The following is a 62,807-nucleotide window of genomic DNA, read 5'->3' as shown; positions in this document are numbered from 1 at the left end:
TCCCAAAGTTTCCAGACTCTTCTCAAGGCCTTTGCAGGTGCAAGCTGTCTGGCTTTTGTGTCCTTGAACTGCAGTAAACTCAGCCAAGATGGCTGATGTCCTTATAAGGTTCTAGGAGTAGAACCACAGTTCTCTGTGTCCTTGAGCAAACACATAGAACCACACACACTTCTGTGTGCTGCAGTCCAGTTCTGCTCCTCCTTCTCATGGACAGGCACAAACAATAACTGTACATCTCTGGCCATACAGTATAATACATTTCTTAGAAACAAACAAATATAAATAACAATAATATTGTAAGAAATGCCTAATATTTAATACATTGGCCAAATGTGTAGCAACAGACATCCAAAATCTTACCAAGGAGGCAGGGTAATTGCATTTTCTTGATATAATACAACACCCCCTTCATGCAATTATCCTGGCTCATTAAACATTCTCAAGCATAGTTGTGGCACACAAACGTTGTTCACTTCAAATTTTAACAGTAGCATGAACATTTGTTCATAATTCTTAAACAGTGGTTAGTAACACATTCAGGTAACATTTCACCCAGTTTTCTGGTTCCCATAATTTTAATAATCAATTATATTTCTCTATACAGTATCGTTTAAGCGCAAAACTTTGTGCTCTGCTTGATTTTCAAGTATAAGCCAAATTTGGATCCTACAAAGAATCCATTAGTTACTTCAAGCACCCTTCAGGTCCTCCCAAAGGAAGGTGCGGCTCCTCCCCTGGCATAGACAGTTTGCAGAAGCCAAAGGGGATCTGAGCTTCCAGGCCATGTACCCTGGAAACTTGTGCCGTCTGCATTCCCTTGGATCTTTTGGGCAAAAAATTAGTATCTGGTTAATTTCTTGCTCCAGCTACAAATTAAAATACCCCATACATTCAATGAATTCAAACAGTGCACAATGTTCCTTATCCATCAGTTTGTAAATATCTAATTGCCAAACTCTGGGTGAAATATTTCTCTGGGTAAATATTAACATTACAAATAATACATTACAAAATGGTTTGTCTAGTTCATTCATTATTCATTTAGTACATTCATTATTTTCAAAACAATCCAGTAATTAATCCTTTGTATTAACAGTAGTCTTTCTGATATATTTCTTATGTTCTTATATTTTATATGTTCAAACATAAATTATACATTCTATATCAATAAATCAGTTTGTTGCAATAAGGTTTCCATTGTCAATTTTGTAAACAAAATTTGTCTCCCAAGCTTAAAATTTACCATAATTTAAGCCTTTCATATTTTAAATTCAAAAATTTGCAAATGTATCAAATAACTTGTACTACATTCATGAAGTTTCATCTTCAACTACCATAATACATATTTTAACTTCCTAAATATACTATATGTAGTGACTTTACACTAAGGAAATATGCTATTTTCACACATACAAACAGAATCTAATTGTTATTACACCAAGTGCCAACAGCCGCTTCTTATACTATATTTCAAAATCAACTGAAGCCAATAATGTCTCTAATTCACACAATGGCTTTCAAGTATTTATAGCATAAATCATACTTTTAATAAAGTAATTTCTTATAATAAATGTTTACATAAATCCCCATTATAAGGTTCATCCTTTGGTACATCATTATCTAGTGGCATCTTATACTTTTGTAATCCTCAACACACCCCAGAAATTAAATTGTCTTGTCAAAAGTTCTCCCCCTAAAGCTCTCCTGAGTTCCAGGATTTCCTAAAGGATTTCACTGACCCCAGCTAAGATCTCAGTACTGTTGGATGCAGTGCTATCGTTGCTTGCTATCGTAGTCTATCTTATAACTGAATAAGAAGCATACACAAACTATATAGGACTCCTTATGCTACTTCTGCCCCCTTCTTTCAGGGTTTTCAAAATCACTCAAGGCCGTTCAGTGCTCTTGGTTTCTAATGAGAGCTTGTTTGTCCTCCTTATCTGTTCTCTTGCTGTGTTCAAACACTGGTATTCAAACTCTGCATCCATCACAGCAAAATGACTTGTCATTTCAAATACTACAATATGTCTACTAACACATCTTATTTATAATGAGCTGATTTTCCATTACTAATTAAAGTGTGTTGTATGCTATAATAACATTAATAATTAACTATAGTTTTGGCTGCTTTCTCAGTTTATTTACCATCCTCGTCCAGTTTATTTCTTTTCAGTCATTATAGTCCAAATCTTCTCTTTATCTTCTTTCTGCATATGAGAATATATTACAATCTAATATAATAGATAGTGAGGCATATTTTTTCCTTAATTTCCATCATCTATTTTTTAGATGACTCTCTCTAAATATTATTGGCCCATATGCTCTATGCTATAACTTCCGTATCCATTAAATACTTATCCATTGATTAATATTACACTTTCTAGGTTTCTACAAATTGTCACATTTTAAATTCTGTGCACAAAAATGTTTTCTTCTTGAATAATATACTGTCCATATACTTCTGTCACATACATTTCTTCTCAACCATGAAGTATTCCACTAATATTAACATTCATTTTATATTTAAGTGTTGGCATATTTATTCAATTATTTTTATTATGTTGTTTATGAATTTATTTATAAAATCATTTTCATTTCTAACTCTTACTACAAGCACAAGGTAATATTATCCTGTCCATGCATTATCTTACTGTTTTATATCAGCACTATCTCTTCATTAATTTTCTTATGCTAGAATATTCTTCTACTTAATTACTTAACAATTAATAGTTTTAAAATGTTTGTTTCAATATCACCAAAGAAGCATTATAATCTTAACTGTTTTATGATTTTTAGGATCTGTTTATTACATTCGTACACAATTTAGTATATTTATTTTGTCATACATTTTCTTCTTAAACTTTAGCAAGTCTGACCAATGTTGCTATAGTGTTTAACTTCTCTTTCCCTTTTCCAAATTTATTCCAGCTTTTAAACAAACATATATAATCTTTTCCTTCTTATCTACAAAATTTTAATTTCCAGTAATTTTTCTTAAGGTTCATAAAGTCCCTTTTTCATTTTAATCACCTTATAGTGTATAAGTACTACCGTCCTCTACTCATACATTTCTCTCTGAATATTCTCCCCAAAACATCTTGTTGTTTTAGTCTGTAATACAAATATCATTGAGGGTTTTCAGCTTTTTACAATATTTACCCCTCATTTACTTCATCTATCTTCCAGTGGACTCTAGTTTACCTACTGGATTCTTTATACCTTGTATACATACTGTATATAAATATCCCATGATTCTCAGCTGTTCCATAATATAATATTTTATTTTTAATTAAAAAAATATCTTAGGAATATATCTCAGTCTACTATTACCTGTTTTAAACCAATTTGGTATTCCTTATGTCATATAACCATTTAATTTCAATGCATTTGGTGAAGCTCTTCTTCAGTGTCAATGTTTTATAACTTGCATTTTCTGCCAAGTCCAAATGATCTTCCTTTAATGTAATATTAAATATATTTTTCCACTTTTCTGTAATATAAACTTGTAGATTTTTTTTTTTACAGTAACATTCTTATATTTTTTTCTCACATTGGCTTAATTCTTCCAGTGTTATATTCACATGCAACAGAGATATATCTGTTCTTTATAGCAGAAATTATTATTGCTACTTTTTTATTCTTTTGCTTCCAAAAGCTTTGGTCAATTGTACAATCAATGGTACGATAAAATCAACTACAAGCCATATTCCTGCTACATCTATTTTTTTTTTTTTTTATTTTTTTTTAAATTAATAATTTATCCCACAAAAATTGTTTCTTACTGACTGGATGTTTCTACATTTCAGCATTATTTTTGTTATTTTTGGGCAAAACATTGCTCTTACTCTTTGTGGTCTTTATTTACTTTCATTGTTTCTGATAAGTAAATTCAAAATAATTACTCCACCCACATCAGAACCTTTTAATAATTTACTGTTCTGTTAATCTTGTGCCAACGCTTTCACATGGCACAGGTAAGAATCTGAGGTTCTGATGTGTTGGTCCTGTTCACTATTACCTCTAAACCCTGCAGCCTGCTGCGAGTTGTGCTGAGAGAACTTCTGTCCCTGCCAGGAGATACTCCTCTCCCCCTTCCAGAAGTTCACTGGCACACAGGAAACTCAGCTCTGCTATTCACTTAATTTTGTCCAATTTGTCAAAATTAATAAAGCATAATAATGTTTCATCACATTCTCCCCTTCTTGGGAGATTAATTTATGAATTATTTTGCTATATTCTAAATAGCTTTTAGCAATTGTTACCATTAACCAGTTTTCTGGTTGGAACAGTTTGCCATCTTTAAAGCAAGGTTTCAGTCTATCTAGATTTCTCCCAAATCACCTGGGACAAAACCAGCAGCCCCTTGCTTTGTATGTCATTCGTATTTATGTCAATACATTATGATTACAGATACGACGCTAGAGATACCCAGCTGTTTCTGATTCTACACCTTTGTCCCTTCACTTTTGCCCTTACTGGTCAAATCACCATAGGTCCATGCCCCAAATTCTATGCCTACCACATATACCAGCAAGTTACTTCTGATGAATGTTTTCCGCACATTCATCACATTGTATTCCACTATATCCAAGACCATAAGTCATCCATGTGCTCACTTAGTCTCTGGGACATTATTACTTTGAGGATAACTCATCATACATTCCTGGCAGACACACACAAGGCTCTTTTTTACCTCAATGGCTCCTTCTAAAATATTCAACTTTTCAGCAGTTTTCAGGCATTATCAGTGGTTTAACTATTAGTTCCTCTCTGAACCCTGGTTATACTTTTAACTGAATCATCACAGTAAATACTGTATATTCGAATACCTTCCCAACACATTTGTGCATCTTATTTATTTAGTTAACTAGTTTAACAGGTGTTATTAACCTACCTGTCTTTCTCTTTTTCTCTGTTCGTTGACAGTATGCATTTCATTTTATGATTAAATTATTCTTAGTCCTAAAATCTTTCTGACTAGTTGTCTTTACGAACTTTAAAATTTGTCCTTATCTTATTCGTAATTTTATTGTTAAATATCTTCTATCACATTGTTTTTCCATACCAATGAACAAATTCCCTTCATATCAGAGGAAATGTTCTAATAATCCAATAGTTTTGTCAACTATCCAAACTTTTATAATTCTTTTCAATTTTTTAAATGGTTAACTATCTGTTAAAGTTACAGAGATTTTTACCTCACTTTGCATTAAGAAATTGGTCATTTTTAGTTTGCTAAATAATAGCTGCAAAATTAAAAACATTAATTGCATTCATCACATCTTGCATGCAACTTTTATCAGTAGGCTATGAACAGCTTTTTAGCATTTCCATTCTTCTGGTGCATATCTTAATACTTGAATTAAATTATTTCAGTTAATCAATATTCAAAATTTCTCTTTATTTCCCTAAAATATACTACAACTGTTTTGTGGTCAGAACAAAAGCAGTCACTATCCCTTCTACTGAATTTAAAATGACAAATGCTTTTGTTATGTTTGTAAAAATTTCATTCGGGCAATCCGTTCTTTCTCTCTCTATCTCTCTCTGTTTCTTCCGGCTGCTTCAGTGGATCATCCATGTATCAATTTGGCACAGGCTTTACAACAAATTCCCTTCCTGGTGCGACCCAGCACTGAGAGTGCACTCATGCAACCCCAGTGACTGTCAGTCTAAAAATCCATTAACCACGTAACCCACATAATTAATGATTTAAATATATTTTTCCTTGTTATCTATAACCTCCATATTTGATCATACTCTTCCTTTATAGCTCAATTATATCTTTAACATAAACTTTTTCATATTGTAATCCTATTTCTCAACATGTCTGTCCTCATTTAGGAATATGTATCTTGTTATCTGTCAAACTTCAATCATATTTTCACTTAGGTCACAAACTTGTTCATAAGTCTTTTGTTTATTATTACGTTCTGTTTCTCCTAGTACTGCCCCTCTCTCATTCAAGCTTTATTATTGCCACAGATATTACTGTGTTTTCTTTAGGATTGTCTGGTTGGGTAAAAAGGTTAAGTCTTTCTAACTCTTTCTACATTTTAATTAAATCAGGAATCAGTCCAATTTATCTATGTTTCAATTTGGCATAACAATCTTTTTTTTTTTTTTTTCTTCTTCATTAAAATCTTTTTACACATTTATTGTTTGTTGCTGGGATGTCTGGTAAAATTCTCATTCCTCTTTTCTCTGAGTGACCTTGACACTCCCGTGAGCTCTGCGTTCTGGGCTGTGCCTGGAACTGACTCTCTTATCTCGGGTCCTTTCTCCTGCTTCAAAATTAAATCTTCAGTGCACATATTTTTTTACAAACAATTATACTTTTTAAACAAATCTTCTTTCCTTTTTCTAACTTTTCGTCCCTAACAGCTGTTACAACATAAGATATCTATTTTCTTTTTATTATCATTTATTATTTTTTTTCTTCCTTTGCCATTTTTGTATTTGAGGCACTTTTTAATTCTTCTTCATATGAGCTGTTTACAGCTGCACCTATCTTCTGACCTTGGTCCCAACTTTTCAGCTTGGAATATCTTTAAGAACTGCTAACATTCTATTAACAAAAAAAAAAAAAAACAATCAAGCATAATGGATTTTCTTTATTGCCAGTTTCTTTTCAAACAGGTATGTCTTTTTTCCTATTATTGATATCCTATTATATCAATATTCAAATCTATTAATGTTCTATTGTTTAATGTATACATTAGAAAATCTGCTTTAATTGCACTAACACTTCTTTTGCTTAATGTCTAGTTTAATCATACTCTTTTAAGTGTGAATAGACTTCGTCATACGACTATCCTAATTTTAATGTAACCCATTAAACTATATAATTTACAACTTCTTTTACTATCAGGCACCTCCAGTATTATATTTTGTAATATTTTACCAACTGTGTATTTGTCAAATTCCAAAATGCTAAAAACTCAATCACATCAATCATTAATATTTTTTTTTTTTTCATTTTAAACCATTGATCACTGTTTTTATATGTATCCTCAAACTTTACTTCCTAAGCAATTTGAGTACAACCTCTACAGCTTTTAAACATTTTACTCTTTATAAAAGACTTCAAAATCAATTGATTAAATACACATTTCAACTACCATTTAAAAACCCAGCTCACAAATTAAATAACTTAATCTTATAATATTAATATTATTATTATTTCAGTAAAAACATTTTCCTTTTTCTAAATGTCTAAGGTATAGAACTAACATTGTAATTTAAATTTATTTAAGATCACTTTTCCATCATTTATTTATTTATTTGTTTTTAATCATGGTTTTTTTTCTTCAGCTCAAAGCATTAAACTTGACTTAGTCACTATACCCTAAATGACTCTCTTTGAATTTAACCATTAGTAACAGGTTTCTTAACCTTTTTAATAATTCTACAATATAATTTTGACTTTAAAAATACAGTTCCTGTATGAAAAAAAAAACATGGTACTCCACATATATAGGTGGATTTTATGGTTTTAATTAGTGCTTTTGCCAATTATTACTTTTTCTTTTATCCATTAATATCTCTCAATAACAACCTGTTTAATTTATTATTTTAATTTCATTATTTTAATTAAACTTCAGTTGATACAGGTCTGTCTTGCAGGGGCATTTTTCTCCTGTCCTCATAAGCACTACAGGATTTTACTGTCCTTTCCCTTTAACTCTTACTGATTTACTGACAATTAAAATATAACTAACCACAGTTATATTTACCATTTTAATTCCAATATTCTTTCTTGTACACTATTCTGTTCGTCATTGATAGTTAAAATCCCACTGTTACTCTGGTCTTTTTCCAACTCTTTATCTGGGCTCTGAAAATTCTCTGAAAATTGCCAGTTTTAACACTCTCTTGGCTTTTGATATTTTTGCTGGCATCTTACTTTCTCTAACTCTCTTTTCAGAATCCATTTTTTATTTTTTTTTATTTAATGACAATATTACTAGTTCTAAAACTTACTTTTAGTTACTTTTCTTATAGTTCCTAGTGCATTTAAAATCTGTTTCCCATTTTAGGCACAACTTTCTTTGCCCTTCTTTTTTTTTTTTTTTTTTTTTATCCTACATTTCTCACTATATCAGAACATTTGTATTCCATCTTTAACCTAATCATTCAATAAAGTGTTACTTTTACGTCAACTGTTACAGTATTCTAACTTCTTTTAACATCATATATCAGATTCTCTGCTTTCACTTTTTCTTCTTGCATTGCTGTTAGACCTACCTCAGTCTTTAAGTTTAAAAAATGTTGGTCTGTCACAGGAGCCACTTTCCATTTCTAGAACCTGTGTGTCTGCTCGAAAGGCTAATTTTTCTTTCTCATTGTTAAACGCATTGCTGGATTTTCGCTGGGCTCTCCCTGCCATAAGCGAAGCGTCCTTCACTTACAGGTCTTATCTTTAGCCCGTCTCTGCCTCTTTTTCTCTGAGGCTAGCCATGTGAGACTTTCTGTCTCTCCTACAGCTTTCTTAACCTTTACGGCTCCCTGGCTCGTAAAGTTATCTGTTCTACGCGCGTTCAACCCTTTCTGGGCCGTCTATAAATAATCCCTTTAGATTATTTACATTTTTGGGTCTTACAGGTTACCTGGTGATTCATAGCTTTCCAAGTTTTTACATCTAAAACTCAAGTGCACGAGTGCAGAAGCGAATGGGAAAGCATTGCTCGATCGACCGTGGCCAGGGGTCGATGGATCAATGCCCCACGTTGGGCGCCATGTTTTACGGTGTGTATTTTGATCTTAACACCTTTTAACCTTATTATTTATTATTCTCAGGTTAGGTAAAGTAAGTCGAGTCTGGCCTAAATTATAAGCATTTTAAATTACTTATAATTTGGTCAGAAGACTCCTCTGTGGTACGTTCTTATTCAAAGTCTTAAAACACTATAAATCAAGCTAAGGTAGGCAGCTTTTGTAATCAATTAAATTTCTTTTAATTGGTTACTTTTATAATAAAAAATGTAAAGGCAAATAAAACTTCATCATTAAAGTACAAAATACAGTAATCACTCTTGAGTCAAAGGTGTAGTCAGCGCTGGGCTTCCCATCTTCAGCTTGGGGTTTCTTGTCCTCAGCTCTGGGCTTCTAGCGTCGGGGGTACTGACGTATCAGTATCCGAAGAGGCAATCAGCTCATCAGTCTTTTATACTCGTGTTGTTTATCACAGACGTTACGTTATCTTCTTGATTGACATACGTTGTAACTTTCCCAAAGTTTCCAGACTCTTCTCAAGGCCTTTGCAGGTGCAAGCTGTCTGGCTTTTGTGTCCTTGAACTGCAGTAAACTCAGCCAAGATGGCTGATGTCCTTATAAGGTTCTAGGAGTAGAACCACAGTTCTCTGTGTCCTTGAGCAAACACATAGAACCACACACACTTCTGTGTGCTGCAGTCCAGTTCTGCTCCTCCTTCTCATGGACAGGCACAAACAATAACTGTACATCTCTGGCCATACAGTATAATACATTTCTTAGAAACAAACAAATATAAATAACAATAATATTGTAAGCAATGCCTAATATTTAATACATTGGCCAAATGTGTAGCAACAGACATCCAAAATCTTACCAAGGAGGCAGGGTAATTGCATTTTCTTGATATAATACAACAAGTTCTAGGAGCAAAAATAGAACCTGTTAAATAGACAGAGAAACTATTTTAGCTCGACTAGAGCTAAAGGGAATAAACGCACAAAATACTCAGTAAAAACATCTTTTACTCTCAGCGAGAGTAAAAAGCTAAACTCCGACATGCTAGCAAAGGAAGGCCTGAAATGGCCTGTAACCTTAAAAATGTGCGGCGATAGCTAGTGCGTTAATACAACACCCAAGGGGTATGAGACATACAGAAACCCATACAGCAGTGCCAACATGCTAGATAAAACATGAAAGGAGGCCCCAACGGGGGCCAACAACTTCCATAAACACCTGGCAACAACAGAGTGACGTATGACTCATCATGGAATGATGCCCGTACATGACCAGCGTAGCTGGGCCAACAGGAAGCTATAAAAGAGGCCTGGAGAGGCCTGCTATTTAAGGAACCATGTGGCACTAGTCCGTGGTCATGACAGGGCCCTAGCTACCAGGAAGGGCCAGTATAACCTAAAATGACAAATTTAAGGGAACTAGCTACACAACCTGAGACTAGGCATACACATTCCAGCAGGCAATGTTAAACATGCTAAACAGCGTGAGCGTAACGAGCATCGTAAACCAACAGCGCTGTATCCAAACAAGCTGCATACAGAGAGGCTAAAAACAAATAGCCAACAATAAAACAGCAACGAATCCCAGATGCTGTGGTGCGAACGACCGTGAGAAGTCGGGTAAACAAAACTCCCAACACTCATACTGAGTGTGCGATCCAACAGGTGATGCACTCAGTGGAACACAAACCCTAACCGGGGAGCACAACAACAACACCGTATAGAGGCCAGAAAAGCCTGCTATCATAGGTGTAACCTGTGGCAGCACAAACACGCTCACATAACACGCCTGCTAAACATATGATGGGGAAATATGGGCAAAAATACGGTCAGCAACTTCCTCAGAAGGAGGCCAGAACTAGGAACTATACAACCACAGGGGAATAGTCATGACAGGGGGATGTAAACAAACATACACCTAACCTAGTTCTAGACAAGCCGCTAGCTAAGGACTGTATGTAGACCGCGCTACACTCGGGCTACAAATTCCTAAACACACGGAGAAAGCAGCGCGAGCGACAGCATTAGGCGGCCGAAAAACTGGCCAACACATAACTGACAATAGCGAAAGCTAGCTGGCGCCGCTCCTTGATCACCTCCCTCAGATCTTCCTTCTTCCTTCTAGCGTCTCGCCGTCTCTGCGACTTACTCCGAGGAGGAGGAGGCGCACGAGCAGCGACACTTTCCCTCTGGGCCTGCCTCTGAGCCTCGGCTCGAGAAGGCCCGGGACCTCCCGGCTGTCTGGGCCCAGAGCTGGATCTGAGCGGGATGCAAGATCTATACGCCGCGGAGCGCGTCTTCGCCTCCCTGAACTTCTCAACCACCGCCTGCACGGAGGTGCCAAAAAGTTCAGTGGGCGAAACCGGGGCATCGAGAAAAAAAATGTTTCTCTTTCTCCCCGATGTCCGCACAGTTGAGCCACAGATGCCGCTCAGTGGCCACCATGCCCGCCATAGATCGACCGATCGAGGCGGCAGTTTGTTTGGTGGCCCTCAGAGCGGGATCCGTGGTCCGACGCAACTCCGCGACCGCCTCAGCGGAAAGACCTTGACCCTGATCAAAATCCGTAAGCAGATCAGCCTGATACGCCAGAAGCACTGACATAGTGTGCAACGCCGCACCAGCCTGACCTGCAGCGGCGTAAGCCCTGCCATTCAAACGTGACGTCACTTTCAACGCTTTGGATGGCAGTGCCGGAGCTTTCAGTGTCGGTGCACTCCCTGTAGCGAGATAGTTCGCAAACGTCTCTTCCACAGGAGGCATCGACACGTACCCATGCTGGCCCAATCCCTCAACATCAGCAAAGTCAGCTCGCTGATACTGATGCTGATGGATTCGGGCCGAGTACGGGTTCTTCCATGCCTTCTCGATCTCAGCATGAAGATCGGGAAGGAATGGAAGGCTCGCTGGAGTTGCCGGGTTATGAGTAGAGAGAAAACGATCGTCTAACCTGCTGCGAGCGGGTTCCCTCCTCACGCGCTCCCAGGGCAGCTGCAGTCTGCTCGAGGCGCGTTCCATAACCTCCAGCAACTCAGAAAACGCCGCGCAGGGAGGCCTAGCGGGAGCCGCAGGCTCGCCCGCTTCTTCCACCTCGGCCATCTCCTGCTCCCCGGGGCCTTGAGCCAAGAGAGCACTCGCTCCTGGGTCTGAGGATGTTAAGGATACAACATCATCGTCATCCGCCAGAAGCGCGTCCTCGTCAGCCGCTTCAGCTTGAGAAAGATTGACACCCCTCTCAAATTCCTCAGCGAGCTCCACCTGCGAGCCCCATGATTTCAATCGCCACTGAGCCTCAGCACGAGCGGGGCCGGAACCACCAGGCAGCGGTGATGACACCTCTCCCCTCGAGAAGAGGGCCAAACGAGAACGGAGCGTTCTCATAGGAAAACGTTCACAGTTAGCACAGGCAGCACCCTCGAGTACTGTCCGTGCGTGCTCCTCGCCCAGACAGAAAACGCACAAGTTGTGTGTGTCCTCCGGTGTCAGAAACCTGGGACAAGGATCAGCACACTTCCTGAACGATTTAGCAGACATACTAACTTTGGCAGAGTGAAAAGGGCACGAGCAAAAGCAGTCGCGAAAAGACAAGAGGATGCCGGCTGTTTCCCCAGGCGCTCCCTTTATACGTCACGGTTCGCGCCGTTTGACGTCATAGGCTGTCGCCGGCCAATAGGATTGGAGTGTGGTGATTTTTGGCATTTCGAGCACGGGTCACGGAGGACGTTCCCCTAGCGCAGTCAGCGCAGAGTAGAAGTTCCCTTTCGAAAGGGAAACCTGCATTGCTCATGGTGGTTAACGTTACCTCTCTTAACGGGCTCTTGCTGAATGGCAAGGATTGCACTATGGACTATTGTACCTTTTGTATGTTTTCATTTTTTTTTAACTGTATTTTTTTTTTTTTTTATAACGAACAAGCTGCGATGTCACATTTCCGCTGCTTTGTTGCGTGTGCTTGAGGCGCGGGCGCGATCAAACAGCTGTCTTTGCAGGGGACTTGCCTCATCGTCATGGCAACGGTTCGTAGTCAGGTCAGATTACGTCAGAGTTGGTTGCCGTTTGTTGGATGCTCAGACTACCTTACTAACTAACGCCGATTAAACATGTTCAGTCCGGTGAAAACCGACTCAGACCAACGCCAACAGTGGTATCACACCGATCCAACAAACGAGTTTGTTGGCGTTTGTCGGTGCGGTGTGAATTGGCCTTTACACTGAATGTTTGCTGCTTCAATCCAGACGAGTAGGCTATTGTAAATTTAGTATAGGGTGTGAAAATTGTACAGCTGTGGTATTTGTATGGGGTGTGAATTCTGTATAGAAGATGTGTAGTTTTTTGGTAGATTTTTTGGCAATTTTGTGAAGGTGTCACACACACACTAAAAAAATTGAAAAGCTGTATTTAAAGGTTTTTTATTTTTTATTTTTTTTATTTTTTTATTTGTCATGTTCTTTTCTCAGATTGTGCTCCCTGACAATCTGACAGAAATGTCTTGTTGTGGCTCAAAAATGGGTTGAATAGGCTACATGCGGTTCATGTATGTCTTCTTTAAGGTGATGATACATGGGGCAACTTTTTGAGCAATGTTGCTGGGCAATGTTGCCGTCAACGGACAACCTGATGAGACACAGGGCAACTAATTAGGGCAACAGACAGTTGGCAGCAACTAATCAGAGAGGAGCAAATCTATTGCCAACTCAATAAATACTTTATTATAAACACTTGTTAGGCACTTTTGTGACACTGTCACACAAAATGCATGTTTTACCGCTCTATTTATTACAATGATTTTATGTATAATGGAGTTTTAATTGGTTTACATGTGTTTTAGTCCATTTTATTCCTCTTAACATTTTAAGTGTGTATGTCTTTAAGAGATGAATGGTTGGCCTGTCATGTGACCAGTCACATGACAGGAAGCAGGAAAAATATCTGTATAAAGAGAGCAGCATGGCAACAAACAGAGACTCACTAACAGTCATCTTAACTGGATTGTGGAGTTACCATTTGCGGACTTACCTCTCTTAGACACAACTTTTGGACTATCACTACTTGGACATTTGTATATACACTGGTGGACACTCACATTGGGACTTTTATCAGCACACTAGGATTCTTGGACTGTTTTAGGGTATGGTATTTGGGACTGTATGCTTTTAACAGACTGAGTTTTCCTGGTTTTATTGTGTTGTTTTAAAGTTCCTGTGAATATTGTAAATACACAATTCTTATTTAACTTTATCACCGTTTTATGTCTAATTCTTTTAACCACTAATAAACTCACACAGTAAAATCTGACCCCATTTTAAATCATGTGACTCAACCAATTTGGCTGATCGTTACACTTTATTTCAACTTTTCAAATATTTTCTTCATTTTTATTAAAAATAAATGCCTTTCCGATCTGATTTGTGACAGGAAAAGGGAGATGAGCAAGTTCGGCACAAGGTTATTATAGTTTTGCATTTTTCATTAGTTTTTATTTTTATTTCGTTTTGACTTTTTGTTTTCAAATTCAGTTTAGCTTTAATTAGTTTTTAAAGTGGGTTTGCTAGTTTAGTTTAGTTTTTATTTTTTGAAAATGCTTAGTTTTAGTCTAGTTTTTATTAGTTTTAGTGTTAGTTTTAGTCTTTTTTTGTAATTTGGGTTATTTGTCAGGGGCAAGATTCAAAAAGGTCAGAAAAAGTATTGTGTAATAATAACTCAACAAAAACATCATACAATTTTAGAAAATATTCATTCAAAAAGAAAACCAGTACATAAAATGTACATATGGGCACAAATATGTAAACAGTCTCAACACTCCGCAGTAAGTGCAAAATGTGTAAGTGACGTGTGCCAGTAAAAAACCTAAAGAGCCAACAGACTAAAGACATACATGAACCGCATGTAGCCTATTCAACCCATTTTTGAGCCACAACAAGACATTTCTGTCAGATTGTCAGGGAGCTCAATCTGAGAAAAGAACATGACAAATAACAAATAATAAAAAAAAACTTTAAATACAGCTTTTCAATTTTTTTGTGTGTGTGACACCACAAAATTGCCCAAAAATCTACTAGGGTTGTCACGATACCATAAAAATGTCTTACGATACTATACCAGCTGAAGTATCACGATACCAAGTAGTATCGCGATACCATGCAGTATACAAAATGAACCAAACTTTCATAAAAACATGAAAACAGACCAGATTTTTCTCTGAATACTTCATTAATGAGAATGAATAACAGGCTTTTATTACCATTCAAATGAATCAATGTAAACAAAATTCATCTTAGCACTGCACAGAAGCTGTATGAACTGACATTACGATGTAGCATTTATGCATTTACACTTCAATTACAATTGCATAAATAATGTTATGATATTAATGTTTCAAATATAAAAATTTGAATATAGAAATAAAAATGTTGGTGGAAAAAAATGATAGAATAGACCTACGTTTAGATGGTAAAAAAATGATAGAATAGACCTACGTTTAGATGGGAGACTAAAGTCGCCAGTAGGTGGCAGCAAGTGTTAATGATTAAGTCAATGAATCATTCAACCGATTCGTTCAAAATGGCTGATTCATTCAGGAACGAAGCAAATGACTGTCTTAATGAATGGATTAGTGAGTCAGTGACTCACACAATTTGTTCATAAACAGATTCATTTAGAAACGAAACAAAAACAGCGCTCTTGCTCGTGTCACGAACTATCAGGAGCATTTTTGCCAGCCTATCTTGAAATATCTAACCCTGACTGGAGAGCAGTATGTATATTAAAACATATAATACATTTATAATTATAAAATCACGATTGATATGATTGATAAGAACCGAGTGCAAACCCGCTATAGCTTAGAGAGGGAGTAAAATCTTTGCGTGGCAGGGAGAGCTGCCACTGGACCTGCCACGGTTATATGCGTCTGCCTCGGGACCTGCCACGGCTATATGCGCCTGCCACTGGACCTGCCACGGTTATGTGCGCCTGCCTCGGGACCTGCCACGGTTATATGCGCCTGCCTCGGGACCTGCCACGGCTATATGCGCCTGCCACTGGACCTGCCACGGTTATGCGCGCCTGCCCCGCGACCTGCCACGGTTATATGCGCCTGCCTCGGGACCTGCCACGGCTATATGCGCCTGCCTCGGGACCTGCCACGGTTATATGCGCCTGCCTCGGGACCTGCCACGGCTATATGCGCCTGCCTCGGGACCTGCCACGGTTATGCGCGCCTTCCCCGCGACCTGCCACGGTTATATGCGCCTGCCCCGCGACCTGCCACGGCTATATGCGCCTGCCCCGCGACCTGCACAGATATATATGGCAAGCCACAGATATACGCGCCCCTGTCACTCGAACCGTCACAGCTGTATGCATCTGCCTTGCGCCTCTCACTCGTATAGCCTACCACCGTATACCTGTCACGTGACCCGTTACAGTTATATATTTTTTAAGTAACTACTTCGTAATAAAAGATGACTTGGAAAACAAGTTCTTATTTTAAAGGCCTATTTTGTTATTAAAATCTAACAATGTTTAGTCAAGATTTGACAATACATTTCAATGTAAATGATGACATTGTTACCTATTTTGTGAGGCCAGGTTCATTAATCTGAAATACACAATGAAAGTAGCTTTGCAACCAAGTTATACAACAGTAACCTACAATAATAATAATAATAATAAAATTACACAAAAATGCAATACATGTAGGCCTATATAAAAAGAATGTTTATTAGGGTTTCGGTATTTCACCAACAATTTGTTGTGATAAAACTTCCAAAAAGTGCCCTATTGCAATTTGCATGCATTTCTAAGATTAGAAATAAGTGTTATTTACATACATTTTATAAATATATTGCTATATATGTATAAATATTTACAGTGCTGGTCAAAAGTTTAGACGAATTGCTATTTGTAATGTTTTTGAAATAAGTATTTTATGCCCATTAAGCCTGCATTTATTTAATCAAAAATTCAGAAAAAAACTACTATTGTCAAATATTATTACAACTTAAAATAATGGTTGGAGTAATAATGGGTATATATAGCCTATATATAACCGCAAATAGTGCAATCCTGCTCTTATTTATGCTTTCATGTGTCAATCGCAGTGTCTGGTGGTAGCTGTAAACAGTGAGAGATCTTGTGGCAGGCGCGACGCTAGTAGAAGCCACGAGACGCGCTCCATTATGGACAAAAAGAGCGAATGCAATATGAGTTAAGATGATAAATATTGCAATCCTGCGCTTATTTATGTATCCGTTTGCTTTCATGCATTAATCGGAGTGTTTGGTAGCTGTAAACAGTGAGAGATCTTGAGGCAGGCGCGACGCTAGTAGAAGCCACGAGACGCGCTCCATTATGGACAAAAAGAGCAAATAAAATATGAGTTAAGATGATAAATAGTGCAATCCTGCTCTTATTTATCTATCCGTTTGCTTTCATGTGTCAATCGGAGTGTTTGGTAGCTGTAAACAGTGAGAGATCTTGAGGCAGGCGCGACGCTAAGCTGTGGCAGGCGCGACGCTAGTAAAAGCCACGAGACGCGCTCCATTATGGACAAAAATAGCAAATAAAATATGAGTTTAGATGATAAATATTGCAATCCTGCGCTTATTTATGTATCCGTTTGCTTTCATGCATTAATCGGAGTGTTTGGTAGCTGTAAACAGTGAGAGATCTTGAGGCAGGCGCGACGCTAGTAGGAGCCACGAGACGCGCTCCATTATGGACAAAAAGAGCGAATGGAATATGAGTTAAGATGATAAATATTGCAATCCTGTGCTTATTTATGTATCCGTTTGCTTTCATGTGTCAATCGGAGTGTTTGGTAGCTGTAAACAGTGAGAGATCTTGAGGCAGGCGCGACGCTAAGCTGTGGCAGGCGCGACGCTAGTAAAAGCCACGAGACGCGCTCCATTATGGACAAAAATAGCAAATAAAATATGAGTTTAGATGATAAATATTGCAATCCTGTGCTTATTTATGTATCCGTTTGCTTTCATGCATTAATCGGAGTGTTTGGTAGCTGTAAACAGTGAGAGATCTTGAGGCAGGCGCGACGCTAGTAGGAGCCACGAGACGCGCTCCATTATGGACAAAAAGAGCGAATGAAATATGAGTTAAGATGACAAATAGTGCAATCCTGCTCTTATTTATCTTGCTTTCATGTGTCAATCGGAGTGTTTGGTAGCTGTAAACAGTGAGAGATCTTGAGGCAGGCGCGACGCTTAGTAAGAGCAACGCGACGCACTGGGCAAAAAGAGCGAATAAAATATAAGTTAAAATGATAAGTAGGTACATAAGAGCAGGATTGTAGGTACATTGGCAGGTCCCGAGGCAGGCGCATATAACGGTGGCAGGTCCCGAGGCAGGCGCATATAACCGTGGCAGGTCACGGGGCAGGCGCGCATAACCGTGGCAGGTCCCGAGGCAGGCGCATATAACCGTGGCAGGTCCCGAGGCAGGCGCGCATAACCGTGGCAGGTCCCGAGGCAGGCGCATATAACCGTGGCAGATCCCGAGGCAGGCGCATATAACCGTGGCAGGTCGCGGGGCAGGCGCGCATAACCGTGGCAGGTCCCGAGGCAGGCGCATATAACCGTGGCAGATCCCGAGGCAGGCGCATATAACCGTGGCAGAAAGCGGGGCAGGCGCGCATAACCGTGGCAGGTCCGGGGCAGGCGCGCATAACCGTGGCAGGTCCCGAGGCAGGCGCATAACCGTGGCAGATCCCGAGGCAGGCGCATATAACCGTGGCAGAAAGCGGGGCAGGCGCGCATAACCGGCAGGTCCCGAGGCAGGCGCGCATAACCGTGGCAGGTCCAGTGGCAGCTCCCCCTGCCACGCAAAGATTTTACTCTTACTGATAGCTTATTGATGAATGGAATTGCATTTGTCTGAATCGTGTTCGCAAAGATGTTTCTAGAAACAAACTATTTAATCTTTTCCAGAAGTGGCCAAATGAGCAACGGAAAAACTGTGAGAATTCATTCTTATATAAAGATTTTATGATGTTAATTAAGTGAATTTCAGACCCTTTCTCCAGATAAAATGCACTGCGAATAACAACGTGCAAGTGCAACTTTATCTCATTGCAAAATTAACTGAAGCATCAGAAAACAATAAGGCGCTAATTCTACAGAGCATTTACTACACAGGGCACAGCAGACAGTCAACGGCAGTCTCTTGTAATGTTTTTGCAGGCACGCATGTTCAATTGAAGTGTACCTGCCGCACATACAACATTCCTTACGGTACTGACGATACTACCGTTTAAAAAATACGATGGCATCGCCAGTATTTTGAAGCTTTAGTATCGCGATACTACCGTAGTACCGGTACACCGTGCAACCCTAAAATCTACACATCTTCTATACAGAATTCACACCCTATACAAATACCACAGCTGTACAATTTTCACACCCTATACTAAATTTACAATAGCCTACTCGTCTGGATTGAAGCAGTAAACATTCAGTGTAAAGGCCAATTCACACCGCACCGACAAACGCCAACAAACTCGTCTGTTGGAGTTTGATCGGATCGGTGTGATACCCCTGTTGGCGTTGGTCTGAGTCGGTTTTCACCGGACTGAACATGTTACAAACGGCAACCAACTCTGACGTAATCTGACCTGACTACGAACCGATGCCATGACAATGAGGCAAGTCCCCTGCAAAGACAGCTGTTTGATCGCGCCCGCGCCTCACGCACACACAACAAAGCAGCGGAAATGTGACATCGCAGCTTGAAAATTAAAAAATAAAAAATAAAATGCAGTTAAAAAAAAAAAAAAATGAAAACTACAAAAGGTACAATAGTCCATAGTGCAATCCTTGCCATTCAGCAAGAGCACGTTAAGAGAGGTAACGTTAACCACCATGAGCAACGCAGGTTTACCTTCAGTGACACTAAAACTCTGTAAACTTGATTTTTTTTCTCACTTTAATTTACATTTTGGGTGAACTATGCAAACACATTTGGATTGAAGCAGCAAACATTCAGTGTAAGAGTAAACAAATGACATAACATAATTTAATATTTGAATCACAGCTTATATAGTGTTTTGACATCGACAACCCAAGTGCATTTTACCTCAAACTTGCGTTAACTTGCTACAGTAGCAATCGCTTCTCGGGTCGACATTAACACGCTGACAAAGTTATATTCAGAATTAAAAATATGTTATACCACTTTTTAATGTGTGTTTGTGTAAAGGCGTTCACGAGATACCAACCTTTAGCAAACTTGCTTTCAAAGTCGAACACTCGTTCTCATGGAGACGCGTGTGCACTGGCGGGAGGGGCTGTGTGTGTGTGTGTGTGTGTGTGTGTGCGCGCGCGCGCGTGTATGTGAGAGACGCAGGGAAAGGAAATGCAGCTGAACTTTATTTGCTCTATGAAAGACATTGATAAAGACGAAAACTAAGGACTTTTAATCTATAATTTTATTTTATTTTAGTTAGTTTTGCCAAACACACATTACAGTTTTAGTTAGTTATCGTTTTTTTGTAATGCCTCGTTTTTATTTTATTTCAGTTAACGACAATGTTTTTTCCCACCTAGTTTTCGTTTTTTCGTTCGTTTTCGTTAACGATTATAACCTTGGTTCGGCAAAAGGCGGATTCGAACCCGCGTCGATCGCATCAAAAGCTATTCAAATGTCAAACGCCCTGCAGCCTACGATACTACAGACGTTGAAAAATCCCGTCTTTTTAGTATTTAACTGAAATCATTCAATAGCTTCATTACAGCATACACACATTACTTTCGGACAGTTGTTGGTATTTTAAGCAATATATGAGGTAAATTCCCTGTTTTGGGTTGACGCATGACAACTTACTAGCGTAAAAAGATAAAAGTTCACACTCCTTTTCTCTGCTCCACTGCCGCTGAGAGGCCGCCATCTTGTTTGAATTTTTTCTGAAATCTCCGAACCGAACACGTGATCGGCTGCTAACATTCTGATTGGAGGATCTAAAAAAATTGCCCACGACTGATCTAACGTATCCAGATATATATTTGTTGCTCATTCTCAGTGGGAAAGTGCCCAAGCAACGTTGCTCGGCAACATTGCCCAGCAACATTGCTCAAAAAGTTGCCCCGTGTATCATCACCTTTACACATTTTGCACTTAAGCCGGGGACACACCTAACGATTGTAAGGCCGATTATGAATGTAATTTGATACTTACGACTGATCATGTCCAATCGCGCCGAGTCAGAGCCAGTTGCGTTCAGTCGGTGTTTACAGTTGGTGCTTAAAATCGTGCAGTGTGCTGCGTCTAACGATTCTAGTCTTAGAATTTTAGAAACAGTCATTGCCAGTTCTCCTCACAAAGATTATTCTCAAATTTGATAATTCCCACTTCTGAAGTAGTGATTACGAGCAAATCGCATTCAAGTTTCGAAAGGAAAGTCATTTTTACAATAGCGCTGAGAGTACGTGAAGGCAGCATAATATTTGCGACCGATGACGTCTCTGTTTCCTTGGAGACTGTGTCAGGCGATTGTAAACAAGTGGCGAAATGGCGTCAAAAAACGTTTGCAACATAAATACACATTGGACAACCGGTATGGAAGAAAAAAGGGTTGAACTCTGGCAAGAGTACGAATACAACATATCTTCGAAGGTATAACGTACCATAATAGAAGTGATAAGGAAAGAAGCTGGGCTGCTATTGCGGAAGCTTTGAACGTATCAGGTACAGGACCGGATTAGACGGGATTGGGCGAGTGTCCTGGGGCACCAGCCAATAGGGGGGCAACAAGTGATAAAGATAATGACTAACATTAGACTTTTTTTATCATGTTTTGTATATATATTATTTATCTGGAAAGATACGGATACAAAATTAACAGTTAATGATACAATATATACAGAGAGAATATAAAGAGCCCTGCCCCTTTGATCGCGAAAGTGAAAGTGCCCTTTGAGGTCGCATTGTGGTAGTATATTTTACTTCTGTGGTAATTTAATGGTCTGTACAGTGCCGTTTCAAGTCGAATAAGCTTCATTGAGGATCGCAGCTTATCGTTGCTTAACAAAGGCGACACCACCGGAGTGCAAGCTCTAAAAATAGATTAATTTACCAAAGTTTACTCACCTCAAATTCTCTCTGTTGAAAACAAAGTGCGCGTTTTCCTCTTTTTTTGTTATTTTCCGCACAAATATAGCTGCAGATGAAGAGCGCCAGCTGTTTGTTTACATCCATTTTCAAGATCCCGAGCACAGCGTGTTGCTTAGCAGCGGTCTCAATCGTAAACGTTTGTGTTCTTCTCCGACTGTCAACGATTAAAATCGGCTCCAGTCGAAGGAAACAATCGGTATGTGTGTTCTGTTCAGTCTTAGAATGTTTCAGCTAATCGTTAGGTGTGTCCCCGGCTGCGGAGTGTTGAGACTGTTTACATATTTGTGCCCATATGTACATTTTATGTACTGGTTTTATTTTTGAATGAATATTTTCTAAAATTGTATAATGTTTTTGTTGAGTTATTATTACACAATGCTTTTTCTGACCTTTTTGAATCTTGCCCCTGATAAATAACCCAAATAAACTAAAACTAATAAAAACTAAACTAAAACTAAGCATTTTCAAAAAATAAAAACTAAACTAAACTAGCAAACCCACTTTAAAAACTAATTAAAACTAAACTGAATTTGAAAACAAAAAGTCAAAACGAAATAAAAATAAAAACTAATGAAAAATGCGAAACTATAATAACCTTGCATCAGATATGAATATCAGATATTTCATACTGTGAACTACCATGACAGAAAATGCCACAAAAAAGACATAAACAAACACACTCTGTCCGAGGTGCAGGTCAAGAGAGATACATCTAAATATACATGAGATTGGACTGCACACTCACTTGCAAAAAGTTTTTATTAACCAACGTTTCAGCACAAAGCCTTTGTCAAGGTATGATTTCACTCAGAGTAAAGAAAGCATAAATAGACAATCATTAACAGGTGCATAAAATTAATCCCAGTTAAATATAGAAAATGCCACAAACCATTATAAAGTAATACCTACAGTACCATTCTGAAATGCATTATGAAAACTGGCACCAACTATTCAGAAGTGTGCTGGACCTTGACACTGGCTCTTCACAATGCAGAGTAATGTACTGTAGGTCTGTAGATATTATATTAAACTGGATGTATATTATAATGTGGCTACAGTAAGTCAAATACTTATCAAAATACTTACAAATCAAAACATTCAGTCATCTCCAGAAAGAATGCATGTTCACATTGTGGCCATAGATGAGACACACTAACCACACATTAAATTATAGGCCTATTGATTTATTTTGATCAATATCAGACTCTGTTTACTTGTTTTTGTTTTTGCTGCCATCTTACTTACAAACAAATAACAAATACACCAGCTGCATGTGCATCTTCCTCAACTGTCTTAAGTTTTGGTTTACCTTTCGTTGGCCAATATTACACTTATACTGACACCTACCAGCGTGCATGCAGCATCATGCAAAAATAAAGGTTTACAGTAACGGATGCGGTATTCGTAGTGACCCATGATAGATTTATTTAGTGTGCTTCCTAGAATGGGCAGTAACGGTTTGTGTGATAAACAACAACATACAGTAGTATTACAGGTATTACACAATATTAAGTGGCACATGGCACTCAAATACAGATGTGCCACAAAATGACAACATGCTTGAAAAATATTACCAATTTGAAAATGTTTAATTGATGCTATATGCTATTTCATGCATTCTGACTTATTTACACTGTTAAAGAGTTGGATTCTCTTGCTAAATATGGCCAAAGTTTCAAAAAAATGAGTTGGACGTATGACATATTTCTGTGCCAAAAATGTTAGAGAATTTTTTATTTATTTATTTTTATTCCTTTATTGAACACCATTATAATTGAAGGCTGTTGTTGGATGGATCAAATTAAAATGCTTGCTTTTTAATGCGTTTGACAGAGTTGACTCAAATTAAGTTCCGAAGTGAATAAATGTACATTAAAAAAAAAAAAAAAAAAAAAAAAAAAAAATTCAGAAAAACCTGTTCCCTTCATCAGCTGAGACCCTTGTTTAGAAACATATTAGTTTAAAAATAATGTGTTATTAAGTAATAAAAACTAACTTCTAAAACATGATTTGTGCCTTATCTCAAGAATCAGTGAGCTGTTTTACTTTCTATTCATTTTCTATATTTGCAGGTTTTGCAAAAAATAAATAAATGCTTAGGACTAAATACTAATTGTAAAAGTACAATTTGAATTCCTGATTTGAGTTTAGCAATAAACATTTTATTTATTTATTTTATTTCTAGCAAGACAGTACTTCACTTTGCAGTATTTAAAAGAAAATAATCTCTTCGGTTACAGTTTCACTTCATGTGTTGAAACAGTAGTGACAGACAATTTATCTTATTTTACAACACATTCTTTACATGTACAAAAAGCATGTTTGTGCAATGCTAGAGCACAGTGGAAACCACATATAAAGTCAACTCATTCATGTTGGTCTGAGCTTCATAGTCTTAAAAACTCTTTAACATCATCAGTGGAACACGCTAATGAACACATGACAGTTCATGGGGTTCTTCTATACAATTTCATCATTACAATACAATGATGAAATAGTATAGAATATTACACAATAGTATAGAATAATATACAATATTGTGGTGTCTGTCAGGAGTTATAAAACAATGAGGCACACATGAAGCACACTGTAAAACTGTCTCTTGGGGTGCCTGACAGCGTTTACGGAATGCGTGGCATTCAGCTACTATTTTAGCTTATAAAACAGATAGTTCTGGCCCTCGATTCTGATTGGTTGAGCCGCGTTCGAAGCCGATGTAAAATTCCTGAAAACACACAGCTGAAAGCATTACATGTATCGCTATGCCACTGTGTATGTTACTGCATCTGTCTTAGCAACCAACTCTTAGCAACATAAACATTTGTTTGTTCTCAACTGATTTTGTTAATTGAAGCTTACTGCATTATGTAGAAGAGAATTGTGAGAAAGATATCGAGGGGTCGAGTGTATTACCTGCATTCAGATTTAACATTTTCCTTTAGGTCAGTCCTATGTCCATAATAAAAAATCTCTATGATTGTCCGCTGCAATCTTGTCCTTTTAATATTGAATGGATTCTTCCGTGCCCTGTTGAGAATGACAGCGCTAGTCAAAGCATTTGTCATTTGTGTCTTGTTCCGTGTTCACAACAAGTTTCAATATAAAAGTCTTTGCAACTGAGTTACTCGCTCATAAAGACAATCTTTGCCACCATTTAATGGTGTAATAAATGTAACTTCTGTTAGTATTCACTGTCAAGGACTAATTTTTTCAGCGGAAGGAAGGCTTTTAATGATTTAACATTAATATTTGTATTGTGTGGTAACCATTTTTATAAAAGCAATAGGCCCCGTGAAGCCGTGGTTTAAGGTGAATAGAGTACCTCAGGGATGACGTGTTTTTTTAGGCAAAACCCGGAAGCGAGTTAGCATTTTAGGACTTGCGGTTCTATCGCCCCGAAGTCAATGGGTTTTTTGAATGGGTTTTTGCTAAATCGCCTGAAATAAGGTCAGTGGTTAACAAAGCCTCTAAATATTTTCACGTTTTGATCTATGACATAAAACACACCAGTTATAACCCGCTTGTGATTTTTTTAAAACCTTTATTGTGTCTTAAAAACGGCGGTTGCTGACAAATTGCTAAAAGGGACTACTTCCTTTGGGGGGACTTTAGACGTCATCATGACAAACAGGACATTTGGAAAGCATTTCTCATGAAAAAGTGGATAAGTATTCATACACAGCGCAGATCATAATCAGCGAGCATGTTTTTAAATAAAGTTGTTTTCTAAATAAAGTTTGAGGAAGCTTGGTGACGTTGATCCACGACCATGGTGTGCTGTAGTCCGTTTATAGCCTACTGTTAGCTTTTTATATCTGATGAATTTATTTAGGCTTCAAAATGTATAAATGTTGTGTTAACTTGTAAAGATTATCTTGATAGACAAAACGTGTAAGTGTCATAACCCTTTGTTAAATACAGAGCTTATTTTTTACGATTTTCCAAAAGTCTATGGAAAAAAACGCCTAGGCTTTCAAACAAGGGAACCCGTGCGCCGCTAACTTCCGGGTTGGCCTACAAAAATACGTCATCCCTGAGGTATTTTGGGGCTTATTGCTTTATTTTTACCCGAAGTAGGCTTTCGATGCATCCTAAACATCCTTATACGTTGCACCTGTGTTCAGGTTTTCCAACGTAGCAATTTTGCTGTTAGATTTATTTAGCAACTTTTCAAACCCCTTCAGTAACCCCTTCAGACACCTAGCAACAAATTTAGCAACTTTTTGGACAAACCTTAGCAACATTCCAAATGTCGCCAGTACTGTTCTGCAAGCGCAGGGTCTTTCTCACTGCAGTCACACCTCTTTTTGTGTTTACTCTGTTCAATGAGTGGCTGAGAGGAGCAGAAGCACAATCCGTTGAACGCACGGCAGCTGATGTACTGTAGACACGAATGAAGTATCTGCATAGATTGTGCACAAAGGGTTACCATGGACCAATCACTTATCTGCTTCTCCTTTGTTTTATATTTAAAGAATTTAATTTGTCCGGTTTGTTTTTTATTCTTTTTGTGTGCTATATTGTGTGCACTCTATCACAGGGCTTTAGTTCATTCCAGTTTCTGAACTATGATTTCAGATAATTTATTTAGAGACTGCAAGCACATGGTACATATTTAGGCACAATAATAAACTTTAAACTGTAAACTAAAAAAATAAACAAAAAATGCAGTCTCTCATATATCATACTAGTTCTGTTGTCTGACAGAACATATGTAAATGAGAACAGCTTTACTGGACATTCAACTATACAGTGGCAAGAAAAAGTATGTGAACCCCTTGCAGAATCTGTGAAAATGAGAATTATTTTAATGAAATAAGAGGGATAATACAAAATGCATGTTATTTTTTGTTTAGTACTGTCCTGAGTAAGATATTTTACATAAAAGATGTTTGCATTTAGTTCACAAGACAAAACAATAGCTGAATTTATTAAAATAACCCCATTCATAAGTATGTGAACCATATATTCTTAATACTGTGTGTGTTTACCTGGATGATCTACGACTGTTTTTTTGTTTTGTGATCATGGTTGTTCATGAGTCTCTTGTTTGTTCTGAGTAGTTAAACTGAGATCTGTTCTTCAGAAAATTCTTCAGTTTTCAAACTTTTTGCATATTTTAACCCTTTCCAGCAGTGGCTGTATGATTTTTAGATCCATCTTTTCACACTGAGGACAACTGAGGGACTCAAACACAACTATTAAAAAAGGTTCAAACATTCACTGATGCTCCAGAAGGAAAAACTATGCATTAAGAGCCGGGGGGTGAAAACATTTAAATTCAAATATCAAGGTAAATTGTACTTGATTTTTCTGCTGGAAACATGCAAGTATCTTCTGTTGCTTCTGAAGGGCAGTACTAAATAAAAAACAATGATATTTAAACAAAATAAGAAAAAATATGACATCCTCATCCTGTTCAAAAGTTTTGACACCCCGACTCTTAATGCATTGTGTTTCGTTGTGGAGCATCAGTGAATGTTTGAACCTTTTTTAATAGTTGTGTTTGAGTCCCTCAGTTGTCCTCAGTATGAAAAGATGGATCTCAAAATCATTCAGTCACTACTGTAAAGGGTTCAAATATGCAGAATGCTTGAAAACTGATGAATCTGCATGACCAGGAGGATTTTTCTGAAGAACAGAGCTCAGTTTAACTGCTCAGAACAAACAACAGTCATAGATCATCCAGGTAACCACACACAGTATTGAGAATCAATGGTTCACATACTTATGAATTGGGTTATTTTAATAAATTGAGCTATTGAATTGTTTTGTGAACTAAATCTAAAAATCTTTTATGTAAAATATCTTACTCAGGACAGTACTAAACAAAAAATAACATGCATTTTGTATTATCTCTCTTATTTCATTAAAATTATTCACATTTTCACAGATTCTGCAAGTGGTTCACATACTTTTTCTTGCCACTGTAATTTTCCAGGTGTCTCAAACAGTCAGAAAGGGGTCATCATCAGAGAAAATAACTATACAACAGTCTTCTGTTGTCCAATTCTTGTACTTCTTGCAGAATTCCAGTCTATCCTTGAAGTTTTTCTTGGAGAAAAGTGGCTTCTTTGCTGACCTTTATTACACCAAGCCACTGTCCAAAAGTCTTGGCCTCACTGTGCTTACAGATGCACTCAACACACCTGCTGCCAATATTGAGCAGCTCTGCACAAGATTCAGTAGTGACTCTTCAGGAGGTGACAGTCCTGGCACTTGCTGGACACTCTAGGATGTTCTGAAGCATTCTTCATTGCAGTTGAATTTCTCACCTTGAAGTTCTTGATGATCCAGTAAATAGCACTTTCAGGTGCAGTATTCTTTGCATCAAAATGGCCTCACATGCAAGGAAATTGCTGCAAAATTTATGTCATTGCCAAAACTTTTGGCCATGGCTTTACCCTGTCGTTCAAGTGGGAAGCAGGACCATAATAAATTGCCATTTTTGAAAGGTAATTTACCTGCTTGTAGTTGAGAGACTACAGGAGAGTCAACACTAAGAGTCTCGTTCTCATCTGAGCAGGATGCCTCATAATTACGCTGCATTCACAAGGGGCGTCACGTTAACGCTTCTCATTTACTTTGAATGGGTGATGTCATGCGTTGCCAAACTGAATTGTGGTACTAAACTGCAGTGTAAAAGTAAACTGAGTAAAGCGAGTCGAACCGAGCTGTGCCGAGTCGTACCATGCAGTGGAAAAGCACCAATAGCCCCCAAAGTTAATAGGAGGGTTAAATATGAAACTGAGACTACCAGAAGGTGGCAGCAAATCATTTTCTTAAAGAGTGAGTCATTGAATCATTCAGTCAAATGATTCGCTCAAAACACCTGATTCATTCAGGGACAAAGCAAGTGACTGTCTTTATAAGTAGTTTATATGGACCCTAATAATCCATCTATAGCACAGTCAGAATAAAATAGTCACATGTAACCTCATGAATAAAAATGAATTGGCCAAAATCCGATTGAAATTTCATTCAGATTTTTAGGGGTGGTTTAAACTGTTTCTATTCCATTCGATAGGACATGTAAACACTTAATCAGATTGAAATTCATCAGTCATCTCATCTCATTCATCAGTCAGAATGACGTAGAAATGGCATAATGACGTTGACGCATAGAATAACCTGTTGTTGTTAAATATAGTGCAATAAATGACTGTTGTGTCATTCTAAAATTCTCATTCCATTCATCATTTGTAAAGTGCTGCGGGAGAATGTCATTCTAGCACACCGTGGGAAGGGAAGTTTTTACTGCTTGATAAATATAAGCAGCATGGCACAAAGCTTCATGTGCTTGTTGTCTCCTAATCAGGACCTGAAATAGATAAATATTAAATATTGCGATGGCAGGATGATGGTTAGTATGTACCAACAGTGTAATTCCTAACCAAACTGTATATTCATGCAGTGTGCGAATGTCAAAAGATCAAATCCGATTTGAAGCCATTTTGAAGATTTGAAGCTTGTGTCATATAAACACACATCAACCCAATCACTTTATTATGTAAACACTATGCTTACCTCTCATTCATTAGTCAGAATGATTTCATTCTGGTTGTAACAAAATGTATCCATGTAAACGTAGTGAGTTTTTGAGTCATTAATTAGACCGATACATTTAAAAACACAGATTCTCTCAGTAACAAAACATCGCTGTGTTACTCGGAGATGTGCAATGGCTCTACTGAGGATTTGTTTGGAACTATTACTATAACAAAACAGACAATATTCTGAGTCTAAAATGTAACTCACCTAATATCAACTTTTTGTTTACTGAATCGTTATATGAAATCAATCACATTTCAAAAGGTGATGATGTTTGGGAAAATAGCACTCTATCTCATGTGGTATTGCTTAATTTTCTGTTATAATTATTAAAAACTCATACAAGGAAATTTTTTTGCCCATATTTTGAATTTTGGGAGATTTTTTTTAAATTAATTTTGGTGCCATTTTTGCCCAAAGTATACTTCGGCCATCCACGTTTTGTCATGTAATTATTGTCATTGGGAGGGTCCTAATTTGCAGCACAATTTTTGTGACCACATGGACGATGCAGGTACAACTGCGCATGTGCAAGGTGAACGTTGAGACATAAGGGTCCACTAGGTGGCAATACACACAGTTGTGATGTACTGTGCAGTAGTTGAAGAAGAGTGTCTAAAGTGCGATACAAAACAGTACTCCATCGTTTTGTCTTGTTTTTTGTTCTAAACTTTGCATGCAATGATGCATCTGCTACTATTGCTTCTATCCTTCTAAGCGAATGTCCTATAAATTACACAACTCAGTGCTGCCCTCTGATGTCTGGTAGAGTATAAAAAAGCAATTGTACAGCGCATGTGTTGAAGAAGTCAATCCATGGTTGAGTATACTTTGAAAGCTGTATACCCGTGCCTTTAATTTCCGACTCTGGTGTGTGTGCTGTTTGATTAGTATCATTCTTAACCACCATGCAAACCACGCAAATGCGTAGGGGCCACAGGCTCAAGGGCCCCCTGCTGGCCAAAAGCAGTTATCTCAATTGATGACTCCTTTTGGCATTATTTATTACCGGTGGTCCGGATAAGTAAAGAAACAACCTTGAAGCACACATATCCAAGCAGAACTAAAAAAATTAAGAAAATGAAAGAGAAGAAATCCAATGCTGAAAGTTTGCCAAAGCTTACATTTTTTTCACCAAAAAATCAAAATGTAACGAGGCGCTAGACCCAGTCAGGTCGCACACTGAACATGCTTTGTCCGCATCGTCACTGCCTGTACACAGCTATAGGGTTGGGAATCGAATTCCAATTCTGGAATCACATACTTAAGGTCAGGAATTGGATACTTGTTATGAAATTAAAATTTCTATTCCACTTAACCATTCCTGTGTGCGCAATTAATGTGATTTTCAACTATTCAAGTGCAAGAAGATATAGTGCACGAATACTCAATTCAATTGAGTTCTTTTGTCCTTGAAAAGGCCTGTCCACACCAAAAACGATAACTATAAAGATAACAATACAGATATAGTTCTAAAAATTGTTCTAAATATAAAAGAATGGCACACCACAGCTATAACGATAACGATATAGAGGAACAATATCGTTGGGATAACTTTCAGATAGATTTTTTTTTCCCAGCTGTTGAAAGATAAAACACTGACAGCCAATCAGAATCCATCCGAATTTAAGGGCTCGCACATTTAAAATGGCAGACTATGTTGTGGAGAACTTAATTGCGAGGTCCAGAAAAATCCACCACTGTTTGACAAATCAAACCCCCTTTTCAAGGATACTAAGAAAATGGTCATACCCTCAGAATAAATGGTGAGAAGAAGTATTAACGGAGATGAGATCATTATGCCTGGCTAGCAAACATAACACAAAATTACCTCATGTATCCAGTGCTAGTTTCCACAACATTGTCTTGCTTCCTTAAAGTTGCAGGGAAAAAGACTAGTGTTGTTTTTATTCCACTCTATTGACTATGGCAGCTAAATTTACTGTTAGATTAGATTGATTGCACTTGCTATATTCATTAAAAACTGAGGACATCTGCTGGTTAAAGCCATTGAAATGCAACAAGAATAGCAGAAACATGTTTAATGACATTGTACACACTTTGAAACCACAGCATGCAAGCTTAGAATAAATAGACCGTTATCGTTCTTTGGTGTGGACACAAATATAGTTATTGTCATAGTAATATTTATAGTTATTGTTCTTGGTGTGAATGGGCCTTAATACAGACAAATTTGTCAAAATATATTAGTATAGTCACGACTTAAGTTAAGTCACTGATCTTGACTGAATAACTTTAATATATATTTTATTTATAAAAAGAAAACTATATGCGCTGTTATTTTACATTTGATTATATTTGACTTCTTGCACTTTGTTCAGTTGTAGGCTATTTATTTGTGCTACTGCTAATTTTTTTTTTTTTTTTTTTTTCTTGTTTTATTACTGACTGTTTAATTGTCTTTATTAATGTGTGAAATACACATTAGGAAATTGTTTTTTGTGATATTTTTTCTTAAAAGGGATTATAGGCAAAGTGCCTTGTAAGTGTTATTGAGGCTGATGATTTTTGTTTGTGGTATTCAGCTTTAACAAAAAGAGAGTATAAATATGTTTGATATCTAAACGTTGGACTTATTTATTTGTTATTTTATTGATTGATTGATTGATTAATTTATTCCTTATTGGAATCCAAACAGGGAATTTGCCATAACGGCAGTGGTGATTATAACATATCTGCCTCTGTTGTAAGCTCTTAGAAAGTGGAAGCATATTTTCACATAATGTTGGATTTTGCTCATGGATTCAGTCACTTAAAAGAAAAGGAAATCACATTGCACAAATATGCAAACCTGCATAAACAAGAAGACAGACTGATATTATTTGTTAAAAGAAGACTTTTGCTAAAGCTAAAACCAAGAGAGTTAATTGATTATATTGGTCAAACATATCAAAGGCCACTACTGTTGCTTACTGCCACCCAGCGGTGTTCAACCAGAGAGGCGTAGAGCTTTTCTGCTATGATTTATTTATTTTTACAATGTGCATACTTGTGCTTGAATAATGAATTAATTAGAAGTACTGAAGATTTTCCAAAATAATAATAATAATAAAAGAAAATCACTTTTTGTTGATTTCATATAGCAGATGTTTTAAAAATGTAGTTCATGAGTACAATGTTATGTATGTATGTATTAATTTTTAAATGCACATTTGTAGAAAGCTATAAATGATCATGAAATGTTTCCTCTTTCCTTCATATTTTCTGCCTCCTTTTCCTCTTATATAGTAACTCTTGGGCATCTATCTCCCCCTTCACGCCTTCATCTGATTCTCCTTTAACTCAGACCTGACTCATGTTTTCTCTCCTCTCAGCATTCATTATTGCATATCTTGAGCACAGCCTGGTTGAAGTCTTCTGATTGGTCTGCAAATACGTAGTGACCTGCACCCTGGATGACCTTGGAGGAATTAAAAAGAAAACTGTTACTGTGGAGAGTTTGGGGGAAGACAGTGTGATCACTGAAATAAAACTCACTATGATTTTTGTTTGCGAGTTTGGTCTCATTTCTTGAATGGCTTTTCCTGATTGGCCTTCAATGCTGGAACGTGATCCGTAGATGAAAGTCATGGGAAGAGAAGGACTGATCTTCTCCACTTGGTCCATCATGGGGTGCTGAGGCCATCCGTATGGGATTGTCATGTTTTTAAATGCTGTCTCACCACTGCCGAATCACAAGACAAATCTGTAAATGTTTTTATTTTAATCTCTGTCTATTAGGTCATAAAATAGTGGGTATGCTGCCTGGGTTCACGGTTTACCTGGCCGTTTGTGCATTCACATGGTATATGTAATCAGCCACAGTGTCGTCGGCAAATACAGAAGCATATTTCTGCTTAAAATCTGATCGCAAAAGCTGCAGCAACAAAGGACCTGAAAGAGAAATACATTCAAACACCATAATACGTAAGCCTGTATTAGGCCTATGGGATAAAAGGGGAAAAAATAAGGTCATTATTTCTTTATTTCTCATAGTGATCTTACATCAATATTACTATATTGCAGTTGAGACATAACTCTTGTTGAGATTCATATAATTTTTTTCTTATTAAAGAAAAAAATCATTCATATGACAATTTATATCTGTATACATGTCTGTTTGAGTTTCAGACCAGTGTTGTCTTAGTATTAGCTACTATTATAGTATTAATTAATGTTGAATTAGCTTTTATTTTTATATTTTTTATTTTAGTTTAAATGATTTAGTAATTTTATGTGCTATGTGTTTTTATGTCTATTTAGCTTTATTTTTTATTTCAGTTTTAAAATTAATTTTACTAAAACTTCCATTTTACTTAAACTCAAGGAAATCAATAGAGATTAATGGATGGAGGGCTAAGCCTGTTTTGGGGCATACTTCCCCAAGATTTATAAAGTCCCCAAAACATCTTTTCATTCATATATATTTAGAGTAATAACAGCTGTAAAATCTATTGAAATTATTATTTTTGGTCAATGTTGAAGTCTCATAGTATGTGTTAGATATTGATCTACAGTATAACTTAGGCCTACTTCATTTTATCCAAATAAAGAAATTTAAGTCCACTCTTTCCCTATCCAACACCAACAAATTTAACAAAATGCCTGCACTATGTAGACAAAATATTTCTTCGATTTTAACTCAAATTTATTTTAAAGACATGCAGGTCAATCATAGTCCATTTTACTGATGTTATATCATAGGGCTGAAAACATCGAGGAGACATTTTGTTTAAACATTTTGTTTAAAAAAAATACAATTTAAATGAATCAATACACAATCAAGCCTTCTTTCAAAACGTGCTTTTGTCTTACCCGGATTCACTAATGTTAGCCTGAAGGAAAGGCACGCTGCTGAGGCGACATCCTGTAGGAAGTCTAGTGGAGTAACACGTATGGACTAACCCAGTAGGGCCGTACTTCATACGGAGGTCTCTGAGTGGCTCTCACCCGGATTGGGAGGATACAACACATGGCAGAGACGGCAGAGCAGACTCTGCCAAGGGAAAGACACAGAGCTTCCATTCAGGAGCTTACCGTGGACATTACACATATGGGATCCCCTCAGGGTCGCACATGGGCACCCAGCCTACAACTGGTTTCAAGGATACATCAGACGTAGGCCTGGTGCCAGACGCTCCGCCACGTCCGGCTGCCGAAGGGTAACTGGAGGACTCAACAGGGTCTGCCTCGTAGGGAGTCTCTGGAGAATAAAGCACATGAATTAGCATAGCAAGCTGAAACTAAGCCGGGGCCTCTCTGTGCCTCTGACCGGTTGAGGTGAGAACACAGGAGGTGACTGGCTTGACACAAAGGCTATAGAATTTAGAGAACATGTTAGGTGTCACCCAGCCCACAGCTCTACAAATATCTTTCAGCTAGGCACCGGGGGCAGCGCTTGCAGGTTCACTACCTGGTTTTTGGAGGAGTGGTAGGAACCTTAGGCAAAGTCTTCATGATTAGAATCTTTAGATCAACTGAATGCAGAGGCTTAAATGGGACAATCTGAAGTGCTCTGAGCACCAGAGTGAGGTCTAAATAGGGTATGGAGGGAGGTTGAGGAGGATTTAACCATCTGGCCCCCCTAAGGAACCTGACGACCAGGTTGTGCTTCCCAATTGACTTGCCTCCTATGGGGTTGTGATAAGCAGAAGTTGCAGCAGCATAGACTTTAAGACATGGAGTTCCCAGAAGTCTGGGCACGGGTGCTACAGGATGCCCCATTTTTTTAAGAAAGCATATGCTTCCTCAGGGGAATCAGCCAAGGAGGGACTGTCACGAGGAACATCTGTTCTGGGAACCATGTCCGGTTGGGCCAACAGGGCGCAATTTGCAAGGGTAAAACTTGCAAAAACAAGGAGTCTGACTTTCACCCGGTGAGTGCCGCATTGCCACGTCCATCATGGGACTCGGCCGTGAAACCAGTGCTGAAGCGGTCTCATATGAAGTAAACCGAGCAGTGTTACTGCTGCTGGAAATAATTTCAATAATTTCAGTGTGAACGCCACCCTGCCTTTCTTGGGTACAATGAAGTAGGGGCTGTAAAACCCTGACTTCATATCGGCTGGAGGGACTGGCTCTATCGCGTCCTTCACCAATAGGACTGCGATGTCCACTCACAAGACATAGGCTTCGGCAGCTTTCACTGCAGTGAACTGGATGCTTCCTAACTTGGAGGGACGCCATGCGAACTGAATCACATAGCTGAGTCTGATGTTCTGAAGGAGCCAGCCAGACGGTCTGGGGAGAGCTAACTAGGCTCTCAGAGATTGTGCAAGCGAGACCAAGGGAACCACAGATGTACCCGTAGTGGGACAGCGAGGTGGAACACAGAGACACGGCTCGGGGGGCTCTCCTTCTGAGGCAGCCCGTAGCGGGGTCTGAGTGTGCGGTGCAACACTACCTGGTTCCGCGGTTTGGCAGAGGGTGCATGACCACTGCTGCCCGCTGGTGACAGATAAGGAGGATGAGAGTGGTGAGGTTTTTTGCCTCACACTGCTCTCTGTGCCCTCTTGGGACCCAGAGATAAAGGAACTGCTCTTTTGTCGAGAATTTTGGGTGTCATAAACCATACAAACAAAAGTGTTGTATTTAATTTTTTGTCTCCTTTGATTGATTGACTAACTACTAACTCTGATTTAACTAAATTATAAACTGCTATGTAAATAGTTCACAAACAAGTTTGCCCAGTTTAAAATCCGTATTATTTATTTAGCTTTTCATAAATTAACATTGTACATAGGCCTAGCAAATAGGTCTAGTGATGTACCTGTATCAACTTACACTTATTTATTTCATTTAATTGCCAAGGCAACATTTGTTTTTTAAGTTTATGTTTTTCATTTATTATTTATATTTTATTTTATTTCTGCTTCATTCCAGTTGTTGAAAATCATTTTTTAATAGTTTTAGTTTTAATAAAACAATAGTAAAACAATTAGTAAACAATAACAAGTTTCATACCCAGTGGGCCTGCCAGCCTAAGTGGACCAAGAGGGTTGAATGGATTCATTGCTGCCCCAAAGGCTTTAATCCAAATGGGAATCCAACGCTCCTGAACATTTGGTCTTGCTGCAAAACCCCATGGCTCCACCAACACCAAGTGCTTCAATCTGTGTAAATTAATTTACACAACATTCTTTATAGCAAAAATTAGCCACGTTTCCACTGAAATTACCCAGAACAATTTGTCCCAGGAACTTTTTTCCCCCAAACCTGTTGCTGTCTGCGTTTCCATCGCAGTCTAAAGTACTGTGATTAGTCCAGTGACATTCTCTGTATAAGCTTAATAAAGCCTGAACCTTGTTGTCAGTCCATCAGTTGTATTTTTTAAACTTTTTAAACGAATAGCAAACAGGGAGCAGGGACTTTCTGAGGGTGACATTTTTACCCCGACCTTCATTTAGACCCTGGTCCCAGCAGTTGAAATACACAGAGTACCACCCCAAAGTCCCTAGTTCCTGGGAAAAGTTCCTGCAGTGGAAACGTTTATTATTTATATTTTATTTTATTTCTGCTTCATTCCAGTTATTGAAAATTATTTTTTAGTAGTTTTAGTTTTAATAAAAAAATAGTAAAACAATTAGTAAACAATAACAAATTTCATACCCAGTGATTAATAATCACTTATTAATTCCGTGCTTTTTCTTAATTAAAAATAAATAGTATTATAATCTTATCCATTTCTGATAGTTCAGGTTGCTATGGTAGCGCGCGTTGTTTACACATGTAACTCTTGGCCACGAGAAATAGATGTCGTTCCCTCAACATAACGAAGTCGTGGCCACGAGAAAAATATCTCGTTGCCTCACCATAATGATCTCGAGGCCACGACTTTACATCGCGTGGCCACGACTTATTATCACGTTCCCACGAATTAATATCTTGTGGCCACGACATATTATCACGTTCCCACGAATTAATATCTTGTAGCCAAGACATATTATCACGTTCCCACGAGTTTATATGGCCACGAAAAAACTAAGTGAACCGAACATGTCCCCTCCCGGTCACCGTATTATACAAATCTGGAGGATGTTCAAGACTGTAATAGAGTCTTGTGTCTCCTGAAAGAATAAAACTGACCAAAATCATAAAACGCCTCTTTTTTGTTTGTTTGTTTGTTTATTATAGCACAGACAAAATATACTATAATACATATCACTTTCAGCAGTGTTTATGTATTTTCAAAGGGTTTTCTGTAAAATAACACTTCGATTTTGGATTTATACCACTGTAAATGGGTATGGGGAGACTTTTTATTTAGGTATACTATATACAATATATACTATATATATATATATATATATATATATATATATATATATATATATATATATATATATATATATTATATATTTTTTTTTATTTATTTTTTTTTTATCACGTTTAGAAGTGCTTTATGTAACTTAAAAGGATTTCCTTTACAATGACACCAAGAATTTGTATTTAGACCACTGTATATAGGTATGGGAACCTTTTCAATTTGGGTATGCCAAATCCAGGCGGAAATCCCAAAATGGTCCCAGTGCTCAGGAGGTTAATGATCAGGCAAGTTTAATATATGATGGTGGTCCCATATCTGCAAATCTGATCTTACCACTGGGCTTTTGCTTACAATTTCGGTCGTGTGATGCTTAACTTTAACATATGTCGTAAATAGCTAGCTATAAAACCCCCACATTTTGAATTTTTATTGCAACATGATAACTGAGTTTCTTTGTGTGAGCAGAGCTCATTTGTTTTGAATTCTACTTAAGAGGTTATGCGCCTCAACAGCGCAATAGGCTATCACTCCCAATATACATTACATATATTACTACTATCAATTGCCATATAAGCTAAATGAATCATTATTGCATTTTGGTTGTTATTGACATTTTAATCAGGCTACTTATCTGGTCAGGCAAGTAAAATTCTCTTTCACATCAAAAATCCACTTGTTCCGCAAGTGTATGTCGAGCCCCGGTAAGCCTATGTGCCGGTGTTGTGCCTAATTTTTGACTCCCCGGACAGCACGCCAAATACGTTTACCATTTAGTTTATCTGACTTATTTGTAAGTGTGAACTCATGAAATAAGAACTTAAAATCTATACTGGTGCACATCTGTGAACCTCCTATCTGTGTGACACACACAGACACTCGTGCGCACATACAGCGCACGGCCGCATTGAGTTCTCTTTCACGTTTGAATGCACAAAAAACACAAAAGTATGCCAAAATATCCGCCTTGTATTCTCGTAAGCATAGTCTTAAATGAGTTAAATAAAGTCTTAAATGACTGAGTTGTGAGGACATTAGAGGTGTATCAGATCTGCATCACATGCGGTTGGTCTTAAAGTGACAGCAGCTTAATAAACCCGTTGTTATGATGTCTGTCATTAATGTTAAGAGATAATCACTCACTGCTCTTGACTGAACTTTTGTAGCTTTAATAAGAATTAATCCACAGTCAAACCAAAATTTATTCAGACACCAGTCTTCTTTGCATCTAGACTTACCTGTATGCTTACCTCAAGGACTCCCAGCAATCTACTTACCTGTCTCCAGTGTCTCCTGTTCTCCTCGTGTGAATTCCCATCTGTGTGTGAGTGTTCTCTGTCTCCAACGTCAAGCTCCTCCAGTGTCATTCAAGATCTCCACTTCTAAAACCACAAAAGGACAGTATCACTTATCTGCACTTCATTCATCATTATTGCTTTGAGTTATATTCACCTGCACTGCTGTTTCACTCTGCTGGTATCAATAAACATCCCAGTTTGTGAATTCCTGTCTCCGACCCTTCTGTGTTGTAACAATGTCACAGTTATTTTGGTATCCTCACTTACAACTATAGTGTCCTGCACCCACTAGTAAAAATATATAAAAAATGATATCTAGTGTCTGAATAATTTTTGGTTTGACTGCATATTTAATTTAGAATTTATGCAGTGAACACTGTGAAGTGTTTGATAAATGTATTCAATTTCTGTATATTTCCTACCTTAGATAAAATATTTATAATATACTGTCTTTATGTTGTTTCTACATGCATTTATAGATTAAATGTAAAATATTTACAATATAAAAATAAATAAATATAAAATATATGTGACAAACACAAAAGTAAAGACTCATAACTCCAAATCTATAGCAAGGAGAGTCAAATAATTGTTGTTTGATAGAACACTTTTTAAATTAAAAAAACAAACAAATATATATATATATATATATATATATATATATATATATATATATATATATATATATATATATATAAATTACATTACATTCTCTTGCTGAGAGACGCTCCCCAATGGGTATTTTTAAAATCGTTCCTTCACGAGGAATATCTTGTGATCAATGCAAGGGATTATATTGATTTTTGACTCCTGTTTCATGAAGTTATAAGTAAAAATGCCACTTGAAATCTACATATTTGTTTTTAGTTAAATTATGAAAACTTTTTTTTTCTATTTATCAATAACCGCAATACTTAAGAGTTAATCAAATTGGCTACATGCGTTGTAAAGTTCAGACTCTAAGCTTTCAAATGACACATATTTTATGTTTATCAAGGCAGTAGTTTTGAAAAATATGATTTATTAATTTTTTCATTGCTAGGTGACCTTGGCGGGCGGTAGCCTACACTCCGGTTTATATAGACTACTCGGTACTCCTTAAGAGTTTATCAAAATGGTTAGATGCATTAAAAAGCTTCTAAGTTTCTAAGCTTTAAATGATACCTATTTTGTGTTATGCCATGTTGGAAAACAAGCATGGATGGTTCCGGGAACATTGGATAACACATTGCATCCCGGACGAGAGACATGTAATATATTTTTAGCCAAATATATTACATCATTCAGTGAGTAATATCTCGTGATCAACACAATGGATTATGATGTTTTTGTGCTTATTTTAATTGTAAGAATTTGCTTTAAATGTGATGATCTATGATCTGTGCAAATTTCATTAAGCTCTTCCTCTGGTAGATCAGGACGATTTCTGAGGCACGTGGTCCAGCATTATATTTGGCTGGGGGCCATGGCGATTTGGAAAGTGGTAGCGCTTATTTGGATTCTTATTTGGAGTCTTTTAATATCTTGGACATGTTCCAATCTGGTTTTAGATCTTTACCCACATGGAAAGAACCTATATGTGGATATATGCGCATATATGAAACCTATATGCAGTGTATATGTACATATATGCTGCATATATGCACATATATGATAATATATATGCTGCATATATGCGCATATATACTGCATATATGCGCATATATACTGCATATATGCTATATATATGCTGCATATATGCGCATATATACTGCATATATGCTATATATATGCTGCATATATGCGTATATATACTGCATATATGTGTATATATGCCACATATAGGCAAAATTGAGGTGCATATATGTGCATATACAGGAAATATAGGTCTCCTGTATTGCTTCTTCATATCCATATATATGCCCTATACATACAAGATATGTCTTCTATATAGCTAATGGCAGGATCTGGTCATTTTGTAGCTCATATCTCATTTTTGACTGTCATACATGATGCCTAGCTCATATTTTCTATTATCAAGGCAAAAACTAAGAATTAACGAAAAAAATTATGCAAGAACTTATGTATGTGCGAATGTAGCAGTTATGTATTTAGACAATTATTTTGTGATTCCACTTGCCATGACCATATTTGGGGTTTCCTGCCGCCATGCTGACTTGGGGTGTTGACGCACTTTGCTGCTTCCCAGTCTGCATGAGACATCACAGCGGTAGGTCGCACAAAGTTTTTGCGGTGATTCAATTAAGGCCATGTTTCATGTAACAGCTGAATTCACATGATATATTTGTATGATTGTAATCCAAAACCCCTCTGTGATGTACATTCAGATGTTTCGTTGATTATTTTTCTTTACTTAAGTAACTTTTAATATCTCTCTTTCTCATCGTTGTGCGTTGCTGCCGCATGCTGTTTGTATGCTGCACAAGTCCTCATATATTGCCATTTGTGTTATACAGAATAAAGTGAGGACCTGATGGCAAGATTTTTCGCAGTCTGTCTTTGATTACGACACAACGCAGAAAACACACCGCTACACGAACACGTGAAATTGGTCCCACATGGAAAAAAACCTATACAAACATATATGTTTCAATATAGGTTTGATATAGGTTTTAATATATGTTACATATATAAAATTGGCCGTTTTCCTATATTATGTGTACATATATGTACATATATGTGTATATATATATATATATGTGTATATATATATATATATGTGTACATATATGTGTGCATATATGTGTACATATATGTGTGCATATATGTACATATATGTACATATAATATAGGAAAACGGCCAATTTTATATATGTCACATATATGTAAAACCTATATCAAAACCTATATTGAAACATATGTTTATATAGGTTTTTTCCATGTGGGTACATAGCACTGAGTCAGCTCTGTTGAGGGTCACAAATGATATCCTGCTTGCACTTGATTCAGGCTCCTGCATTGTGCTGGTTTTGTTGGACCTGAGTGCGGCATTTGATACCATTGACCATAGCATTCTTCTTTAACGACTAGAATGCATGGTAAGTGTAAAAGGCACTGTATTACAATGGTTTGCTTCTTACCTCGAGAATAGGACTTTTTCTGTTTTGTGTGGTGTGTCCCAGGGATCAATTCTGGGACCTTTATTGTTTTCCCTTTATTTTTCCATTGGCCCTCATTTTTCAGAAATACAACATCTGATATCACTGTTATGCAGACGAGTTTTACCTTCCAGTAAGGCTTGACACGACTGGTTCATCTGATGTGCTATTAAAATGTGTAAATGATATCAAGAGCTGGATGGCAAACAATTTTTTGCAGCTAAATGAGGATAAAACAGAGGTTTTAATTCTAGGTTGTCCTGCAAACTCCTCTCCCGCTCTGGAAGCCCAGTTAGGTCCTCTTTCAACAAATGTACACAAACAAATCAAAAACCTTGCAGTGATCTTTGACTCTTCACTATTTTTTGATAAACAAATTAGTGCTGTTATTAGAGGAAGTTTTTTCCATTTAAGATCAATTGCAGAGTTGAAGCATCTCCTTTCAAGCAAAGATTTAGAAGTTGTTATTCATGCTCTTGTAACATCACATTTAGATTATTGCAACTATCTTTATTTCGGTCTCCCTCAATCTTCATTATCAAGATTGCAAGTTGTTCAAAATGCAGCTGCAAGACTTCTGACGGGGTCTAAAAAGAGGGACCACATCTCCCCCATTATAGCATCTCTTCACTGGCTTCCCATTAAATTTAGAGTTGATTTTAAGATCCTTATGTTTGTTTATAAGGCGTTGTCTGGCCATGCACCAAGATATATAAGTGATCCTCTTGTACCATACTGTCCCGCTAGGGCACTTAGATCTTCTACTCACTTGCTCTTAACTGTGCCTCGGTGTCGCTATAAATCAAAGCGTGATCGGGCCTTTTCTGTGGTTGGGCCCAAGCTTTGGAATGGTCTCCCCTATCATGTGAGGTCTGCTCCTTCATTGGACTTTTTAAAACTTCTCTTAAATCGTATTTTTATTCTCTAGCATTTGGAAACCTGTAAATTATTCTTGTGTAGATCTGTTTTGTACTTTGTACAGCACTTTGACACAATCTACATTGTGTTCAAATGTGCTTTATAAATAAATGTTGTTGTTGTTGTTGCATGAGTGCTGATCAGGGGCACCGTTGGCACGGGGGACAGGGGGGTCAGGACCCCCGCAGTTTTGAAAAGACAGAATTCGACCCCCGCACTTTTGATAAGGGCTGCTTCAATCGGTCACAATATATAATATTTTAGCTTAGAATATTTTCTTTCGAATGAGACCATTTTCACGTTTCTGTGAGCTTTCGTTCGTAAATAATCAGCTGTTTTGTTGCGGATGTGAACAGGAAATGCGCCCTCGAACGGAGAAACATGCGATCACCAAACCATCATCGATCAAAGCGTGCTAACGTTTTAGGACAGGTCAATGTTATATAAATCATGCCCGAACGTTAGCGTTTGTCAATCAAGCCAAACCGTCCATTCAGAAACCGAGAAATTTGACACTTTAAGGTAAGGAGGCTGATCTCTCAGGTTGACGCTTGAGCTGGCTTGACTGTTTTCGTGAGGATTTATAGTTTATGGACTGTTTTGATTTCGGTAATTATATCTTGAAAGGCAAAAGCATTGATGGCATCTATAAAAGAGATATCTGAAATAGAAACGAAAGTGATATTGTCTCATCCAGTGGTGGACTCACGAGAGGAGATCTGTGCATTTAATTGGTATGTGTATTCTGTAATACTTAATTTACAATGCTTATCAGTGGCGTGCACTTTTGATCAGTGGCGTGCACTTTGAAAGTGAAAGTGCCTTTTGCGGTCGCATCGGATACCGAGCTCCTAGACCGCTTTGGAGAGGACACTGAAAAGATTGCCTTCCATCCCAGCTCTGGATCTTAAGACAGTAAGGGGGCGAGGTCGTAAGCTGAGCCCGTCCAATCCTCTGTGTCTGAGGCCGCCAATGACATGCTGTCATCGTGAAGATCTTCTTCAGATCCCCTGAACGAGACCATGTCGCTTGCAAAAGCAGAGGGACATTGATCTGGGCGGGAAAAGAGAAGAGGTGAAACCTCTCTGTGCGGAGAGAGTGAGGTATGCGGGACCTGAGCCGGTATGAGCTCAATTGGTTCCGGTCGCTGAGATCATCTGCCCTGCTGTTTTTTCCTCACAGGCTCCTGGGAGGAAGAAAACAGGAGGGTGTGAAGGGCGGGGTCGTTCTCTGAAAAGAAAGCTATCCGTGAGCGCAGAGGCGATCTCAAGCTCTCGCAATGAGAGCAACTCGTCTCAGTGAGCGCAGCATCCACGTGGGATTTCCCCTGATAGCCAAAGCACTCACTGTGTCCATCATCAGCCACATTCGTGCCGCAGCATTTGCAACAACGCCGCGAAATTTGCTCTTTGAACTCGGCGGATGGCGGCAGGGGATGAGCTGAACAGCTGCTTGCAGACGCTGAAGGCGGCTCGTGAGCGGTACGCTTATTGATTCCTTGCAGAGAGTGGAGACGGTGAGGCGGCTCGTGAGCAGCACGTTGATGAGCTTGCCTGAGAGCGCTGAACGCTGAAGGCAGCTTGTGGAGGCTCGTGAAGGAGAATAAATCTGAATACCCTATGGCAGAATGCCTGCTTTCGGCCCATTTGCCCATTTCGGCGGGTTCTGGCAGGCTCCATCACGATAAGCTCAAGCAGCTCTGCTGCCTCGCCATTGGTTCATTTCATTACAACTGCACAAACCAATGGATGTGCAGTTTCACTGTGTTATGAAAAAGGCTTCAGTAATTGGAGAAAAAGGAGTTTTCCCCATCGCGTCTAGTGACGCAGTACAAGTGAAATATCGAAAGGGAACTATATTTGTTTTCAGTTTTTGCCTGTGTGCTGTTTTTGTTGTAAACTCAGTTTGTGCAGACTCAGAGTTTGAAAATAACGCAACAGGAGCATGTTGGAGGCATGATCTGAACATGTGAAGTCTCTGATTTTGTATGCAAAAAGAATTATTGTGGTTTCAATTTATATTGGCTCTTAAAGAGAGACATGCAAACGGGAATCCTTAGCAATGCATATTACTTACAAAAATATATTTTTGATATATTTACGGTATTAAATTTACAAAATATCTTCACGGAACATGATCTTTACTACTAAAAAAGAAAAATTGATAATTTGATCCATACAATGTATTGTTGGCTATTGCTTACGACTGGTTTTGTGATCCAGGGTCATATTTATAGGCCGTTTAGCAAAGAAATGCTAGCTTTTGATTAGTTCTCTTGTTTGAATTTGCAGTGCACCATATCTGTCAATTACATCAATCCACATTGCCGATGAAAGCTTTAGGCTACAACCTGTCTGATAGTTGCCACCATGGTAAGTGATAAAAATGCATTCCAGTGCTGGAAATTTTACAATTATTTAATCCAGAAATCTGTATTTAACCTCAGAACCATCTCAACGTAAAAACAGGTGCTAAAGTCTGATTTTGTGGTGGCTGTGCTTTAAAATTAAATTATTATAATCTTACTTTAGGTAATGAAGAATTTTGAAAGTCTGACAGTAATCAGTGTTGAGTATTATTGTAAGGTTAACCCTGCCTGGTTTAAATGTTTGAAAAATTATTAACAGTTGAAAACATTCATTAGAAATCTAGAAAAGTTATCAAAAAGTAATAAAATCAGTTACATTACTTTAGTAAAGTAATTAAAACAGTTACACTACTTTTTACATTTTAAAAAGGGTAACTTGTAATTGAAAATATACATAACTGGAAATAAAGTTGTACTATTTCAAAATGGAAGTGTGTCACAAAGCTCAGGAAAAGTAGTCCATTTAATCAAATAGTCTATATGCAACCTTACCGTATTTCTTTGTCTGTTTTAAAATGGACAGAATGCTAGGTCTAACAAGTGGTAACTGACAAAAATAACCACCATTTTTAACCCTTCCAGTCAAATTTACCGCTGCAAACATCAACAGTTTTAACTTGTCAATGCTGGCAAATGACCATGGTATAAGCAGGATAAAAACACAACTTGCTGTGCATTAAACAGTTTGAATGCAAACTGCAAAACACATTGTGCATTAAAATAGTTTAAAGCACAGCTAGCCATGGATTATCCCTTACTTCAAAACGTACTCGGTTACTAACGTAACCTCGGTTCCCTGAGATATGGAACGAGTACTGCGTATGGGGGAAAAGTCTCCCTTTTTCCCCGCCACTGAAGCCTTTTCAATAACGCAGTGTAACTGCACCGTCATTGGTTCACTCATAGACAAGTTGTTGAACCAATGGCGGCGTGGCTCAGCTGCGCGGCCTATGAGAAGAGAGCGCGCGCACATTCCCGGCAAAAGGGGCGGGGAAATGTGCCATATAAGCGGGCGAGTCGCCATAGGCCATATCGACTGAAGCGACGACCTAAGCCGCAGCCTCGTGGCACGGCAAGTAACGCAGTACTCGTTCCATATCTCAGGGAACCGAGGTTACGTTAGTAACCGAGTACGTTCCCTTTCGATATTTCACTCGTACTGCGTATGGGGGAACGAATTCAACCGCGCCGTGCCACGGCTGGGGAACGACTGAACTTGAGCAGGCACCAGAAGGGGCCGAGGACAAGTGAAGGCCGAAGCCGTCGTACCCTGTTACACTACGGAGGAGAGAACTCCTGAGTTCGTGATGTGCAAAAAGCGGAATATTAAGGGACCGCAATTTTACACTGAAAGGACCCGAGCATGCAAGGTCGGAACGTCCAACTGGTAGAATCTGACGAAAGTCACCAAAAAAAACGAATAGCTGATCAGATTGCCGGAAGGGCTGTGATTGCTCGATGTAGATGCGCAAAGCCCTAACGGGGCATAGTGATTCTAGCCCTGGCTCGTCCGATGAACGGGGGAGCGCAGAGAGTGAGATCACTTGTGCTTTAGACGGCGTAGAGAGCACCTTGGGAACGTAGCCAACCCTTGGTTTGAGCACGACCGTGGAGTCGTTAGGCCCAAATTCAAGGGATGCAGGGCTCACAGAGAGTGCCTGCAGATCGCCAACGCGTTTAACCGATGCTAAAGCAAGTAGCAGAGCGGTTTTAAACGTTAAGGGCTTGAGGCCTGCTAGACTTAATGGCTCAAAAGGAGGACCTTTAAGAGCCCTGAGGACCAAAGAGAGGTCCCAGGGGGGAACGGTGAGGGGACGAGGAGGATGCAATCGCCTAGAACCCCTCAGAAACTTAATAATCAAGTCGTTCCGCCCTACAGATTGTCCAGCAATGGGCGAGTGAAACGCCGCAATGGCTGCTACGTAAACCTTGAGCGTGGAAGGGGCTCGACCCGAGTCCAGTCGCTCTTGGAGGAAGGTTAGTATGGAAGATACTCCGCATTCCTCCGGGTCTATGCTGCGTGTAGAGCACCAGCTAGCAAAGACTGACCACTTCTGGGCGTAGAGGCGTCTCGTGGACGGAGCTCTTGCCTGTGAAATGGTATCTAGCACATTCCTGGGGAGGTTAGACAGCTCCCGTCGAGGATCCACAGATGTAGAGCCCAAAGCTCTGGCTGTGGGTGCCAGATTGTTCTGTTCGCCTGAGAGAGGAGATCCCGTCTCAGGGGAATTGGCCATGGGGCTTTTGTGGAAAGCCGAAACAGCTCCGAGGTCCAAATCTGGCTCCTCCAGAGTGGGGCCACCAACAGAACTTTGTGTCTGTCCTCTCTGATCCGTCTGACGACCTGAGGGATCAGGGCGATCAGAGGAAAGGCGTAAAGAAGGGTATTGGGCCAGATGTGGGCCAATGCGTCGTCCTTCTTGGAGAAATAAGTTGGGCAATGAGAGTTGTCTTCTGAGGCAAAGAGGTCCACCTCTGCTTTCCCGAAGAACTCCCATATGGTTTGAACAGTCTGGGGGTGGAGCATCCACCCGTCCGAGAGGATGTTGTTCCGAGACAGCATGTCTGCTCCCAGATTGCTTTTCCCAGGTATATGAGTCGCTTTGAGTGAGCGAACACTTGGGGAAGCCCATTCCAGAAGGCGTTTCGCCAGAGCGCATAAGCGGCTGGACGAAAGACCCCCCTGGCGATTTATATATGAGATCACTGTCATACTGTCCGATTGGACTAGGACGTGGCGATCCGTCAGACGAGAATGGAAGGCTTGGAAGGCTCGTATCACTGCCAACAATTCGAGGCAGTTGATGTGAAGGTGGCTTTCCTCGTGTGTCCACGAGCCGAAAGCCGGGCTGCCTTCGCACAGGGCACCCCAACCCGAGTTGGATGCGTCTGTCGAGAGAACCGTCCTTCGTGTTACTGCCTGTAGGGGTACTCCTAGAGTGAACCAAGTAGGGTTCATCCATGGTTTCAGAGCCATCAAACAGGCCTGATTGACCTTGAGGCGAAGGCGCCCGTGACGCCAAGCGTAAGGAGGGACCCGGGTTTTCAGCCTGACTGCAGGGGCTGCATGCGAAGCAGGCCGAGCTGGAGCACTGGGGAGGCAGAAGCCATGAGCCCTAGCAACCTCTGGAAGAGCTTCAGAGGAAGGTAGGCCTTGTTCTTGACGGAAGCCGCGAGCTGCTGAATAGCCAGAGCGCGCTCTGGTGAGACTACGGCCGTCATGCGGACCGAGTCGAACACTGCACCCAGGAACGAAATTCGTTGAGTGGGGAGTAGTGAGCTCTTGGCTAGGTTGACCCTGAGACCCAGGCACTGTAAGTGGCTGAGGAGCACGGATCTGTGGTGTTCTAGTTCCGAACGCGAGCTGGCCAGGATGAGCCAGTCGTCGAGGTAATTCAAAACTCGTATTCCCATCTGTCTCAGAGGGGAAAGAGCCGCATTCATGCACATCGTGAAAGTGCGGGGGGCCAGGGAGAGCCCGAAGGGAAGGACCGTGTACTGATAAGCCACACCCTCGAATGCGAATCTCAAGAATCGCCTGTGATGGGGGCTATCTGGATGTGAAAGTAAGCGTCTTTCAGATCCAGGGAGCAAAACCAATCCTCGTGGCAAATCTGCGCGAGGATTTGTTTCAGCGTCAGGACTTTGAACTTTCACTTCATAAGGGAAAGGTTCAACAACCTGAGGTCCAAAATGGGTCTGAGACCGCCGTCTTTCTTGGGTACCAGAAAGTAGCGGCTGTAAAAGCCCGACTCGCTCTCTGGAAAAGGGACTGTTTCTATAGCCCCTTTTCTGAGGAGAGTTACGACCTCGGCTCGGAGGACGTGAACGTCGTCCGCTTGTACCACGGTCTGGATGACCCCTCCAAATCGCGGAGGTCTTCTGGTGAACTGGAGCGAGTAACCCTGGATTACGACTTTTAGAATGCATCTTGACACCCCGGGGATGGCTTTCCAAGCCTCGGCCCGTGTGGCAAGGGGGAGGATTACGTCGGGTGACGGCCCGAGAGAGGGCGGGCCGGACACCGGGAGTGATGGAAGAGGAAATTTGCTCTTTTGTGAGATGTTTTAAAATAGGGTCGCCGTTAAAACAGCGGTTGGGGAGGGCGCAATACTTGTGGGCCCTGTTGCAGCAGGCTGTGTTATTCCCGCGCCCGGAGATAAACGAGGCGGAGGGGAATTTGCACGAAGGAGCTTCTGGGGTGGTCCGGCCGCGGCGGGACATGCCCCAGTCCTCTTCCTTAACAGATCAGGATGACTTTGGAGTCGCCGGGTCCAGCGCAATCCTGGGCCGGGGTCCCTGGCGTCTCGGGAAGGGTGGGCGCTTAGAAGGGCGCGAGCGCTGGCGGCGCTGCTTGGGAAGCGGAGGGAGCGGGCTTCGTCTGCTGAGCCGGCGCAGGCCTGGGGCGGCTAGAAGCAGACGCAGAGCACGAGCGCTTGGGTAGGAAGTGTCTCATGGCCTGAGACGACTTCTGTGCAGCCGTGAAGCGCTCCGTGAAACCCTCCACTGCCGGCCCAAAGAGTCCTGACGGGGAGACGGGAGCATCCAAGAAGGCCGTCTTGTCCTGATCCTTTATCTCCGTCAGGTTAAGCCACAGGTGGCGCTCCAGCACAACGAGGCTGGCCATGGATCTGCCAATGGCCTGGGCCGTGGCTTTCGTGGCCCGCAGGGCTAAATCTGTGGCGCTGCGGAGGTCCCGAAAAGCAGGCGCATCAGTGCCGGACTCGTCCAATGAGCGGAGGAGTTTGGCCTGGAATACTTGGAAGATGGCCATGGAGTGTAGTGCTGAAGTGGCTTGGCCCGCTGAGGCGTAGGCCCTTCCTGCCAGGGCGGAGGTCGTCCTGCAGGTCTTGGACGGGAGGGCTCTCTTCGTCTTCCATCCCACAGCCACGGGAGGACAGAGGTGAGCGGCCACTGCTTCATCCAAGGGCGGCAGATGCTCGTAGCCCTTTTCTTCCGAGCCGTCCACAGAGGTGAGGGCTGAGCGGTGTGAAGTATGCAGGCGGGCAGAGTAAGGGGCGCGCCACGACTTCGTTAGCTCCTCGTGGACTTCTGGGAAGAAGGGAGCGGAGCGCTGGCGAGGGGCCTGACGACGACCTGGGAGGAACCACTCATCCAGGCGGCTCCTAGAAGGCTCCTCTGGGGGGGCCCAATCGAGGTAGGCCTTGTTGTCTTCGACGGCCTTGGACAGGACACGGAAGAGCTCGGCGTCCATGCCCGTACCGTGGTCGATGGGCTCCAAGGAAGGCAGGGGGGCGGGGTCGTCCGACTCGCCAACCCAGGCTTCAGGCTCAGAGGCTGCCATGGAAACAGAGTCGAAGAGGGGCTCTTCGTCAGATCCGCCAAATGAGATGAGGTCGCTCGCATCTGCTGAGGGACGCTGGTCAGGGCGGGAGAACAAGACGGGGGATTGCTCTCTGCTGGGAGAGGGCGAGGCACGCGGGTGCTGAGCCGACGTGGGCTCGCCCATCTCCATGCGCTGAACCGCTCTGCCCCGCGGTCTCTTCCTCGCAGGAGAGGGGGACGGGAGGGCGCGAGCGGCGGGGTCTTCCTGTTTGAAGAAGGCGGCGCGAGAGCGCAGAGACGCGAGACTCATGGACTCGCAGTGCGAGCATGAGCCGCCAACGAGCGCGTTATCCACGTGAGACTTGCCCAGGCATCCGATGCACTCGTTGTGTCCGTCTTCTTCGTGCAGAGGGGCTCTGCACATACCACAAGAGTGGTGTGGCATTTAGAAATGCCGTGCGCCTTGAAAACGGCGATTGGGAGGCTCTAACGGCGAGGGCCGGTGCTCAAAGCGGTGAAACCGCTGGAAAAATGCTCTAAAGCGGTTACTGTAACCGCGGGGAGGACGCAGAGAGGGCGCGCCGGATGGCGGCAGGAGACCCGCTGAGAAGCGGACGGTCGCAGGAAGCGGGAGGCGGCGGCTCGTCGACAGCGCGAAGGCGGCAGTCGGCGAGGGCGCGGGCGCTGCAAGGATCCGGCGAGTCGGCTGGGTCCGCTGCAGGGCCTTTTCAACGGCGGCGAAGCGTCTTCTCAGGCGGCGAGCTTCTTTCCCGGCGAGCAGGCTTCGGCGAGGATCAGCGAAGAGAAGTTCAGTCGTCGCTGAAGGAGAAAGGACTGATGGCCTATGGCGACTCGCCCGCTTATATAGCACATTTCCCCGCCCCTTTTGGCGGGAATGTGCGCGCGCTCTCTTCTCATAGGCCGCGCAGCTGAGCTGCGCCGCCATTGGTTCAACAACTTGTCTATGAGTGAACCAATGACGGTGCAGTTACACTGCGTTATTGAAAAGGCTTCAGTGGCGGGGAAAAAGGGAGACTTTTCCCCCATACGCAGTACGAGTGAAATATCGAAAGGGAACCACACACACATTTACCTATGAGGATATTTCAGGGCATAGGCAGTAGACACATATCCTCCAAGATCATGGCCCAGGAGAATCATATGTTCCAACCCTTCTGCCTTTCTCCAGTCCTCCAGGGATTGTACAAACTGCTCCTCTGCATCCTTGGCATCCCTACCAAAGGTTGGTCGACTGCTGCGTCCAAAACCCAGCATGTCCAGTGCGTACACAGGCCTTCCTTCCCCTGCAAAGGCAGATAGGTTTTTCACCCAGAGACCCACTCCACCCCCAAAACCATGTAGTAGCACTAATGGGACCTTAAGTTGTTGAACCCCAGTGATTGAGAGGTCAGATGAGCACTCTACTTCGTTAAAGCCCAGAGTCCAAATGTAGTTGCCATTAGAAATGGGAACATATCCTTGAGTAAACTTCACTTTGATGGCTGAAAATAAAAGATGTTCAATAGTTTGTATGGAGATCTGAACCTTTTTAGGAGTTACACAATTACACAAACATATACTTACGTTTCAGGATTCTGTCTTCTGATTTTATAAGATGGGAGAGTGAAGTGGGACACCAGGACGGCAGCCAACTGGAGATACACCATGATCTATAATGTACAGTAAACAAATGCCCATGTGACATAATGATATGACAGTATGATCCCTACTTATATTTATCTGCATTTTACAAATGTCATGCCAATCCTGAACAGCAGCCTGTGTGTGTGTGTTACTTTAAGAGAGCAACCATACATCTTTTATTTTCTTTGTTTTATATGATTTAATTTTATAATCATTTATAATCATTAGTAATTTATGTAGTTGTCATTTGATTTATCATTTAATCATTTATTCATATTATTATTTTTATTATTATTTGATTTATGTCATTTTATGTTTTTATATTTTATATTACTTATTATTTTACAGCGTTTCCTCTAGAATGTTTTTAGCTTTGGTGGCAGGCCTATTTCCACAGGGGGAGGGGCCCATGGACCACGCCCCCTTGGTAGGTTAAACCTTTTCACCCAAGATCACACTCACACATACTTTCATACACTTTCTGGGGAATTGAAAATTGAAAAACTTATTCAAAAATACTATTATAAATTTGGTTAATAGATTTCAGCAACAAAAGTTATTCTAGAAAAATCATGAGTGCACAATAACTTTATCAAATCTGAACATTTGGTGAAGAAAAAAACAATTTAGTGAGGGAACAAATAAAAGGTAAAATGTTACACATTTCTCTTTGTATTGTTTTAAAATTCATTGAGGAAAAACAAGTAAATATATTTTCAAATACAATAGAATGAAAAGACATTTCTTTGAAATGTATAGCTTTTTAATGAGGCGACAACATATTATTGATAGGACAGAAGTATTATAATATGATTATGGAAGTATTATAATATGAAAGGCTCCAATACAGAGCAGCACAAAGCGTTTATGCGCATTCCGTGCGCAGAATGATGCGCTTGAAGCAACATGAGTCACAGCACACAGCACTCTGCATTGAAAAGTTCAAAGCAGAAAGGGAAGAGATATTGATGCGTGTATTATATTTATGCAACAGTTTATTGAGCCTTTTCTTTGAACAGTTTTATATAATAATGTGTGTGTGAAGAACAATTCATAGTGCACTCTATTCCAGTGTTGCAATCTAACAGACACCTAGGAGAAAGATGACATGATTTAGAAACAGCAATAAACTCCAGCAAAATAAAAGCCCTTTATGCAAAAATGACCTTGAAGTGAGATTCATCGTGTTACTGTCGTAACCAAATGCGACGCACTGTTTGAATGCTCATGGAGATTGAGAATGACTGTGAAGAAATGAGTTTCCATTAACTTTAACTTAACAACTTAAATTTTCAGTTCTACCTCAAATTAAGCTATTGAATGGCTTCAGAAGTCTTGGAATATAGTGCACAAAAACTTTATGGTGCTTTACAATGTTTTATGCCTTTAGTGCGGCTTAACTAGTAGTGCGCACAATATCAGATGTCAGCCGTGGCGGGAATGATTTTTGATGTGGCGGAAACACTGTTTTACTTATTTCCTTGCTCTTGCAATGCTTGATATTATTGATTAATCTTATGATTGTGTAGTTTGAAGGGATGTTTGTCTTCATGAGTATGAGATGGGAAAATGTCTCCATTTCAAGGTCACAGGATGATGCAGTGAAGCAGAAATTTTCCATTGTTTTTGCTGTGGTATGATAACATTGAATTTGTGTTGGCAGAAGAGGACTGAGCATTGAAACATCTGCAATTACACTAGTTCTGACATGAAACTCTAGATAGCGCATGGCATGCTGATAGGTCTTTAACTGATTTGGCGATCTCATCATTATCTACGTTGCACAGCTGATTGGTTGCTGTTGCATCAGCGGCTAATGAGCTGCAGCTTAACATGTTGCTGTTAGCAGTATGCAGCGTGCTTTCAGAAACCCTCCACCTACCACCTGCTTGGGTCTTTTCAAAACTCTGCTTCATTAAGCTTCTAAGCTTTATGAATCTTTTGTTTTGAATTAGTGATTCAATCTCCTATCAAATGGCTAAACTGCTTTAATCACGTGACTTTGGCGCTCCGATTCACTGATTTAATTTGTAAAGCTCTGAAGCAGTGTTTTGAAATCGGCCCATATAGATATTGTTGAAAAGTCATTATTTTGTTTTTTTGGCGCACAAAATGTATACTTGTCGCTTTATAATATTAAGATACCACTGAACTTACATGAACTGTTTCAAATATGTCTTTAGTACCTTTATGGACCTTGATCTTAATTTGTGTTTGGAAGATGAACTAAGGTCTTACAGGTGTAAAATGACATGAGGGTGAGTAATAAATGACATTATTTTCATTTTTGGGTGAACTAACCCTTTAAATCATGTATGTTACATGTGCAGCAGCAGCATGTCTGTAAATGTACTGGCAGTAGCAAGTCTCGGTACTTGCTTTGCAGCAGCATAGCAGATCTGTTCCACCAAGACCAAATATATTAACATTGCCAAATCCATTACCATGCCAATCTCTATTATCACACCAATCTCCCGAGAGTTGTCATGACAAAACTATGATTATGCAATAAACTGCTCTTTTTACTTTCATCACTTTGTCTCCTGCTTCTGCTCTGGCTTCTGCTTCTGCTCTGGCATGTCCTTACAATGTCTATTTTCTGTTATCATTGATACGTTTTTTTTTTTACTTCTAAAATCAAAATTCTTAAAATGATCACAAATTTAAAATATTTATATAAAACAAAATTATACATATATACTTTACAATAAGGTTAATTTGTTAACATACCATTAACTAACCATGAGCAATACATTTGTTACTGTAGTTGTTAACTTTGTTAATCTTATAAAAAATACAGCTGTTCATAGTTTGTTCATGTTATTTCACAGTGTGTTAACTAATGTTAACAAATACAACTCTTGATTTTAATATTGTATTAGTAAATGCTGAAATTAACATTAACAAAGATTAATAAATGCTGTAGAAGTGCAGTTCATTAAGAGTTTGTTAACTAATGAACCTTATTGTGTTACCTAAGTGTTACCCTAACATTTTTGTCTTGTACCTTTATATCAACACACACATATAGAGATGTTTACATGCACAGCTTACCTCCCTTCTGTAAGTACAAATTCCTCTTGATTTCTCATTGTTGCTCTCTCATCACTGACATATTATTTTTGTGAAAAAGTGGACAGCTAAACAGGCAGTGCAAATAGGGAAGTGGTCAAAGAAGATCCCCAAGGGCCAAAGATGCACCTTTCACCCACTCTTGATTAAAGTGCATATTCATTTTCTTTTATAGCTGACAGAGGTCACATATCTCTGTAGGGCCACAAGGGTTTTTGGTATTATGCAGTTATTTTGAACTTTTTATTTCTATTTAAAATTTTAAATCATATAGGGAACAATAGTCTGTTTGAGGAAGGAGAGAAGGAAAAAGAAGGGCAAGAAGGAAAAGGGAAGGAACATTTTGAAAAAGAAGAAAAAATTAAAGGCAAGGGAAAATTTAAACCCACCTACAATATTTTTTCACAAGTGCCTAAAACTTTTGAGTGATATATTCAAATACACTCTACATAGCAATCTTCATGGCCATTAAATAGATATAGCAACTGTTTCGGCTATGTACCGTATGTACTGTTTATTACTATTCTGTTTTTATTTCTGTTATTTCAATATGCTTCAACTGCTCTTGTCTATAACAAGCAAATGCTTTTTGATATCCGAAAATCTTTCGAAGTATGGATTTAGCAGGATCTAAGAGATTCTAGCACCAGTCTTCCGCCGTTTCCACAGAATGCTCAACCCTTTCAACCATCTTTCCATTGATGATAATACTGGAAGGATGGATCAGTGTTTTGGAAGAGCTAAAAAACAATTCTTTAATCGTTGAAATATTAAGATGAAGAAAGTTATCATCACACCATGTAGTAAAGTATGCTATAGAATGTTGATAGTCCACGAAAGAAACATTGTCCTTGATATTAAGCAGTGCAAGGATGGCTGTGTCATCAGCATATTTAAAGAATGAGTATTGGTAAGTGGACTCTGACAATCATTTGTATATAGGAAATAGAGAAATTTACTAAGTACGCGTCCTTGGGGGGCACCATTATTGAGCACAATGGTGGGTGATAATGAATTGTCCACCTTTAACTCTTGCGGTCTATTAGAAAGAAAATAAAAAATCCAATGTATTAGTGGTGATGGAACTTGCAGATGTTGTAGTTTCTTGATTACCTGATGACACTGGATTGAATTAAAGGCAGAACTAAGGTCAGTGAAAAGAAATCTGGCATAATTTCCAGGGATGTCCAGGTGTTGAAAAAGACAATGCCGAAGACAAGCCACTGCATCATCAGTACCAAATTGGAAATTGCAAATTGAAGATGATCCAAAAATGGTGAGACATATGGAAGCATGATGTTTTGGACCATTTTCTCAAACATTTTATTATGATCGAGGTTTAAGATATAGGCCTATTGTGGAGTGTGATAAGTGAGGAGACAGGAGACAGATGTACGTCAAGTCAGTTTTACTCTCCACTTCAATACAACACAATAGCGGTACAGTGGTACAGTGGTACTCACAACGTTAACCCGGAAACACTATAACCCGCAACCCGCTCCCTTAAAGGGGCAGTCTCTGGGTGAATGTCTCTATAAGTTCAACTTGTGGGCACCACACTATAATGATTTAACTCTGATGGGTGTGATTTTTTTGGGAACAGGAATAACAGTTGATGTTTTCCATGTAAATGGTATTGTTGAGGTACAGAGTGATCGAAGAAAAAGAGAATGAAGAATAGGAGTTTTTCAAGACCCGACCTGGAATTCCATCCGGGCCAGGAGCCTTATTCAGTTAGCACTTAATGAGCTGGAAATAGACATCCTGCTTGGTTAAGAGGGATTCATAATCTAACTCTTGAGAAGGCAAAAAATCTAAAATGCTGTTACACTATGCTGAAAAATCAGAGGTATCAAAACGAGCATAAAAATGATATAGAATATAAAAATGATATAGAGTATATGAATAAGATTAGTAGCAAAGTAGTAGGATTGGATACACAAATAGTTTGTTTGATAGATTGTCTAGTGAGAATCCTGACACGATGAAAGGCCTGTCTGGTGTTCATATTTGCAAAAGCCTGCTCCAGTTTATTTGTATAATTAATTTTGGCCTTTAAAATTTCATTAATGTCCCGGTTTATCATTTTGAGGCCTACAAAGTTCCTCTGGCTTAAATCAAGTTTTTTCTTATGAAAGAGATATTTTATCTGTGGGTTGATCCACGGTTTTTAATTTGGCTATGTTCTGATCGTCTTTCTGATCGTTATCAAAGTATCCATACAGAATTTAATGTAATCAGTAATAACTTCAGTCTGCTCATCAAGCTCTCCCTCAAATACTTCCCAATCTGTACACGCAAAGCAGCCTTGGAGGCATGCTTGAATAGCATCTGCATTACAGGTTTACATCGTTTCAACTGATGTTTGTAAACAGGAAGTAAACAGATAACATTATGATCCACTAATCCTAAAGGTGGAAGAGCTTTAGCTTTATAAGCTTTCGGGATATTACTGTAACACAAATCAATAGTTTTATTAAGTCTTGTTAGTACAACTACATATTGATTTAAGGATGGTAGTACTGCAGTACTGGTGCGTCCGGATACTTGCTGAGCATAGCCTGTGTGTTGTGTAAGATCTGGGGTGTATTCCATAAAGCAGGGTTAACTTACTGTCACATATACCCTGAACTCTCGGTTGATTAACCCTAACCTTGCTTACTCGTGGTATGCTGGTTCCAAAAATGCATCTGGGAGTAAGTTCAGCCAACCCAGAGTATGTTCCCAGTTAACACACAAGACATTCTCAACAGAGCGACGAATTGATGATTCACCATGGAAACAGACGCTAAGAAAAAGCGCGCCATTCTACTTCATTCTTCTTCTTTTGTTTAATGGCGATTTACATAACCTACTTGGTGCACATCACCACCTATTGGGTGTTTATGCAATCATTTTTTATTCTTAATATTGTTTGATGCTAATTATTAAATAAGATATCACATATATGATATGTATTTTATTATAGAAATTATAGCATAGAAAATGTCCTGTTATAAAGGATAAAAAGCAGATCCATGTGTGAGATGACAATAAAATACATTCATATATTAGAATTGAATAAACAGTTATATATTGTATAATATAACATTGTGTATATAACTGTAACTATATAACAAATTTAGATACATTAATATAACCATATTGATAATATAACATGCATCTGAATTCCTCTTAAACTAACTAATCCTTTAACATAACCTGCTCCGGAGCAGGTTATGTTCAGAGAGCAAGTTGCTATGGTTACTTACATACCCTAAAAGTTACCTCTGTTTTTGGAACCGAAAGTTGAGGTTATCCGCTTACTTACTCTTAAACATACCCAGGTATGTCACATAACCTGCTTTCTGGAATAGCCCCAGCTCAGCTGCTGCCTTAACGTCTGCACTTGGTGGAACATACACACAGCTAAGCACAACAGTTGAGAACTCCCTCGGGAGATACAAAGCACAGGGCGGACAGGATAAGCAACTCCAGGTACTGTCACGGTTCGCAGATCCACTGTGTCATTCTGTTGTCTGTGTGAGGGTTGTGGGGTGTGTCACCTGATTGTTCTGTGTGGGCGTCGCCGCTGATTACTGATCAGCGGCAGCTGTGGCTTATTAGATCTTGCCTATTTAACGCCTTGTCTTTCGTCTCATGTTTGTCAGATCGTTTGTTGGAGTCCTGGTGTTTGTCTCGTGTTACCGTATTTCTTGTTTCCTGGAGTTGGAGTTCTCGTCGCTGTTTCCTGTTTCCTGTCTGTTCCCTTGGACACTCGTTCTGGATTATACTTCGCTCATCTCAACTCACGGATTCATCACGGACACTTCTCACCACGGACTACCACTCACCACGGACACCATCGCCCATCAAAGTCCCTGTGTTACCATCTCTCCTGCTGTCTGTATTGTGACTGTGTTTGTGTGTTTATCTGACTTATCTTGGCGTGAAGCCCTATTAAAGGGATTAACTTGCTATTGCATCCAGTCTTCATTTCTCGTGACAGGTACGGATTACAAATCCTCCCATGTAATTTTATATTAGTACACCAAGTTGATGTACATACACACACGCACTGTTCTATCAGTCGGAAATGAAAGTAGATGTGTTCAACCAACAATGGATAGAGTCATGAAGAAGTCATTTGATTGAATACTCCAAATGGTGCAGTCACTAACAATCCATATAATTATTAGGATAATCCAAATCCAAATTGTCCAGTTCCCCATGATGTTTCAGCCATAGTACACTCTCAGCATTAATATTAAACACACACACACACACAAAATAGACAAAAAACGCACCGCAGCCAACGCATGCGTCGGAAAAAACACTCTTGTGTTGAAGACTTATGTGCTGAAGAGTTACTCTTTTTGTTTATCTCTACTTGTACCAGTATCCTAGATTCTATTGCTCCTTTGAAGGTTAAGCGTACTAAACTTAAATCAGAACCATGGTTAAATACAAGAGTATTATTTAAAGTGTAACTTCAGCACTGCTTTTGGACAACTAAAATGCATTTAGTACAAAATTAGTTGTTCCAATTTAGCAAGGATTTAAGGATACAAATTTATAGTGTGCCACAAATACATTTAGTTACACTATACATACATATGAATAAATAGTGCTTAAGTATACTATTTTTTCACTAGCTGAGAGTGGTTCATTTTCAAAATTTCCAAAGGCAAAAGTGAAGCATACAGCAAAGAATTGGATGACACTTAATGTGATTTATGATGAACTACACATCAATAACAGATTCATATAAATATCTAACTTAATGTTAGAAATTTACCCAATATTATTTCAACACCCTGATTTCCCAGTTGGCGGAAAACATTGCATTGCAGCCATGGAAGCCAGCAAACAAACTGAGTCAGAGATTACAGATTCTACCCAACCTAAAAACCCACATAAGCATCGAGTCTGAGGAGGAGGGGGCGAGGGGAACAACTCTCTCCAATATTTTGAATTTGAACTGCAGTACCCATTTTAACTGTTAGCTGTCAATATTACATACTGCATGTCACGGAACGGAGGAATTAAAGACGGCAGGCAGAGGTGAAGATCCAAATGCAGGGAGAATTTAATGGAAATAAAACAATTCTAGCATAAATCAGGAACAAAACACTGAGGAAAAAAAAAACAAAGAAAACACGGGAACCACAGACACCTGCATGACATCAGACAACGACCGACAGAGAACCAGAGAATACAAGGGCTATTTATACAGAGGGGTTAATGAGCTAAACATGTAAACTGACACAGCTGGAGCAGACTAATGAAAAAGGAAAAAACTACAAAACTACAACCTGGCCACAGGAAACAGGATACAGGAAAGAACACAGAAACTAGGCACAGAAAGCTTCAACATAAAAGTCCCACAGAGCACAAAACACAGAACCAGATCTGACACTACACCTTTAACCTATTATTATTTATTATTAGGTTGGTGGTTCAAGCCCAGTCAGGGAATTTTTAAAATCATTTTACATGTAATTATATTTATTTTTAAATACTAGTGGAAAGTGAGTGCTGAATTATAACTTTTTGTAAGACAATTTTTTAGGATTATAACATATACAAAATAAATATTCACTGCCATAAATATTTTATAATTATTGTTCTTCAAATACTGTAAAACATTGTTTTTAATTTAAATTACTCCAAAACTGATGTGAAAACATGTTTGTTTGTTTGTTTGTTTGTTTGTTTGTTTGTTTGGGAAATCTGGTTTAGTACTACAGAAAAGTGCCTTATTGGTTACCATCTGAAAATAAGACTAAGAAGATTATCTTTAAGATTATATATCATGTTTTATGAAATAATGTTGGAACTCAGCAAGAAAGAAGTAAAGAATGAAAAGAGTTATAGAAATTAAAGGAGTGACCAACTTGTCAAATTTAAAAAAATTCTGACTAAATCACAATTTGATACTTCAGGGTTATTAAAAATGCTTAGCTTTTCTGAGAGCAATAAAAATGATAATGACTGTTCAGAACAACCACATGACCAACAGCACCATATAAATGTTTCATGGAGTAAGAGTGAAAGAGGAACTGTGTTTCAGAAAGACATCACATAAGCCAGATATCACATCTATGAGACTATGAGTGTCATTGGTTTGCTCCATTTTTCGTTTTATGGGTTCATTCTGACCACACATGGTATGTCTGCTTTTTACCATTAATACTGCTCTTGTCTTCAATGAGTTGATTTGTGATGCTGTCTTATGTCAGCTCTCCAGCATCAGCGAGTCCGACCCAATGGCATGGCTATTCTTCCCTGTGGTGACCTGAAGGTCGGGAAAGTGACCTGGAGCAGAGATATGAATGGACATCAAGTGTACATCCTCAGCACTGATAATGGAGAGATAATCAGACACATGAATAATAACAGTCACAGCTCATTGCCTGACCTATCTCTGATTATCTGGTTTGCCTCATTTTGGGATGAAGGCTTGTATTATTGCAACGGGACACCAGTGGCATGTCTAACAGTAAAACCAGGTAAGAAACCAGAACCTCAGTATGATATATAAAAACGTCTTCGATCTTATATATGGCATATATTTCATATGTAATATATGTTGTGGAATAATATGGTGGAATTGGTACCAAAATTAATTTGTTAAATCTATATTCCAGGCTGTTGAAAGGCTATTTGTCTTATATTTTGAAATGTTGTAATTTATTCATTGCTAATGGAATTTTGCCTAACCGGGTATAATGTGTACAAGGGGGACAATCAAGATGGTATGATGATGAACCATCAATAATATCAGAGTGGTTTCTAAAATATACTTAGGCTTATTGTGGTCAAAAGGCTAACAAGAGATTTAGTAACATTTTGACACAATACTTAATTTGACTTGGCAACGCTGGACTGGATCTCTTCCCAAATCACCCCTCCCTAACATTTTCGTCTCGTTTTTATTTGTTGACGAATATGTCAATAGATTTTTGTCATTCAGAACTGCTTTTTATTTATAGTTATCGTCTCGTTTTCATCAGTGAAAAAATGTTGAGGGAAGTTATGATAAATTATATAATGAAATTAACACTGCTATTCACTGAGATTATGAATTAATCGATGAGAACAAAATTGTTGTATGTATTAAATGTGTTCTCTGTATAATTTACACAGCTGATGGTCAGAACACTGAAGATCTGACTGAATGTCTCAAAGGTCAGTAAGAAATAAAGGGTATCACTCATGATTTTTAACTGCTGCTTAACTAATTTCAGATTTTTCCATGACATCAAAGCAAATTCTTCACAGCTGTTGGGAAATTGTTTCTCTGTGTGTTTTGAGGGAATTCAGAACCATCTTGTTGTGTAATAAATAATTTATATTTTCGCCGCCTCATTATGAATGTTTGCGCTGTGATAAAATAAATGAGAATTAATGAATCTAAGGCCCTGTTTACACCTGTTATTAAGAGGCGTTTTGGTACCTCTGGAAGTTGTCAAAAGT

The 62,807-nt window shown here is 39.2% G+C and overlaps 1 protein-coding gene and 1 long non-coding RNA gene across 2 annotated transcripts; one reads left to right on the top strand and one right to left on the bottom strand.

The window, feature by feature from the left end:
* Nucleotides 1-31,774: 31,774 nt before the first annotated feature.
* LOC125275362 (1-acylglycerol-3-phosphate O-acyltransferase ABHD5) lies at nucleotides 31,775-55,401 on the bottom strand. The gene is made up of 7 exons (XM_048202205.1): nucleotides 55,332-55,401; nucleotides 52,218-52,303; nucleotides 51,727-52,135; nucleotides 36,366-36,514; nucleotides 33,185-33,296; nucleotides 32,901-33,087; nucleotides 31,775-32,823 (listed from the first exon to the last, which is right to left on the bottom strand). Exons 1-7 carry the CDS (start codon nucleotides 55,367-55,369, stop codon nucleotides 32,734-32,736), a joined length of 1,071 nt encoding a protein of 356 aa, XP_048058162.1. The 5' UTR covers nucleotides 55,370-55,401; the 3' UTR covers nucleotides 31,775-32,733.
* Nucleotides 52,655-59,306, top strand: LOC125275363. Its single transcript, XR_007186438.1, has 2 exons — nucleotides 52,655-52,704; nucleotides 59,000-59,306. It is a non-coding gene; the product is annotated as an uncharacterized LOC125275363 (long non-coding RNA).
* Nucleotides 59,307-62,807: the final 3,501 nt, after the last annotated feature.

This window comes from Megalobrama amblycephala, linkage group LG9, assembly GCF_018812025.1.
Source record: "Megalobrama amblycephala isolate DHTTF-2021 linkage group LG9, ASM1881202v1, whole genome shotgun sequence".
NCBI lineage: Eukaryota > Metazoa > Chordata > Actinopteri > Cypriniformes > Xenocyprididae > Megalobrama > Megalobrama amblycephala.
This window is presented reverse-complemented; position numbering and strand designations above follow the sequence as displayed.

Coding starts and splice junctions, on each gene's coding strand:
- LOC125275362 (XM_048202205.1), bottom strand. CDS start 55,369: ATGAGAAATCAAGAGGAATTTGTACTTACAGAAGGGAG. Junction 33,297..36,365: donor TAGGCTGGCAGGCCCACTGG/GTATGAAACTTG, acceptor TTTCTCTTTCAG/GTCCTTTGTTGCTGCAGCTT. Junction 32,824..32,900: donor ACTCGCAAACAAAAATCATA/GTGAGTTTTATT, acceptor AATTCCTCCAAG/GTCATCCAGGGTGCAGGTCA.